The sequence below is a fragment of the Bubalus bubalis genome, chromosome 16 (genome assembly GCF_019923935.1).
Source record: "Bubalus bubalis isolate 160015118507 breed Murrah chromosome 16, NDDB_SH_1, whole genome shotgun sequence".
NCBI classification, from domain to species: domain Eukaryota; kingdom Metazoa; phylum Chordata; class Mammalia; order Artiodactyla; family Bovidae; genus Bubalus; species Bubalus bubalis.
Genome location: NC_059172.1, coordinates 4,309,396 through 4,374,833, shown reverse-complemented (window position 1 = coordinate 4,374,833; position 65,438 = coordinate 4,309,396). Strand labels below are relative to the sequence as shown.

The 65,438-nt window shown below is 37.5% G+C and overlaps 5 protein-coding genes across 5 annotated transcripts; all 5 read left to right on the top strand.

Annotated features, from left to right (window-relative positions):
* Positions 1–6,764: 6,764 nt before the first annotated feature.
* Positions 6,765–9,256, top strand: LOC102392533 (olfactory receptor 8J3-like). Its single transcript, XM_025266312.3, has 2 exons — positions 6,765–6,816; positions 8,301–9,256. The coding sequence occupies exons 1-2, from the start codon at positions 6,765–6,767 to the stop codon at positions 9,254–9,256; spliced, it is 1,008 nt and encodes a 335-aa protein (XP_025122097.3).
* Positions 9,257–19,967: 10,711 nt separating this feature from the next.
* On the top strand, positions 19,968–20,921 carry LOC102393183 (olfactory receptor 8J3-like). Its single transcript, XM_025266311.3, has one exon. The coding sequence runs from the start codon at positions 19,968–19,970 to the stop codon at positions 20,919–20,921; it is 954 nt and encodes a 317-aa protein (XP_025122096.3).
* A 14,807-nt stretch (positions 20,922–35,728) lies between these two features.
* Positions 35,729–36,688, top strand: LOC102393499 (olfactory receptor 8U1). The gene has a single exon (XM_006080777.3). It carries the CDS (start codon positions 35,729–35,731, stop codon positions 36,686–36,688), a length of 960 nt encoding a protein of 319 aa, XP_006080839.3.
* Positions 36,689–50,102: 13,414 nt separating this feature from the next.
* On the top strand, positions 50,103–51,061 carry LOC102397416 (olfactory receptor 8U9-like). Its single transcript, XM_025265844.3, is given in 2 exon segments — positions 50,103–50,433; positions 50,436–51,061. Coding segments are annotated over 2 exon segments (957 nt in total).
* Positions 51,062–54,245: 3,184 nt separating this feature from the next.
* LOC102393820 (olfactory receptor 5AL1-like) lies at positions 54,246–55,196 on the top strand. Its single transcript, XM_006080778.3, has one exon. The coding sequence runs from the start codon at positions 54,246–54,248 to the stop codon at positions 55,194–55,196; it is 951 nt and encodes a 316-aa protein (XP_006080840.3).
* The last annotated feature ends 10,242 nt before the right edge of the window (positions 55,197–65,438 follow it).

Genomic DNA, 65,438 nt, shown 5'->3' with positions numbered 1-65,438 from the left:
ATATCTCTTTGCTATTCTTTGGAACTCTGCATTCAAATAGGTATCGCTCTCCTTTTCTCCTTTGCTTTTCGCTTCCCTTGTTTTCACAGCTATTTGTAAGGCCTCCACAGACAGCCATTTTGCTTTTTTGCATTTATTTTTCTCGGGCATGGTCTTGATCCCTGTCTCCTGTACAATGTCACGAACCTCAGTCCATAGTTCATCAGGCACTGTCTATCAGATCTAGTCCCTTAAAGCTATTTTTCACTTCCACTGTATAGTCATAAGCGATTTGATGTAGGTCATATATGAATGGTCTAGTGGTTTTCTCCGCTTTCTTCAATTTCAGTCTGAATTTGGCATTAAGGAGTTTTCATGATCTGAGCTACAGTCAGCTCCTGGCCTTGTTTTTGCTGACTGTATAGAGCTTCTCCATCTTTGGCTGCAAAGAATATAATCAATCTGATTTCAGTGTTGTCCATCTGGTGATGTCCATGTGTAGAGTCTTCTTTTGTGTTTTTGGAAGAGAGTGTTTGCTATGACCAGTGTGTTCTCTTGGCAAAAATCAGCCTTTGCCCTGCTTAATTCCATATTCCAAGACCAAATTTCCCTGTTACATCAGGTGTTTCTTGACTTCCTACTTTTGCATCCCAGACCCCTTTAATGAAAAGTACATCTTTTTTGGGTGTTAGTTCTAGAAGGTCTTGTAGATCTTCATAGAACTGTTCAACTTCAGCTTCTTCCACATTACTGTTCAGGGCATAGACTTGGATCACCATGATATTGAATTGTTTGCCTTGGAAACAAAGAGATATCATTCTTTCATTTTTGAGATTGCACCAAGTACTGCATTTCAGACTCTTTTGTTGACTATGATGGCTACTCCATTTCTTTAAGGGATTCCTACCCACAGTAGTAGATATACTGGTCATCTGAGTTAAATTCACCCATTCCAGTCCATTTTAGTTTGCTGATTCCTAGAATGTCAATGTTCACTCTTGCCATCTCTTGTTTGACCACTTCTAGTTTGCCTTGATTCTTGGACCTACCATTCCAGGTTCCTATGCAATATTGCTCTTTACAGCATCAAACCTTGCTTCTATCACCAGTCTCATCCACAACTGGCTGGTGTTTTTGCTTTGGCTTAATCCCTTCATTCTTTCTGGAGTTATTTCTCCACTGATCTCCAGTAGCATATTGGGCACCTACCGACCTGGGTAGTTCATCTTTAAGTGTCCTATCTTTTTGCCTTTTCATACTGTTCATGGGGTTCTCAAGGCAAGAATAGTGAAGTGGTTTGCTATTCCCTTCTCCAGTGGACCACATTCTGTCAGACCTCTCCACCATGACCCGCCTGTCTTGGGTGGAAATTATTTTCTTTTTTTTAAAATTTTATTTTTTAACTTTACAATATTGTATTGGTTTTGCCATATATCAAAATGAATCTGCCACCAGTATGAAGTCATAAGTTGGACTATACAGGGAGTTTCTAATCAACAGGTATATAAGTTTCAGTTAAGGAAGGTGAATAAAATCTAGAGATCTACTCTATAGCATTTAACTGTAATTTACCATATTGTACTGTTCACTCATAAATTATTTAATGGGGCAGATCTCATATTATGTATTTTATCACATTAAATCAAAATTTAAAAAGTAGACAAAGTCCAAGGAATTTCCCAAGCAAAAATACTAGAGTGGGTTGCCATTTCCTACTCCAGGGGATCTCTCCAATCCAGAGATCAAACTCAAGTCTCCCACATTGGTAGGCAGATTCTTTACCACTGTGTCACCTGGGAAGCCCAAATCAACTATATGTCAATAATTCCCCCCCCTCCTCCGGGGGGGGGGAGGGGAACAGGCATGAGAGACACAGAATCAACATCCTGTATGTAGTGCAGTGTTACAGGACAAAAAAAAAACTAGAATCTCAAAAGAGAGGGTTGTCCTCAGTGGAAAAGGATGCAGGTAGATTGAGAAACCTATTTTGAAGTTATGCTACAATTAAAAAGAAAAAAAACTTGAAGCAGATGAAAAAATCTTGAAATAGATGAAAAAATACCGTATGATCATTAGGGCTCATGTCCTAAATATCCACAAGTCTAACTTACATAGTAGCTTGCCTAAATTAATATTTAAATGTCTCATAAACAGTTAAAGTTTAATAAGTTCATAATATAACGTTCATCACTCCATCTTAAATCATAACCCCAAATATTTGAAAAACCATATCTGATCCAGTCACACACACACAAAAAAAAATCACAAAAGTATTTTTTGTTCCTAATCTCAGTGTCATTCCCTCATCTCTTTCTCATAGAGCCCACACCATGAATTATGTTGCTGTTGCTTTCTTGTTTCTGCTCTCAACTGTTAATGTACCATCTTCTTCTATTTCCATTTCTCTACTTTGGCTCATTATCTTCCACCAGCAATCCTATAGCAACTGCTTACTCATTTTTAAATTTTCAGTCATATTTTTTCCTACCTCCTTTCGAAGAGTTGGGTTGCTTTTCTGGGTGCCTGATGTCCTCTGCCGGCATTCAGAAGTTGTTTTGTGGAATTTGCTCGACGTTTAAATGCTCTTTTAATGAATTTGTGGGGGAGAAAGTGTTCTCCCTGTCCTACTCCTCTGCCATGATTTCTACCTCCTTTCAATTATGTAATTATTATCTTCATGGCAGCAAGAGTTATCTTTTTAAAGTTTAAAACTGGCCATGTTCCCTGTCTGCCTTCAAACTTATCAATGCTTTAGAATTCACTTAAAATAAAATCCAAATATTTACTGTGACCTATATCATATGATTCTACTGTCCCCATTTCCTCATTAGTATTTAGTCACACTGGCTCCATTAAGTTTTGCTATAAAAACAGACAGGAAAAAGAATAGTTATTTTCTACCCCAAAACAGCACCTTTAAGAAATCGGAATCCTGGAATGTTCTTCTGGTGATTCATTCCAAAGTTGGTTCTGCCTCACTGTTCAGTTTTAGTTCAAATATCATGTCTCAAAAAAGTCTTCTCTTAACATCTTGTGTGAAATAATTCTCCCAGGTTATCCTAATGTGCATTTTGTTACTTGTTCTTATTAAAATTAATATACTCCATACAAATTGTGAAATTATTTGTTCTAGCTCTGTGAAGAATGCTGTTGGTAGCTTGATAGGGATTGCATTGAATCTATAGATTGCTTTGGGTAGTATACTCATTTTCACTATATCGATTCTTCCAATCCATGAACATGGTATATTTCTCCATCTGTTAGTGTCCTCTTTGATTTCTTTCACCAGTGTTTTATAGTTTTCTATATATAGGTCTTTAGATTCTTTAGGTAGATATATTCCTAAGTATTTTATTCTTACTGTTGCAATGGTGAATGGAATTGTTTCCTTAATTTCTCTTTCTGTTTTCTCATTATTAGTGTATAGGAATGCAAGGGATTTCTGTGTGTTGATTTTATATCCTGCAACTTTACTATAGTCATTGATTAGTTCTAGTAATTTTCTGGTGGAGTCTTTAGGGTTTTTTATGTAGAGGATCATGTCATCTGCAAACAGTGAGAGCTTTACTTCTTCTTTTCCGATTTGGATTCCTTTTATTTCTTTTTCTGTTCTGATTGCTCTGGCCAAAACTTCCAAAACTATGTTGAATAGTAATGGTGAAAGTGGGCACTCTTGTCTTGTTCCTGACTTTAGAGGAAATGCTTTCAATTTTTCACCATTGAGGATAATGTTTGCTGTGGGTTTGTCATATATAGCTTTTATTATGTTGAGGTATGTTCCTTCTATTCCTGCTTTCGGAGAGTTTTTATCATAAATGGATGTTGAATTTTGTCAAAGGCTTTCTCTGCATCTATTGAGATAATCATATGGTTTTTATTTTTCAATTTGTTAATGTGGTGTATTACATTGATTGATTTGCGGATATTGAAGAATCCTTGCATCCCTGGGATAAAGCCCACTTGGTCATGGTGTATGATCTTTTTAATGTGTTGTTGGATTCTGATTGCTAGAATTTTGTTAAGGATTTTTGCATCTATGTTCATCAGTGATATTGACCTGTAGTTTTCTTTCTTGTGGGATCTTTGTCAGGTTTTGGTATTAGGGTGATGGTGGCCTCATAGAATGAGTTTGGAAGTTTACCATCCTCTGCAACTTTCTGGAAGAGTTTGAGCAGGATAGGTGTTAGCTCTTCTCTAAATTTTTGGTAGAATTCAGCTGTGAAGCCGTCTGGACCTGGGCTTTTGTTTGCTGGAAGATTTTTGATTACAGTTTCAATTTCCGTGCTTGTGATGGGTCTGTTAAGATTTTCTATTTCTTCCTGGTCGAGTTTTGGAAAGTTGTACTTTTCTAAGAATTTGTCCATTTCTTCCTCGTTGTCCATTTTATTGGCATATAATTGTTGATAGTAGTCTCTTATGATCCTTTGTATTTCTGTGTTGTCTGTTGTGATCTCTCCATTTTCATTTCTAATTTTATTGATTTGATTTTTCTCCCTTTGTTTCTTGATGAGTCTGGCTAATGGTTTGTCAATTTTATTTATCCTTTCAAAGAACCAGCTTTTGGTTTTGTTGATTTTTGCTATGGTCTCTTTTGTTTCTTTTGCATTTATTTCTGCTCTAATTTTTAAGATTTCTTTCCTTCTACTAACCCTGGGGTTCTTCATTTCTTCCTTTTCTAGTTGCTTTAGGTGTAGAGTTAGGTTATTTATTTGACTTTTTTCTTGTTTCTTGAGGTGTGCCTGTATAAAACCTCGAATAGCCAAAGCGATCTTGAGAAAGAAAAATGGAACTGGAGGAATCAACCTACCTGACTTCAGGCTCTACTACAAAGCCACAGTTATCAAGACAGTATGGTACTGGCACAAAGACAGAAATATAGATCAATGGAACAAAATAGAAAGCCCAGAGATAAATCCACGCACATATGGACACCTTATCTTTGACAAAGGAGGCAAGAATATACAATGGATTAAAGACAATCTCTTTAACAAGTGGTGCTGGGAACTCTGGTCAACCACTTGTAAAAGAATGAAACTAGAACACTTTCTAACACCATACACAAAAATAAACTCAAAATGGATTAAAGATCTAAACATAAGACCAGAAACTATAAAATTCCTAGAGGAGAACATAGGCAAAACACTCTCTGACATACATCACAGCAGGATCCTCTATGACCCACCTCCCAGAATATTGGAAATAAAAGCAAAAATAAACAAATGGGACCTAATTAACCTTAAAAGCTTCTGCACATCAAAGGAAACTATTAGCAAGGTGAAAAGACAGCCTTCAGAATGGGAGAAGATAATAGCAAATGAAGCAACTGACAAACAACTAATCTCGAGAATATACAAGCAACTCCTACAGCTCAACTCCAGAAAAATAAATGACCCAATCAAAAAATGGGCCAAAGAACTAAATAGACATTTCTCCAAAGAAGACATACAGATGGCTAACAAACACATGAAAAGATGTTCAACATCACTCATTATCAGAGAAATGCAAATCAAAACCACTATGAGGTACCATTTCACACCAGTCAGAATGGCTGCGATCCAAAAGTCTACAAGTAATAAATGCTGGAGAGGGTGTGGAGAAAAGGGAACCCTCTTCCACTGTTGGTGGGAAGGCAAACTAGTACAGCCACTCTGGAGAACAGTGTGGAGATTCCTTAAAAAACTGGAAATAGACCTGCCTTATGATCCAGCAATCCCACTGCTGGGCATACACACTGAGGAAACCAGAAGGGAAAGAGACACGTGTACCCAAATGTTCATCGCAGCACTGTTTATAATAGCCAGGGCATGGAAGCAACCTAGATGTCCATCAGCAGATGAATGGATAAGAAAGCTGTGGTACATATACACAATGGAGTATTATTCAGCCATTAAAAAGAATACATTTGAATCAGTTCTAATGAGGTGGATGAAACTGGAGCCTATTATACAGAGTGAAGTAAGCCAGAAAGAAAAACACCAATACAGTATACTAACGCATATATATGGAATTTAGAAAGATGGTAACAATAACCCTGTGTACGAGACAGCAAAAGAGACACTGATGTATAGAACAGTCTTATGGACTCTGTGGGAGAGGGAGAGGGTGGGAAGATTTGGGAGAATGGCATTGAAACTTGTAAAATATCATGTATGAAACGAGTTGCCAGTCCAGGTTCGATGCACGATACTGGATGCTTGGGGCTGGTGCACTGGGACGACCCAGACGGATGGAATGGGGAGGGAGGAGGGAGGAGGGTTCAGGATGGGGAACACATGTATACCTGTGGCGGATTCATTTTGATATTTGGCAAAACTAATACAGTTATGTAAAGTTTAAAAATAAAATAAAATTAAAAAAAAATTAATATACTCTACAATTATCTTGTGCTTATATTTTGTTACCAGCCCTTTTTCTCTTCCCTATTATTGGAATAGAATGTCCATGAGGTAAGGGACAAGTCATTCAACTGAAGCTTGGCTATTTCCTGACAAAAGTAGAAAATCAACAAATACCTGGTAATTAAGTAAGAAAATGATTCAAGGGACCAAAGAGAATGTTTGGTGTCAGAAACAAACTAGTATAAAATATTCAACAATATTAGAAGTAATTTTGGTCTTATATCTCTGATTCTGTTTCATTGTCACACTCTTTTTTTTTTTTTTTCTTACTGTAGAATTTTTGTTTTAATTTTGTTTAGAAGAGAAATGTCAACAGTTCTGGTCTTTGAAAAGTCACATATTTATGATATATAGATTTAAAAAACACTTTATTGAATTCTGATTGACATGCAAAAACTCTACATGCTTAATGTATGCAACTTGATGAGATTGGAGATACGTGTGTATCAGTGAAATCATCACCACAATCTATGCCATAAGCAGATTCACCCTCTACAAAAGTTTCTTCCTGCTCACTTTACTAATTATTATTAATGTAGTGCATATATATATATATATATGTTAATTGTGCTAAAGGGTAAATCTTATGTTAATTGATCATGTAGCTTTGACCCTCTACAACTTCTCTCCAAGTCCTCGGATTAGAGACTATGAACAGACTTCTCTTGTCAGGTGCCCCCAACTAGATATCAATTGTTATTGAGAAAAAGCTCAACTTAGTGAGGTCAAATATCACCTTTCAAATATCTCTAGCAAAATATTCAGTTGCATTATAACCTCATGTAGATCCTTTAGCAAATATATGTAATGAAATTACCATAGAAGTTCTATAAAAAGATGTTTAATATTATTGCATTGATGAAAAACTATCAAAAATCTGATAAAATATCAGTAAAGTGATGAACTAAAATTGAGGTCAGAAGTATTTCATAATTCAAAAAATAACATTATAAAATTGTATAAATAAAAAATAATGGTTAAAAATAAAAGCACATTGAAATAATATGAGGAATTGTATCAACTTGTGGGCAAGAAGGAAAAGAGCTATGAAAGGGAGGAAAATACTTTCAAACAGAAAAAATTTGTTTAAAGCTGAAAAGAGAATAGTTGATGTAAAAAATGTATCTGAGAACATGTCTCCATATATTTTTTTCTGGTAATAAAGTGAAAAATGAGCAAAGAGTTTAACAGAAATAGATGGTCAAAGTTGCAAGTTCAACATACACCGAATAGAAGCTATAGAAATACAGTATAAACGAAAAGGGGTAGCGCATTGGCTAAATTATCTATTCTTAAGAAAAAGCAAGAAATCTCAGATTAAGAAATTAAGAATAGATGTCAAATTATTTGTGTGCTTAGTCGCTCAGTCATGTCCGACTCTGTGACTCCCATCAGGACTGTTGCCCACCAGGGTCTTCTGTCCATGGAGTTTTCCAGGAAAGACTGTTGGAACAGGTTGCCATTTCCTATTCCCAGGGATCTTCCCAACCCAAGGATAGAACCTCTGTCTCTCGCGTATCCTGCATTGGCAGGCAGATTTTTTATCATTAAGCCACTTGGGAAATCTTGAATTTTTAGGGAACTTGCAGTTCCTCATGTCTTCCTCACACTCTGTACAAGAGGCATCAGATTGGAATCTCCGTTCTGTTTTTTTAAGCTACTAAAACAGTCATAATTTAATAAGATTATGAGAAAATAAATTTTCAAAATATACATTACACTGGATCATCTGTTTAAAATTTGCCATACCTGTTACATCTCTTCAGTAAATGATTGCAAAGTTGGTTTACTAGACCTAGAGCTTTGAGTTTAATAACTGAGACCAATAGGAAATCTCATCAAAGAATTGCTTTTGACATCTAATAACAGTCCTGGAAAATAATTCCATAAGGTTTCTGACTATTTCTTTTTTTCTTCAAACAGATGACTTTCCAAACTGTTACGTGGCTCATGGAAATTTCACTCAGGTCACTGAGTTTATTCTCACAGGAGTCTCAGAACATCCGGACCTCCAGATCCCACTCTTCTTTCTCTTCCTGGTCATCTATGGACTGACCGTGACAGGAAACCTAAGCATCATCACCCTCACCAGCATGGACTCTCACCTTCAGACCCCCATGTATTTCTTCCTCAGGCACTTGGCTATCATCAATCTTGGCAATTCAACTGTCATTGCCCCTAAAATGCTGATCAATTTCTTAGTAAAGAAACAAACCACCTCCTACTATGAATGTGCCACCCAACTGGGAGGGTTCTTGGTTTTCATTGTAGCTGAGGTGCTCCTGTTAGCTGTGATGGCCTATGACTGCTATGTGGCCATTTGTAACCCCCTGCTCTACATGGTGGTGGTGTCTCAGAGGATCTGTCTTCTGCTAGTTTCCCTCACATACTTCTATAGCTTTTGTACCTCAATTGTGACTTCATCATCTGTATTCTCTATGACTTATTGCTCTTCCAATGTAATCAATCACTTTTACTCTGATACCGTCCCTCTGTTAGCATTGTCTTGCTCTGATACTTCAGTTCCAGAAGCAGTAATATATATATCTGCATCTACAAATTTGGTGTTTTCCATAATTACTGTCGTAGCATCTTATTTCAACATTGTTCTGTCCATTCTAAAGATACGTTCATCAGAAGGAAGGAAAAGAGCCTTCTCCACATGTGCCTCACATATTACAGCAGTGTCAGTCTTCTATGGAACTCTACTTTGTATGTATTTGCAGCCTCAAGCTAACCATTCTATGGGTGCTGATAAAATGGCTTCAATGTTCTATACACTGGTGATTCCCATGCTGAACCCCATGATCTACAGCCTGAGGAACAAGGACATGAAAGCTGCATTGAAGAGATTTATTAGAAATCCATGCTGTTTTTAAAGTCATTCTAGTTTTAAAACTCTGTAGAAAAATGAAGATAGGCTGCCATTGGTTGGAGAAAGCTGAGATTAGATGTCTGGATTATAGGTTCTCAAGTAATCCTGGAAATTAAATAGGATTCTGTTTCTAGAAAATGGTGATTTAAAAAATAAACTGACTCTCCTGGAATTCTCAGATAAATACAGAAATGAAGCATATTCACTAACTTTGCTAAGTGTTCAGTTATCTAGATCAAAGAAATGTTTCCAGGAGTCAGGAGAGATATGTTAAGAAATAAGTAAACTAGAACAAAGCAATATTATAAATAAAACAAGCAAGCTGATCTTTCTTATTATTTTGTTTCTTTTTCTTTTTATCCTGAATATGTATGGGTATAGTAGATAACTACATCTTGAAGAATTGTAATTAGAGATGGCTAAAATCCTTTTTACTCTTTCTAGCAAAATTATGCCAGTTATCTTTAAAGTAAAACTCCCTACTCTTTCTTAATATTGTTTGTTTGATAAAATATTTAGTAGGAGTGAATTTATATTCTGAATGTCAACCCAAATATGACTATTTTATTCTATTAATATACTTTATATATTTTGAATTTGTTATAAATGTATATAATGTATACATCAACATAGAAACATAGTCAATGTTCTAATATGCTCTCATTTTATTCATGAGCTTAATGGATACCATTAAGATATTCCTTTCTCCTTACTGAGTATAGTCCTCTTTATCATGTTTAATACATGGACTTTATTGTGAGACAATGGACATTCAGTGAACAATCTTTTTCAGAGTTCTTTATACCATTACAAAAACAACTTGTTTTCCAAAAATATTCTGTTGTGTTTTCTGATAGTTTTTGATCAGTGAGCTTACACTAAAATCTGTTCTCCAACTGTGAATGGATAACGGTGACCAGACCATATCACAGACTTATTAAATCAGATAACCAAATAAAGATTATTAAAACCATATTTTAAGATAAGTTGAAAGGAGTTGAGGTTACAAAAATATTCAGAGATAAGATTTTAAAGACTCACATTAACATATAAGCTTTCAAATACAATTCACACTTTATTTTTAATGCAAAATAAAATGGGTTTTATGTCCAAATATCAGAAGTTTATGTTTTGAAAGGACTGAAAAGCAATTGGGAGGAAATGAAATCAGGAAAATAAGGGAACTTTGGATACACTTTATTTGTCATGAAGTGTTGTTGATTTACAATATTATATTAGTTTTAGATGTAGTTGAACATTACATATGTGAAATAAATAAATAAAACACACTAATGACTATAACAAAATAGAAATAGATTCATAGGAACAAAGAGCAGACTAGTGGGGAAAGGGAAGAGGAGAGAGATAAGATATGGGCAGAGGAAGAGGCACAATCCACTGTGTGCAAAATTACTGAAAAATTGGTGAACAGAGAGGACATATACGTAATGAGTGTTTTCAGATATCTGACAATTGGCAGCACAGGACTGTGATGTCAGTAAAGGGTACAGTTAACTGTCCTTCACATGGGGTGATGGTGGGCATGAAGAGAACACAGTATTCAGGTAAAGTTGAAGACACAGTCAGACCAGAAGGGCCGAGGTGCCTGGGATATGTTATTGGGAACTGGAGTGGAGACACCTAAGCAGACACAGTGACTACCCAGCAGCCTGAATTCTGCTTGAGAGGTCCAGTGACTTCTGAACCATACCTATTAAGGTGAGATTCCATAAGGCCAGGTCAAGAACAGCTACCAGGGAGTGACAAATGGCTGGAGGTCTGGATGATGAAGACTACCACTTCACACAGGATTGAAATACATCACAATTCTGTCAAACTCTAGTGAGAAAACTCACTGAATGTCTAGGGCTCTGTCCAACTCAAACCTGAGCCATGCGGGTGGGGGGAAAGGTTGAAGACCCCAGACAAAGCTAAAAATGTGCATGAACATTTATATAACCACCCATGAGGAAGAGTTTGACACAAACTTTGTTAATTTACTGCAAAAATAAGTAACTACAAGAACAAATAAATCCAGCCCTCTTAAGAAGAATATAGCAATATTTAGATATCGTCACAGCATCCTATCACAATTTCCATTTCGACTCCAAAGTTCTCTAACACAGCACAATCCTTGAATTGATAACAGAGTGGTTTCTAGTTTTCCCTCTCCCTTCTCAGTCTTCAGAGTGTTAGTCTGTGTACCTCGAGATAGGACTTTATCAGCTTTATGGCCTCTTCTACCCACTCCATCTCCTGCATCCCAATCTGTTCTGTACATGAGAAGCTGTCTGAGGGGAGATTTTTTTGCCCTACCTGTTGCTGCTGCTGCTGCTGCTAAGTGGCTTCAGTCGTGTCCAACTCTGTGTGACCCCATACATGGCAGCCTACCAGGCTCCCCTGTCCCTTGGATTCTCCAGGCAAGAACACTGGAGTGGGCTGCCATTTCCTTCTCCAATGCATGAAAGTGAAAAGTGAAAGTGAAGCCGCTCAGTCATGTCCGACTCTTCGCAACCGCATGGACTGCAGCCTGCCAGGCTCCTCTGTCCATGGGATTTTCCAGGCAAGAGTACTGGAGTGGGTTGCCATTGCCTTCTCCGTCCCTACTGGTGCATTTTTTTGCTTTGTATCACTGCAGGATTTTGAGCCAAAGAACTAAACAGAGACATCAAAATAATAAAAACTCTGTGTGTTTATTGGCCATCTGGCTGTCTTCTTTGGACAAATCTCTGTTTAGGTCTTCTGCTCATTTTCATGATTAGGTTGTTGTTTTCCTAATATTGAGCTATACCAGCTGCTTATATATTTTGGAGATTAATACTTTGTCAGTTGTTTCATTTGGAACTATTTTGTCCCATTCTGAGGATTGTCTTTTTATCGTGTTTATTGTTTTCTTTGCTGTGCAAAACTTTTAAGTTTAAATAGGTTCCATTTGTATACTTTTGTTTTTATTTCCAATACTCTAGTAGGTGGGTCAAAGAGGACCTTGCTGTAACTTATATCAAAGAGTGTTCTGTCTATATTTCCTTTCAGAATGTTATAGCTTCTGGTCTTATATTTAGTTTAGTTTTTTTTTTTTTTAATTCACTTTGAGTTTATCTTTGTGTATGGTGGTAGGAACTGTTCTAATTTCATTCTTTTACACATACTTATCCAATTTTCCCAGCACACATATTGAAAAAACTATCTTTTCTCCATTGTATATCATTGCTTTCTTTGTCAAAAATGAGATGTCCATAGGTGTGCAGGTTTATCTCTGGACTTTCTATCTTATCCCATTGGTCTATATTTCTGTTTTTGTACCAACCCCCCAAAAAATGGGCAGAAGGCCTAAGTAGACAGTTCTTCAAAGAAGATATACAGATTACAATAAACACATGAAAAAAATGCTTAGAATTGCTTATTGCTAGAGAAATGTAAATCAAAACCACAGTGAGGTATAACCTCACACAGGTCACAATGGTCATCATCAAAAAATCGACAAACAATAAATGCTGGAGAGAATGTGGGAGAAAAGGGAATCCTATTGCACTGTTGGTGGGAATGTAAATTTATACAGCCACCATGGAGAACAGTATGGAGACTCCTTAAAAACACTAGGCATAAAACTACCATATGACCCAGTGATCCCACTACTAGGCATATACCTTGAGAAAACCATAACTGGAAAAGACACATGTGCCCCAATTTTCATAGTGGCATTATGTACAATAGCTACAATGTTGAAGCAACTTACATGTCCATTGACAGATGGATGAATACAAAAAATGTCATACAAATATACAATGGAATATTCAGTTCAGTTCAGTCACTCAGTCGTGTCCAATTCTTTGTGACCCCAGGAATCACAGTACACAAGGCCTCCCTGTCCATCACCAACTCCCGGAGTTCACCCAGACTCACGTCCATCAAGTCAGTGATGCCATCCAGCCATCTCATCCTCAGTCGTCCCCTTCTCCTCCTGCCCCCAATCCCTCCCAGCATCAGAGTCTTTTCCAATGAGTCAACTCTTCGCATGAGGTGGCCAAAGTACTGGAGTTTCAGCTTTACCATCATTCCTTCCAAAGAACACCCAGGACTGATCTCCTTCAGAATGGACTGGTTGGATCTCCTTGCAGTCCAAGGGACTCTCAAGAGTCTTCTCCAACCACAGTTCAAAAGCATCAATTCTTCGGCACTCAGCCTTCTTCACAGTCCAACTCTCACATCCATACATGACCACAGAAAAACCATAGCCTTGACTAGACAGACCTTTGTTGGCAAAGTAATGTCTCTGCTTTTGAATATGCTATCTAGGTTGGTCAAAACTTTCCTTCCAAGGAGTAAGGGTCTTTTAATTTCGTGGCTGCAATCACCATCTGCAGTGATTTTGGACCCCAGAATAATAAAGTCTGACACTGTTTCCACTGTTTCCCCATCTATTTCCCATGAAGTGATGGGACTGGATGCCATGATCTCAGTTTTCTGAATGTTGAGCTTTAAGCCAACTTTTTCACTCTCCACTTTCAATTTCATCAAGAGGCTGTTGAGTTCCTCTTCACTTTCTGCCATAAGGGTGGTGTCATCTGCATGTCTGAGGTTATTGATATTTCTCCCAGCAATCTTGATTCCAGCTTGTGTTTCTTCCAGCCCAGCGTTTCTCATGATGTACTCTGCATAGAAGTTAAATAAGCAGTGTGACAATATACAGCCTTGACGTACTCCTTTTCCTATTTGGAACCAGTCTGTTTTTCCATGCCCAGTTCTAACTGTTGCTTCCTGACCTGAACACAGATTTCTCAAGAGGCATATCAGGTGGTCTAACAGTCCCATCTCTTTCAGAATTTTCTACAGTTTATTGTGATCCACACACTCAAAGGCTTTGGTATAGTCAATGAAGCAGAAATAGATGTTTTTCTGGAACTCTCTTGCTTTTTCCATGATCCAGCGGATGTTGGCAATTTGATATCTGGTTCCTCTGCCTTTTCTAAAACCAGCTTGAACATCAGGAAGTTCACGGTTCACATATTGCTGAAGCCTGGCTTGGAGAATTTTGAGCATTACTTTACTAGCGTGTGAGATGAGTGCAATTGTGCAGTAGTTTGCGCATTCTTTGGCATTGCCTTTCTTTGGGATTAGAATGAAAACTGGCCTTTTCCAGTCCTGTGATCATTGCTGAGTTTTCCAAATTTGCTGGCATATTGAATGTAGCACTTTCACAGCATCATCTTTCAGGATTTGAAATAGCTCAACTGGAATTCCATCACCTCCACTAGCTTTGTTCATAGTGATGCTTCCTAAGGCCCACTTGACTTCACATTCTAGGATGTCTAGCTCTAGGTCAGTGATTACACTATCATGATTATCTGGGTCATGAAGAACCTTTTTGTACAGTTCTTCTGTGTATTCTTGCCATCTCTTCTTAATATCTTCTGCTTCTGTTAGGTCCATGCCATTTCTGTCCTTTATCGAGCCCATCTTTGCATGAAATGTTCCCTTGGTATCTCTAATTTTCTTGAAGAGATCTCTAGTCACCAGATGGTCAACACCGAAATCAGATTGATTATAGTCTTTGCAGCCAAAGATGGAGAAGCTCTATACAATCAACAAAAACAAGACCAGGAGCTGACTGTGGCTCAGATCATGAACTCCTTATTGCCAAATTCAGACTTAAATTGAAGAAAGTAGGGAAAACACTAGACCATTCAGGTATGACCTAAATCAAATCCCTTATGATTATACAGTGGAAGTGAGAAATAGATTTAAGGGCCTAGATCTGATAGATAGAGTGCCTGATGAACTATGGAATGAGGTTCGTGACATTCTACAGGAGACAGGGATCAAGACCATCCCCATGGAAAAGAAATGTAAAAAAGCAAAATGGCTATCTGGGGAGGCCTTACAAATAGCTGTGAAAAGAAGAGAAGCAAAAAGCAAAGGAGAAAAGGAAAGATATAAGCATCTGAATGCAGAGTTCCGAAGAATAGCAAGAAGAGATAAGAAAGCCTTCTTCAGCAATCAATGCAAAGAAATAGAGGAAAACAACAGAATGGGAAAAACTAGAGATCTCTTCAAGAAAATTAGAGATACCAAGGGAACATTTCATGCAAAGATGGGCTCGATAAAGGACAGAAATGGTATTACTCAGCCTCAAAAAGAATGGATTTAACTCCATTCTAGGGATGTGGATGAAATTACAACCTGTTATATAGAGTGAAGTAAGTAATAAAGAGAAAAACAAATGTTGCATATTAACATACACACTCACAAACACACACATTCTCACACACACACACACACACGCACACATATATATATATATAGAGAGAGAGAGAGTGAATCTAGAAAAAAATGGTATTGATGAATCTATTTGCAGAAAAGGAATGGAAACTCAGATATAGAGAATGGACTTGTGGATACAGTGGAGGAAAAGGAGAACAGGATGAATGGAGAAAGTAGCACTGACGTATATACACCGCCACATGTAAAACAGATAGCTGGTGAGAAGTTGCTGTATAACACAGGGACCCAGACTGGCACTCTGTCATGACCTAGAGGGGGGGAATAGGTGGAGGGGAGGGAAACCTCAGCGGGATGTGATACATGTATAATTATGGCTGATTTGCATTGCTATATGGCAGAAAATGGCAAAACACTGTAAAGCAAATTTCCCTCAATATGAAATAAATTAAGAAAACTTCTAGAAGAAAATCTCCAAAAGCAGTTTCATCTAACACACTTATAAAAAGCCCAAAAAATCAATAAAAGATTGATTAAAATGGACAAAATTTAGACACTTTAAAATGTATATATATATGGATGACCAGCAAATACATTGACAAATGTCCAATATCATTAGTCATTAAGTAAACAAAAATTAAACTCACAATGAGATAATTTCATCTCTATTTCCATTTATAAGCGGATTCATTTTGATATATGGCAAAACCAATACAATATTGTAAAGTTAAAATAAAATAAAGTAAAAAAAAATCCTAACCAATGATGATGATTTGCTTGCAATTTTATCATAACTTCTGAAACAGTTGTAGTTTTACTGTGAGAAAGCACATCCATCTTTTTCATTGTTACTGTAATAGCTGTCTTTAAGTAAGTGTCTCCCTGGAACTGTACAGATAAATTATACTGTCTTCTGCCTTTCCTTAAATTGTTCCTTACAATTTTTCACTAGGGAATATGCAGGTTATCCTAGGTAATTTGAAGACATCACATGCAATTAAAAAAAAAAAAACATATAATTTGGGGAGAATCATCTGAATAAATTTCATACTACTTCCTCAGGGAACATCACAAGGAGAGAGGGAACATATAAATTGCCCCTACCCAAAGACAAGTCAGAGTAATTTGAGAGCAGAAATTCGAATTCTTCATTAAAGGTGAGTAAATAGGAATTGTAGATATTGCTTAACACCACGGTTTTGGTAATTTCACTTAATTCTTAACTATGGATACTCTTTCAGTCACTGACAGCTTATTCTTTACATCACAAAAATTTCATTATCTCTTTTGTTAACTGGTTTCCCTGGAAAAGCATGGCAGTTTTAGGACATAAATCCTATGAATTGACTAGAGGTCATATATTCATTTGGTTTGTGAAAATGAAAATTGGTAGTTGGATATTGCAAGTGAAGAAGTAATTAGGAATATCTGAAAATCATCAGCAAATTAATCTGTTAAAATTAGTAAAGTTAAGATTTCCAGATAAAATACAGGATGTTCAGTTGAATTTAAATTTCAGGTAAATAGTAACTATGTTTTAATATCTGGCTCATTTGGAGAAGGAAATGGCAACCCACTCCAGTATTCTTGCCTGAAGAATCCCAGGGACAGGGGAGCCTTGTGAGATGCTATCTATGTGGTCACACAGAGTTGGACATGACTGAAGTGACTTAGCAGCAGCAGAATGTAATATTTGACTTTTTTTCTATAAATATACCCAACACAGGTCTTCCCTGGTGCATCAGTGGTAAAGAATTCCCCTCCAATGCAGGAGACTTAGATTCAATCCCCGGTCCAGGAAGATCCCGTGGAGAAGGAAATGGCAACCCTCTCCAGTATTATTTCCTGGAAAATCCCATGGATGGAGGAGCTTGATGGTCTACAACCCATGGGGTTGCCAGGGGTTGAATGTGACTTAGCAACTGAACAACAACAAAAACAAATACCCAGTTCAATCTTAGAAAAATAATATTTTAAGACACGTGTTACTCATGAATCATTTTATGAACTGAATAATTTTACTACATTATTCCTTATATATGTGAATAAACTCCCATGCTTAAATTGAGAGACGTTTTAGTTGTTTTCCCTACTGATTGCTTATGCTTATGTTTGTTCATTTGTTTGTTTCTTTTCAGACAAATATTTACAAACTGAGTGAATAGACTGGCAAATGAATAGAATTAAAAAAATGTTATGGAGTTTTTTTAAGAGTTATGGAGAAAGCTATGAACCTCAAATAATTCCTGCTATCACCAAGTCTGAAGATTGAAAAGTCAGTCATCCCATTGCATAATTTTGTACTCTGTGATTTAACGTCTAAGTCATGTCTGACTCTTGCGAACCCATGGACTGCAGCCCACCAGGCTCCTCTGTCCATGGGATTCTCCTCTAATAGCCCTAAATGAAAGTATATAAAATGTTTCATCAGGATATTAGAAAATGACCAGAGGTATCATTTCCCAAATTAGCAGAATGGGTAGGGTTTCACTTTCTCTTAAACATCCTGATAGCAATTCCTTTTGATAAATACCTGTAAGTTGTAAGCTGGACCATATAGAGAGCTGCTAATCAACAAGTATAAGTTTCAGTTACATGAGGTGAATAAGATCTAGAGATCTGCTGCACAGCATTGTGTCTGTAATTAACAATACTGTTCTGTTCAGCCATAAATCTCTTAACAGGGCAGATTTCAAGTTATGTATTCTTACCACATTGTTTAAAATAAAAATTTAAAAGAATGGGCAAGGTGCAAGGATCTGGAAATGTAGAAGAATGTAATAACTGACACTGAAAATGAAGACATGTCTAATAAACATAAGGATGATTCTTAGTAGAAATGAAGACTTCAAAGTGGTAAAACTGATACTATAAATCTGAATTTCATTGCTTAATCCAATGTGTTTCTCTTTCTATTAAAAAAAAAAAAATGATAGCAAGCCATGTTACCCCTGTAAATCAGAGTGGGACTCAGTAGAGAAACAGCTGCTGCTGCTGCTGCTAAGTCGGTTCAGTCGTGTCCGACTCTGTGCGACCCCATAGATGGTAGCCCACCAGGCTCCCCCATCCTGGGATTCTCCAGGCAAGAACACTGGAGTGGGTTGCCATTTCCTTCTCCAATGCGTGAAAGTGAGAAGTGAAAGTGAAGTCGCTCAGTCGTGTCCGACTCTTACCGACCCCATGGACTGCAGCCCACCAGGCTCCTCTGTCCATGGGATTTTCCAGGCAAGAGTACTGGAGTGGGGTGCCATTGCCTTCTCCAGGGAAACAGCAGACAACACCATCTAGAAAGAAGAAATAGAATTGGCTCAGCAATCTCCAGCACTGTCTTTCCTTCTCAACTCCACTCCTTGGATCAGACTAGATTTCTGGTTTGTTAAGTCAGAACCTCTGTAGTATCTTAAAGAGAAAAGAAAATCTAAGGGGAAAAAATGTTTATTTTCTAGATTGCTTGTCTTCGCTCAACTGGTATCTTTGAATATCAGTAGGGAAACAGAGGGACTAGGGTTGAGTGTATGTCTGGTGAAACGATATGACTAGAAAAGTGATACAGACCTGAGTGTGGAATGCATTGAATATGAGGCCAAGGCTTTTTTCAATTATTCTAAAAGATATCTCAGATTACATGTTTGATTAATCAGAAAGTTTTAATGACTCCTACTGACTTATCAACAAATCTTAGAGAATGGTAGCCTGAAGAAGAGAAGGATACAGCAGTCCATGACAGTGTTAATGAAAGCTTGACCTAAGGAAGTAGGAGAGGGGGTGCTTAAGATGGCAAAGAAATATGGAAATTGGCAGAAAATACAACATAGAGCTTTAAAAGAAACTTAGAGGAAAAATATAATGTCTGTGATTTAACTGATTGCTTTTCAACATTTACTTTTGCAATTTAAGAAGAGTATATAACCAGCCTGCGTGTGCTCAGTCACTCACTCATGTCCGACTTTGTGCAACGCCATGGACTGTAGACTGCCAGGCTCCTCTCTCCAGGCGAGAATACTGGAGCAGGTAGCCATTCCCTCCTCCAGGTGATTTTCCTGATCCAGGGGTTGAACCCATGTCTCCTGCATTGGCAGATAGACTGTACTATTTCACCCCCTGGGAAGTTATAAACCATCAGGACACTTGATTTTAGCAGAAGTAAGGGAACTGATGGGCTTCGCTGGTGGCTCAAATGGTAAAGAATCTGTCAGCAATGCGGGAGACCTGAGTTCAATCCGTGGGTTGGGAAGATCTCCTGGAGAAGGCAACAGCTACCCACTCAAGTATTCTGACCTGGTAAATTCCATGGACTGTAAGGTACATGGGGTCACAAAGAGTCAGACATGACTGAGTGACTTTCACTTACTCAAGGGAATGGATATATTTTCAAAGTATGATTCCAGGAAATCTTACCCCAGAAATTGCCCTTGCCATATAGCAACAGTTCTGGAAATTTTTAAAAACTGTAACCACTTCTCCTTTCTTTCCCAGATGACTTTCTACACTCTTACATGGCTAATGGAAATTTCACCCGAGTCACTGAGTTTATTCTCACAGGAGTCTCAGAACATCCAGACCTCCAGATCCCACTCTTCTTTGTCTTCCTGGTCATCTATGGACTGACCGTGACAGGGAACCTAAGCATCATCACCCTCACCAGTGTGGACTCGCGGCTTCAGACCCCCATGTATTTCTTCCTCAGGCACTTGGCTATCATCAATCTTGGCAATTCAACTGTCATTGCCCCTAAAATGCTGATCAACTTTTTAGTAAAGAAACACAGTACTTCCTACTATGAATGTGCCACCCAACTGGGAGGGTTCTTGGTTTTCATTGTAGCTGAGGTGCTCCTGTTAGCTGTGATGGCCTATGACCGCTATGTGGCCATTTGTGACCCCCTGCTCTACATGGTGGTTGTATCTCGGCGGATCTGTCTTCTGCTAGTTTCCCTCACATACCTCTATAGCTTTTCCACAGCTATTGTGGCCTCATCTTCTGTATTCTCTGTGACTTATTGCTCTTGCAATATCATCAATCATTTTTATTGTGATATCACCCCTCTGCTAGCATTGTCCTGCTCTGATACTTCCTTTCCAGAAACATTTGTGTTTATATCTGCAGCTACAAATCTGGTGTTTTCCATAATTATAGTTCTTGTATCTTATTTCAACATTGTTTTGTCCATTCTCAAAATACGTTCATCAGAAGGAAGGAAAAAAGCCTTTTCCACCTGTGCATCACATATGATGGCAGTATCTGTCTTCTATGGCACAATGATATTCATGTATGCGCAGCCTCAAACTAACCATTCTATGGATACTGATAAAGTGGCCTCCGTGTTTTATACTCTGGTGATCCCCATGCTGAACCCCATGATCTACAGCCTGAGGAACAAGGACGTGAAGGCCACCTTAAAGAGATTTCTGACAAATTCATGCTGTTCTTTTAAGCTGATGAAATTTTAGAAATCTGTAAATAAATAGAGTTAAGACAAACTGCCATTGTGTCAGAAAAAGCAATGGTTAGATGACTGATTAATAGGTATGCAGCCTACTCTGAGAATTAAAAGGTGCTAGAATTTGGGAGGCACTGATTTAAAAAATAATCTGAAGCTCTTGGATGTATGAATTTAATACAGAAACAAAGCAGTATTCACTGATTTTCTCAAGGATTATACAAACATCTACATTGAAATAAATATTTCCAAGAGTCAGGAGATATGAATTTGAAAATTTTAAATAAGTCAAAAGAGAAGAAGGAAAATAATAGCTGAGGGAAGTAAGTGGATTTTTCTCATTCTTTGGCTTTTTTTAACTTTCTGTGCATGTAGCAGATCACTGCATCTGGAATTGCAGATGGCCTAAATCCTTTTCATCACTAAATAGCAAAATTAAACTGACAAATTTATTTAAAACAATCCTTAACTCTTTCTTAGTATGGTTTGAAGGAAAAGCTACACACTCCTCATACATTTGTATTTTGAATGATAACCAAAATGCAGTTGAAATTATTTTTATGGCAATTAATACAATTTATACAACTTATTAATGAAGAACACAAGGCATCATCACCGATGGCTTTCACTCTGAGTACTACTGTATGATAATTGTAGTGGAGTTTATAAGAATTTTCCTTCTCCTTACCCTAAGTGTAAGTTTTCTGTAGTATGTTTAATAAATGTACTGTGTTTTGATGTAAGTAAGCATTCAATGAATCATGTTTTTGAAAGTCCCTCGCATCATTAAGAAAAAAAATTTAATTGTTTTTGTAATTTTTTGATTTCTGAGTTTTTTTTAAATTTTATTTTATTTTTAAACTTTACAATATTGTATTAGATTTGCCAAACATCGAAATGAATCCACCACAGGTATTCCCGTGCTCCCCATCCTGAACCCTCCTCCCTCCTCCCTCCCCATACCATCCCTCCGGGTCGTCCCAGTGCACCAGCCCCAAGCATCCGGTATCGTGCATCGAACCTGGACTGGCGACTCGTTTCACACATGATGTTATACATGTTTAAATGCCATTCTCCCAAATCTCCCCACCCTCTCCCTGTCCCACAGAGTCCATAAGACTGATCTATACATCAGTGTCTCTTTTGCTGTCTCGTACACAGCATTATTCTTACCATCTTTCTAAATTCCATATATATGTGTTAGTATACTGTATTGGTGTTTTTCTTTCTGGCTTACTTCACTCTGTATAATAGGCTCCAGTTTCAGCCACCTCATTAGAACTGATTCAAATGTATTCTTTTTAATGGCTGAGTAATACTCCATTGTGTATATGTACCACTGCTTTCTTATCCATTCATCTGCTGATGGGCATCTAGGTTGCTTCCATGTCCTGGCTATTATAAACAGTGCTGCGATGAACATTGGGGTACACGTGTCTCTTTCCCTTCTGGTTTCCTCAGTGTGTATGCCCAGCAGTGGGATTGCTGGGTCATAAGGCAGGTCTATTTCCAGTTTTTTAAGGAATCTCCACACTGTTCTCCAGAGTGGCTGTACTAGTTTGCATTCCCACCAACAGTGTAAGAGGGTTCCCTTTTTTCCACACCCTCTCCAGCATTTATTGCTTGTAGACTTTTGGATTGCAGACATTCTGACTGGCATGAAATGGTACCTCATAGTGGTTTTGATTTGCATTTCTCTGATAATGAGTGATGTTGAGCATCTTTTCATGTGTTTGTTAGCCATCTGTATGTCTTCTTTGGAGAAATGTCTATTTAGTTCTTTGGCCCATTTTTTGACTGGGTCATTTATTTTTCTGGAGTTGAGCTGTAGGAGTTGCTTGTATATTTTTGAGACTAGTTGTTTGTCAGTTGCTTCATTTGCTATTATTTTCTCCCATTCTGAAGGCGGCCTTTTCACCTTGCTAATAGTTTCCTTTGTTGTGCAGAAGCTTTTAAGTTTAATTAGGTCCCATTTGTTTGCTTTTATTTCCAATATTCTGGGAGGTGGGTCATAGAGGATCCTGCTATGATGTATGTCAGAGAGTGTTTTGTCTATGTTCTCCTCTAGGAGTTTTATAGTTTCTGGTCTTACGTTTAGATCTTTAATCCATTTTAAGTTTATTTTTGTGTATGGTGTTAGAAAGTGTTCTAGTTTCATTCTTTTACAAGTGCTTGACCAGTTTTCCCAGCACCACTTGTTAAAGAGATTGTCTTTAATCCATTGTATATTCTTGCCTCCTTTGTCAAAGATAAGGTGTCCATACGTGCATGGATTTATCTCTGGGCTTTCTATTTTGTTCCATTGATCTATATTTCTGTCTTTATGCCAGTACCATACTGGCTTGATGACTGTGGCTTTGCAGTAGAGCCTGAAGTCAGGGAGGTTGATTCCTCCAGTTCCATTCTTCTTTCTCAAGATAGCTTTGGCTATTCGAGGTTTTTTGTATTTCCATACAAATTGTGAAATTATTTGTTCCAGCTCTGTGAAGAATACCATTGGTAGCTTGATGGGGATTGCATTGAATCTATAAATTGCTTTGGATAGTATACTCATTTTCACTATATTGATTCTTCCATTCCATGAACATGGTATATTTCTCCATCTATTAGTGTCCTCTTTGATTTCTTTCACCAGTGTTTTATAGTTTTCTATATATAGGTCTTTAGTTTCTTTAGGTAGATATATTCCTAAATATTTTATTCTTTCTGTTGCAATGGTGAATGGAATTGTTTCCTTAATTTCTCTTTCTGTTTTCTCATTATTAGTGTATAGCAATGCAAGGGATTTCTGTGTGTTGATTTTATATCCTGCAACTTTACTATAATCATTGATTAGTTCTAGTAATTTTCTGGTGACGTCTTTAGGGTTTTCAATGTAGAGGATCATGTCATCTGCAAATTTGCAGTAAAACTCTCACGATTTCTGATAGTTTTTGAGTGCATATCAAAATTTATCATACAACTTGCATATATGCAGGTGACCAGAATGGAGTTAACCAATATGAGGATAAATTAATGGAGTATTATTTATATAGTACATGTAGCCAAGCTGGGCATTTCCAGTAAATAAGAACAGTAAGTCTTGTTTGGTACTAATTTACTAAAAATGTCTGGATTTCTAGACTAGCCATGTACCTGGTACACAAATAGTATCCCTGAAAAAGGTTAGTTTCATTTGGATCCTCAAATAGAGAATATTAAAACCCTCAGTGTTTCATGATAAAACGTATCAGGTTAATTTAAAAAAAATCAGGTTGTACAAACTAACAGTGCTATGGGTGTAACTGCATTTGGAAGGAAATCTCTGAATATCCTTTTTTAATTTCAGAAATTTCTTCTCAACATCACTGGGTAAATATTTCCCAACTGTGTCTCTGTTACACCTCTCTTCTGTGGACCAGAATAAATTTGTTTTGTCACTTACTTCTATTTATCATTTGCCTTTAAAAAGATATCATATTTAAAATACAAAGAAATTGCACAGTGAATTTGCTATATCTGTACATGTGTAATATCACTATTAATACCCTTATGGCAGAAAGTGAAGAACTAAAGAGCCTCTTGATGAAAGTGAGAGAGGAGAGTGAAAAAGTTGGGTTAAAGCTCAACAGTCAGAAAACTAAGATCATGGCATCTATTCCCATCACTTCTAGGCAAATAGATGGGGAAACAGTGGAAACAGTAGCTGACTTTATTTTGGGGAGCTCCAAAATCACTGCAGATAGTGATTTCAGCCATGAAATTAAAAGACACTTACTCCTTGAAAGGAAAGTTAAGACCAACCTAGACAGCATATTAAAAAGCAGAGACATTACACTGTCAACAAAGGTCCATCTAGTCAAGGCTATGGTTTTTCCAGTAGTCATGTGCGGATGTGAGAGTTGGACTATAAAGCAGGATGAGCGCAGAAGAATTGATGCTTTTGAACTGTGGTGTTGGAGAAGACTCTTGAGAGTCCTTTGGACTGCAAGGAGATCCAACCAGTCCATTCTAAAGGAAATCAGTCCTGCATGTTCATTGGAAGGACTGATGTTAAAGCTGAAACTCCAATACTTTGGCCATCAGATGTGAAAAGCTGACTCATTTGAAAAGACCCTGATATTGGGAAAGATTGAGGGCAGGAGGAGAAGGGGATGACAGAGGATGACATGGTTGGATGGCATCACTGACTCAATGGACATGAGTTTGGGTAAACTCTGGGACTTGGTGATGGACAGGGAGGCCTGATATGTTGTGGTTCATGGGGTTGCAGGGAGTCGGACACAACTGAGTGACCAAACTGAACTATTAATACTATCATTGCAAATAGAAATGTGTGATCTTATTAGAAAATGCTATTTATTAAAGAAAATGAAAGAGAGTAGCTTCTAACCAGGCACTCAAAATTGATACTGTGGTATTTCCTTGGCAGTTCAGTGGTTGAGACTCCACACTTACAATGCAGGGGGTGCAAGTTCAATCCCTGTTCTGAGAATTAAGATCCCTTATGTCACACAACACAGCCAAAAAAAAAGAAAAAGAAAAAGAACTGACATCGTTTCAGGTCAAACAGTGTGATATGACAGGCAAAAGTAGCAACACGGATAAATAAATCATGTACCAACATGAATACAGTAAGACAAGAGATCAAAAGAGAATGAGGAGAACACAGGATGCATGAAGACATTATAGTATAAGGTGCACTATGCTATATTGATGGAAGTGAAAGAGGAGGGTGAAAAAGTTGGCTTAAAACTCAATATTCAGAAAACAAGGATCATGGCATCTGGTCTCATCACTTCATGGCAAATAGATGGAGAAACTGTAGCAGGCTTTATTTTGAGGGGGAGCTCCAAAATCACTGCTGATGGTGACTACAGACATGAAATTAAAAGACACTTCTTGGAAGAAAATTATGACCAACCTAGGCAGGATATTAAAAAGCAAGAGACATTACTTTGCCAACACAGGTCCATCTAGTCAAGGCTATGGTTTTTCCAGTAGTCATGTATGGATGTGAGAGTTGGACTATAAAGAAAGCTGAGCACTGAAGAATTGAGGCTTTAGAACTGTGGTGTTGGAAAGACTCTTGAGTCCCTTGGACTGCAAGGAGATCCAACCAGTCCATCTTAAAGGAGATCAGTCCTGGGTGTTCATTGGAAGGACTGATGCTGAAGCTGAAACTCCAGTACTTTGGCCTCCTGATGTGAAGAGCTGACTCATTTGAAAAGACCCTGATGCTTTGAAATATTGAAGGCAGGAGGAGAAGGGGACGACAGAGGATGAGACTGTTGGATGGTGTCACTGACTCAATGGACATGGGTTTGAGTAAATTCTAGGAGTTGCTGATGGATGGGGAGGCCTGGCATGCTGCAGTCCATGGGGTTTCAAAGAGTCAGACACGACTGAGCTGAGCTTAACTGATGTTATATGCATTCACAACCTACAAGGGAAACACTCTATAGGTTCAAAGCCTAATCATTCTTAGGAGAAGGGAAAGTCAATCCACGCCAGTATTCTTGTCTGGAGAATCCCATGGACAGAGGAACCTGGTGGGCAACAGCCCATGGAGTTGCAAAAGTTGGACAAGACTGCGACTAACACACACAAATGGTTTTAAGGACCGTATATAATTAGAAAGATGTAAGGCAAGAGAAACGTACTACAAGGACATGTAGTGTGATACGAGAAGACTGTGTGGTGGTGACTTGAGCATATTAACCACTTGTCATTCAGTAGCACAGTCCTGTCCGCCTCTTTGCAACCCCATGAATCGCAGCATCCCAGGCCTCCCTGTCCATCACCAACTCCCAGAGTTCACTCAAACTCATGTACATCAAGTCAGTGATGCCATCCAGCCATCTCATCCTCTATCGTCCTCCTGCCTCCAATCCCTCCCAGCTTCAGGGTCTTTTCCAATGAGTCATCTCTTCACATTAGGCGACCAAAGTATTGGAGTTTCAGCTTTAGCATCACTCCTTCCAATGAACACCCAGGACTGATGTCCTTAAGAATGGACTGGTTGGATCTCCTTGCAGTCCAAGGGACTCTCAAGAGTCTTCCACAACACCACTGTTCAAAAGCATCAATTCTTCGGTGCTCAGCTTTCCTCACAGTCCAACTCTCACATCCATACATGACCACTGGAAAAACCATAGCCTTGACTAGATGGACCTTTGTTGGCAAAGTAATGTCTCTGCTTTTCAATATGCTATTTAGGTTGATCATAACTTTCCTTCCAAGGAGTAAGCATCTTTTAATTTCATGGCTGCAGTCACCATCTGCAGTGATTTTGGAACCCCAAAAAATAAAGTCTGACACTGTTTCCACTGTTTCCCCATCTATTTGCCATGAAGTGATGGGACCAGATGCCATGATCTTAGTTTTCTGAATTTTGAGCTTTAAGCCAACTTTTTCAGTCTCTTCTTTCACTTTCATCAAGAGGCTTTTTAGTTCCTCTTCACTTTCTGCCCTAAGGGTGGTGTCATCTGCATATTTGAGGTTATTGATATTTCTCCCGGCAATCTTGATTCCAGCTTCTGTTTCTTCCAGCCCAGCATTTCTCATGATGTACTCTGCATATAAGTTAAATAAGCAGGGTGACAATATACAGCTTTGACGTACTCCTTTTCCTATTTGGAATCAGTCTGTTTTTCCATGTCCAGTTCTAACTGTTGCTTCCTGACCAAATAGATGTAAACAAAAAGTTATAAACTGACATTTCCTGACTTAAAAAACTTTCATACAGCCTAGTAGCTTCTGATATTCAGTGGGGACTGATATTGCTCATCATGACTTATTTGTGACAATAGAGACAAACCACAAAGACCTTTAATGTACAACAAGAATAAGATTACAATCCATGAAAAAGCAAAGTTGAACCAACTCTTAGACAAAGAACAAAAGTCATCACAATCCTTAAAATAAGAAGACATAAGAAAAGATAATTTAAAATGTTATGTCATCTATTATGACCACACTTTGAAATAAAAAGTTCATTTCAGCTTGTGAATTAATTTATGTGGAAATAATTAAATAAATAACAAAAATGGGAAAAAATAATTTTTAATTGCTATACATTTTTGAAGTGTACTATTTCTGACAGTGTGTTAAGCAGTTTATAGACATATTGACTACTCAATAGTTACATTAAATCTGTTTGTTTTTTTTAACTCAAATCAAACAGCATTTGAATTTGAAACAGATTTTCAGATAAAATAACTATGACTTTGAGAAGAGTAATTGCCAAAATCTTCCAACTAATAAATGACAAAGTTGAGATTCAAAATGGAAATTTGACTCAAAAGCTCACACTCCCAAGAACTAAACACAATTACATAGCATCAAATCATGTTCAGTTCATATTTTCACTACACAAAATTCAACTAAATTTAAATATTTATAGTATATAAATAATTGATCATACAAATTTTATAATGACTGGATAAATTGGGCATTAGCCAAGACATGAAAAAAATATCCTCTACATTGAATTTGATAATGTTTTAACAGTGTTAATAAAGTATACATATGCAACATAAAATGCACCTATTGTGAGGAAATAAATTTTAAGTGAATTAGTATTCTTTTATTAGAGTAAATTTATAGTAATTATGCAACCATATCATTATCCAGATTCAGTTCCAAAGTTGCAAGTTTATAAAGTATATATTTATAAATAGAGTTGTACATATGCAACCATGTTCCAGTTGTAAATATTTATGTTGTCACCACATAAAGTTTCTTTCTGCTGATTTCCTGTTAATTTTCACTTCCATCCATATCTCCAGGCAGCTTGTGATCTACATTCTGTCTCATATATTTGCCATTTTAGGAATTTTCATTAAAATAGAGTTTTAAAATGTGCAAACTTCTATGTCTGAATTCTTACACTAATAAAAGATTTTGTGTTTCATTCATGTTGTAGCATGTGTTAAAAATATTATTTTTTATTACTGAATAGCATTTGCTTATATGCATATACCATTTTTGTTTGTTCATTTATTGATTGGTAGACATTTGGATTATTCTACTTTTTGCTTATTATGAATACTATTGGTATGTATATTTGTGTAACTGTCTCATGTTCATATTTTTATCTTTCTTGGATTGATATTTTGGAGCAGAATTGCTAGGGTGATTGGAAAGTCTTATGTTAAATCTTTTATGAAAATACCAATAAAAGTTTTCCAAAGTTTTTATTCTAACAGACAAATGAGTGTTTTAACATCTTTACACTTGGTATTGACAGTAATTTTCATTAAAGTCATTCTAGTGTATTCGTAGTGAAACAGTACTGTGATCTTAATTTGTTTTTCCTTAGTGGCTGATAATTTTGAGTTTAATATTGCTATTAAATAGGCAGCTGATCTGCTAATCTATTGTTTTTATCAACCAGTACTGTGACTTCACATTATCTACAACTTTAGTGTTTCCAAGAAAAGCCACTGAGATCACATTTGCTTTGAAATTCATCTCTAGAAATGGATTTCTTCAAGCTCTGCATCATATTAAATTAGCCCATATCTAGCAGCAAAGCTGTAGATCCTCATGACACCTCCAAAATGACATTTCTAGATAGTTAGCCAATAGATTTTATTTATTTAAACTGCAATTTTATTTACTGCAGCCATATTTATAATTGATAGTGAAAACAACCATTTATCCTTTAATAGGTGAATGGATAAACAAATTGTAATACATCCATACAATGGAATACTATTCAGAAATAAAAGGGATTGAGATATCAAGGTACAAGCAGAGATGGGACATTTGTTCAAATGTAGATTCATTTATAAATTTAATTAATGAAATAAAACAGGCATTACATATTCATAGAATATTTAATATTTCCAATATACTGTTTCTGCCTATATAATTCCTATCCTGATCATCACTTATAGAATATAATCAAGCTGCTATTTTTAAAATATTTAACACCTCATTGAAAGGACTGATGCTGAGGCTGAAGCTCCAATACTTTGGCCACCTGACGCGAAGAGCCAACTCACTGGAAAAGTCCTGGATTCTGGGAAAGATTGAAGGCGGGAACAGAAGCAGACAACAGAGAATGAGATGGTTGGATGGCATCAACGACTCAGTGGACATAAGTTTGAGCAAATACCTGGGGATGGTGAGGGACAGGGAAGCCTGGTGTGCTGCAGTCCATGGGGTCACAAAAAGTTGGATATGACTGAGTGAACAATAACACTTTAGATATTTCATGAAACTTTTAGCTGTAGATATGCAGTTCTTCAAAAATGAACTTGTGTTAATATATCTTCAGTCAGCCTTTGCCTCCCAACTGAGCACAGACTGTAATTTTTTTGATGATCTCACTTACATTACGCTCTGAGGTAAAGTCCTTTGGGACAGAGATACTGGCAAAAGCATGCAGTCATCTGTTACTCAATCTATTAGGAAGAGAAATTTGTGCGGCCTCTGCTCAGGTAGGTTAGAAGAATGCACTTCAAAATGGCAAGCTATGAGTCACAGATGTGGAATAACATTGCTATAGTAGCTCAAGATAAGAATTTTTAGAAATAAAGAGTATGATATTAATACAACAAAGTGAAAGTGAAGTGAAGTCACTCAGTCGTGCCCAACTCTTTGCTACAGCATGGAATGTAGCCTACCAGGCTTCTCCATCCATGGGATTTTCGAGGCAAGAGTACTGGAGTGGGTTGCCATTTCCTTCTCCAGAGTATCTTTCCAACCCAGGGATTGAATCCAGGTCTCCCACATTGTAAGCAAGACGGTTTACTGTCTGAGCCACCAGATAACTGGGCTAGAGTAAGACAATTTGAAATAAATTTTGTAACCTAAAGATAGTGCTTTATCTGTATTTATATTAGTTTTGGCAAAAGTATCAAAAGCATCTAGTTTTTCAAGTAAACAGTTAAAGAATTAGAAGGAAGTGGAGAGATAACCTATCCTGCTGCTGCTGCTGTTAAGTCTCTTCAGTCGTGTCTGACTCTGTGCGACCCCATAGATGGCGGACCCCAGACTCCCCAATCCCTGGGATTCTCCAAGCAAGAACACTGGAGTGGGTTGCCATTGCCTTCTCTGATAACCTAGTCTAGTGCCTTTTAAAATATATATTATTGTTAGTTGTTCACTCACTAAGTGGTAAGTGACTCTTCACGACCCAATGGACTGTGGCATGCAAGGTCCCCCCTATCCTTCACTATCTCCTGGAGTTTGCTCAAATTCATGTCCACTGAGTTGGTGATGCTATCTAAACATCTCATCGTCTGTCATCCTCTTCTACTCCTGCCTTCAATCTTTCCCAGCATCAGGGCTTTTTCCAACAAGTCAGCTCTTCGCATCAGGTGGCCAAAATATCAGAGCTTTAGCTTCAGCATCAGTCCTTCCAATGAATATTCAGGGTTGATTTCCTTTAAGATTGACTGGTTCAACATATATACATGAATAAATTGAACTCCAAAATGTTCAAGTGGGTTTCCCAAGCTCATGTAACTAATTAAAGACAGAACCAAGTCTAGAAGGTAAAGTTGAATAAGCATGATGTATGCATATGTCTAGAATTTACAGAAATTATGCATGTACTTAACTAGTTGCTCAGCGCCTAAGCTCCTAAGCTGAGTGCTGAAGGATTGATGCTTTTGAACTGTGGTGTTGGAGAAGACTCTTGTCCCTTAGACTGCACGGAGATCCAACCAGTTCATCCTAAAGGAAATCAGTCCTGAATATTCATTGGAAGGACTGATGTTGAAGCTGAAACTCCAATATTTTGGCCACCTGATGCAAAGAACTGACTCATTTGAAAAGATACACTATTGTAAAGTAAAAAAGAAAAGAAAAGACCCTGATGCTGGGAAAGATTGAAGGCAGGAGGAGAAGGGGATGACAGAGGATGAGTTGGTTGGATGGCATCACCGACTGGATGGACATGAGTCTGAGTAAACTCTGGGCATTGGTGATGGACAGGAAGGCCTGTCGTGCTGCAGTCCATGGGGTCGCAGAGAGCTGGACACAACTGAGTGACTGAACTGAACCAAACCATCTAGTTGCTTTTTCACATATTCTCTGCTTGAAACTTCCCTTGTCTTAAATCTTTCCATGTTAATTTTTACATGTATATCCAGGGAAATCTTCCCTTAACTGTCCCCTCCTCAAAGTCTTTTAGTTTTCGGGCCTCCTCTCATATGTGTTTCTGGTGTACAGCACTGAGCTCCATTAGGTTATTATACAGTAACTCACTATTCCGAATAGGCTTGATTGCTCTCTTCCTGTTTTTATTCCCTGATATCTGAAGTCTGACTTTTATTTGATGTCCCCTCAAAACACAGAAAGGTATTTAATAATATGGAGTCAGTAAAGATGTTTTAATGCATTCAAATTGCAAATGAATGACTTATGTTGCTCTTATATATGTGTATATGTTTGTTATTAAAAAATAAAAATTACTGTTTTGACTCTATGAGGAGATTTGAAAAAAGCAGGCATATGATTGATGATATTGCAATCTATGTTAAAACTATGCTTTCTACTTTGGGAGGATTATATTAGATAAATGTCATCATTATATGCTTAGAGATAGCCACCAAAATGAAGAATATAACTTAAGAATAAGGAAACGGAATGGTTAAATACAATTAGCATGATATGAATCTTTAATTAACCCAGATAAGATTTAATTTCCCATTACCCTGGTGGCTCAGTGGTAAAAGAATCTGCCTGCCAATGCAGGAGACCTGAGTTTGATTTATCCCTTGATCAGGAAGCTCCTCTGGAGGGGGAAATGGCAATCCACTCCAGTATCCTTGACTAGGAAATCAATGAACAGAGGAGTCTGGTACGCTACAGTCCTTGGGATGGCAAAGAGTTGGACACAACTGAGAGACTAACACATTACCTAACATTTAGAAGAGACTTCACTTAAAAATAATTTTAAAAAATAACAAAAACAAAATCACTGAGAACAAGGCTGTCAAACATAAAGTATTGAAACTCTATCAAGGACAGAGTTATGGAAACATTTGGTTTTATAAATGCGAGAGAAAATATAAATAGAGTATGTCTGAACTGATTTTACAACACAAATATGAAATATGTTAACTAAACTTGGGAAGCAACTTCAAAGAAGAGGTGATAATTAAATGGGCCTTAAAAGTAAATAGTTTTCCCTTTATGTATTTTTCTTGTAGAGAAGTGTACTAGGAATGGCAAAGACAGTGGAAGAGAAGCAAAGCAAGTCATGTTTTTATTGACAAAGAGACCAGTGGGCATCCCTTATTGGTTGGGAGAGTTGAATGGAATCAGAACAATAAGACTATTCAGGGACACAATTATGAAAGGTCACATATATTGTAAAATGTAATTCACACCTTATTTTTTTTTAATTTTATTTTATTTTTAAACTTACATAATTGTATTAGTTTTGCCAAATATCAAAATGAATCCGCCACAGGTATACATGTGTTCCCCATCCTGAACCCTCCTCCTTATTTTTGATATACAGCAAAATGATTTGAAATGTATAAATGTCAAAGTTTTGTGTTTTGGAAGTGGAGAAAGATGACTGAGAGGAAGAGCCCAGAAAAATAAAGAACGTGTGAATAAAGCTTTTTTTTTTTTTTTTTTTTCTTTTTTCTTTCTGATCTAGTCTACTGTCTTTTCTTTGAGACTCTAAGTAGTATTTGGAAATTAATAATTCTCAACATATATTCTTGAATGAGGGAATGAGTGAACTGAAAATGGCTCCTAAAGAAGCAGCATTTAGACATGAAAAACCCTGAAAGTGAAGTTGCTCAGTCGTGTCCTACTCTTTGCGACTCCATGGACTGTAGCGCACCAGGCCCCTTGGTCCAGGGGATTTTCCACGCAAGAATACTGGAGTGGGTTGCCATTCCCTTCTCCAGGAGACCTTCCTGACCCAGGGATTGAACCCAGGTCTCCCACATTGTAGGCAGATGCTTAACTGTCTGAGCCACCAAGGAAGCCCTTTAGACATAATCAAGACAAATGTTAAGGATAGGAGGTGCACAGTCTTGGCTATAGATCAGAGTGGGAGGTGTAGCCTAGACCTGTTTATCAATGAGTTGTTTATCTGTGTTTGTGAAAATGGTGATGGTGGGGGATGGGCTAGATTATAGTTTTTGATATTGTGCTTGTAATGGCCTCTGTATAATGAACTCAATTTTTAGAGTCTTGGCCTGTATAATTTGGACAAAATAAAATAGAACAGATTAGAGTACAACACAATGGACCATGCAAGGTAAGTGATGCCAGGTAATCAGAGTAATATTCTAGATGCATTTATTAGTCAACACCATCAAGTAAAAGATATTTATTTCTGTGATTTGTAGTCAAAAAGTTTGAGTCTGAAAGCTAGTTGTCTAGAGAAGTGGCTTGGTCTAGGCAGTTTTATGAACAAAAACAATGTCTCTTTTTTTCTTTCTTTTTATTTATTCAAAAATTACATTTGTTTTTTTTTTAATTTAATTTAATTTTTTAACTTTACAATATTGTATTGGTTTTGCCATGTATCAACATGAATCAGCCTACTCAGCCATTTGTTTTTTAAAATGCAAATTATTTTCATTTCTTTTGATCATGTAAATTCCTGCTTTAGAGACAAAAATGTGCAATATTATAGCAAAAAAAAAATCTGGAAATAATTTGCTTCATACCATAGAACTAATAAGATATAGTGATAGCATAATAATAAGGTGTGGACTCGTCAGAAACTCACAGATTTGTAACACAACTAATCATATGCAGACCAGCCTGCTGATTTCGTTTGAGATGCTTGTTTTGATCTCCTTTTCCTCATATGCAGAATGAGTGTAATGATATGATTTTAGGTTTAAAGTTTTGGTAAAACAAATGAAGTAAATAAACTCTTGTTTTCTTCCATACTTACCTATTTTCAGTATTTGCATTATTAACATAACTAAGAAGATAGTCTATAATTGATAGTGACCTTTTAGTGATAAATTATTAAAGGAAAACAGAAAATGCAGAACTGTGTTTCCACCTGCCTTGAAATAATATGGAGTTCTGTCTGCACAGGTACAATGACAGATACATCAAAGACAAGCACCACTGCAGAATATTTCCTTTATGCTATTAATGCTAACAGTTTCTCAATAAAGAAAAAATAGCTACGGACTTCCAGTGGTTAAGACTTTGCCTCTCAGTGCAGGGGTACGGGTTCCCAGATGGCACTAGTGGTAAGGAAGCTGCTGCCAATGCAGGAGACTCAAGAGAAGTGGGTTCTGTCCCTGGGTTGGGAAGATCCCCTGGAGGAGGAAATAGCAACCCCCTCCAGTATTCTCGAGGGGAGAATCACATGGATAGAGGAGACTGGCAGGCTACATACAGTCCACTGGATCACAAAGATTCGGACATGACTGAAAGTCTGAGCAATAACTGGATAAAATAAAATAAAACAGATTAATTAGGTAAGATACCACTTGACTCAAGGCCAAAAAAATAAAATAAAATAAAAATAAAACATAAAGCAGAAGCAATACTGTAATGAATTCACCAAAGACTTTCAAGAATGGCTGAACATTTTAATAAGTCAGATTAAAGTTGCAGACAGCTTAATGTTCAGGAACTTTCAACAGAAACCAGAATGTTCCACAGCTCCCTTCTTTGTATAAACAATGAATCCGGGAGAGGAGAGCTATGCCTTCCCCATGTTTATCTGTTTCTACTCTCCATCCCATTCCCAGAATCCCTGTATGCTAACTATATGTTAGCATTAAATCTCCTTACAAGATATCAAAGCATAAAAATACCATTTATATAACGGCAACTTGAACTTGTCTTTTTTTCTACTTCCTCATGCAGATGTCTGGAAGAGATATGGCACAGATCAACTGCACTCAGGTAAAGGAGTTTATTCTCGTGGGCCTCACCGATCAAGAGGAGTTGAAGACGCCCCTCTTTGTCCTGTTCTTATCCATCTACCTCTTCACAGTAGCAGGCAACCTGGGTCTGATCCTAGTCATCAGAACAGATCCAAGACTCCACACGCCAATGTACTTCTTCCTTAGCAACCTGGCCTTTGTTGATTTCTGTTATGCTTCTGTCATTACACCCAAAATGCTTGGAAATTTCTTGTACAAGCAAAATGTTATCTCTTTCAACTCATGTGCTGCCCAGTTAGGCTGTTTCCTCACTTTCATGGTATCCGAGTGCTTGCTACTGACTTCCATGGCCTACGATCGATACGTGGCCATTTGTAACCCTCTCCTCTATATGGCCTCAATGTCCCGAGGAATCTGTATTCAGCTCGTAGCTGTCCCCTACAGCTATGGCTTTTTGATGGCACTGTTTCACACCATCTTCACTTTTCATCTCTCCTATTGCCACTCGAATACCATCAACCATTTCTACTGCCATGACATGCCTCTTCTCAGGCTCACTTGCTCAGATACACGTTCCAAACAGCTATGGATTTTGGCCTGTGCTGGTGTTACTTTCATCTCCTCTGTTCTGATTGTCTTTATCTCCTACATGTTTATTATTTCTACCATCCTGAGAATGCGCTCAGCTGAGGGAAGACACAAAGCCTTCTCCACATGTAGCTCCCACATACTTGCAGTCACCATATTCTACGGGACCCTCATCTTTATGTACTTACAGCCAAGTTCTCAGCATTCTCTCGACACAGATAAGATGGCCTCTGTCTTCTATACAGTGATCATTCCCATGTTGAACCCTTTAATCTACAGCCTCAGAAATAAGGATGTTAAAAATGCCCTGAAAAAAATCATCACCAATAAAAACCTGGCTTCTGTGTTCACAACATTTAAAAAATGATTCGAATAAATAAATGTGGACATTCTCTCATGGTGATTCTTTTTTTTTTTTAGTTGACTATGAAAAACTAGCCAAATGACCTGACCTTATTTGGTGTTCAATAAAGATTTCTTCAAACTAAAATAAATTCATTCCCTGAATTCTCTGTAATCAAACTTGACTTAGAATAATAATTTATATGTAGCAAGTATCATAGTAACTTACATGCCATTTCTCAAATTTTATATATGCATATATATATTTACACATAAAAGTATATATAAGTATATTTATATATTTATAAAAATCCATTTCATCTGATATCAACATAACTAGATATAAGCCAAAGGTAGACAAAACTGAGTTCCCTTTAATGCCCGGTTTAAAATTATAAGAATGCTTTAATAATGTATGTTAGAGTGCTTTTGTAATATATTCCCAATTAAATGCTAAGAGACAACTGTAAATCAGTGATTTCAATCTGAATTGATTTTTCTCCCAGGGGCTATTTGGCAATGTTTGGAAATATTATTGATTTACACCATGACAAGGTGGTGTAAACGAGTAGTCTTGTTATGTAGACAATCAAGGGTGTGGGTGTGTTAGTTGCTCAGTCATGTCCGACCCTTTGTGACCCCATGGCCCATAACCTGCCAGGCTTCTCCGTCCATGGGATTCTCCAGGAAAGAATATTGGAGTGGATTGCCATCTCCTTCTCCAAGGCTGTAGATGCTGCTACATAAACTGTAGTGGACATGAAAAATTCATTACACACAAAACAATTATACAGTCCTAAACACTAAGTTTCAATGCTGGGAAAGTCTTCCCTCAACAGCTGTTTTCTAAGAATTGTAGACTTCATCCTGGTCATACTGGTGAATGGTGTTACTAAGGCTTCCTACGTTCTTGGCCACTCAGTCATGTCTGACTCCTTGTGGCCCCATGGACTGTAGCCCATCATGTTTCTCTGTCCATGGAATTTTCCAGGCAAGCATACTGGAGTGGGTTGCCATTTCCTCCTTTTGTGTCTCCTGCCTTAGCAGGCAGATTCTTTACTACTAGCCACCTGAAAAGTCTCCTATAGACTTGCCAATTTTCCCTTTATTTTTTTTTTCCATCAGTACAGTTCAGTCGCTCAGTTGTGTCTGACTCTTTGCGACCCCATGAATTGCCGCACGCCAGGCCTCCCTGTCCATCACCAACTCCCGGAGTTCACTCAAACTCACATCCATCGAGTCAGTGATGCCATCCAGCCATCTCATCCTCTGTCGTCCCCTTCTCCTTCTGCCCCCAATCCCTCTCAGCATCACAGTCTTTTCCAATGAGTCAACTCTTCGCATGAGGTGGCTAAAGTACTGGAGTTTCAGCTTTAGCATCATTCCTTCCAAAGGAATCCCAGGGCTGATCTTCAGAATGGACTGGCTGGATATTCTTGCAGTCCAGGGGACTCTCAAGAGTCTTCTCCAACACCACAGTTCAAAAGCATCAATTCTTCAGCGCTCAGCTTTCTTCACAGTTCAACTCTCACATCCATACATGACTACTGGAAAAACCACAGCCTTGACTGGACGGACCTTTGTTGGCAAAGTAATGTCTCTGCTTTTGAACATGCTATCTAGGTTGGTCATAACTTTCCTTCCAAGGAGTAAGCATCTTTTAATTTCATGGCTGCAATCACCATCTGCAGTGATTTTGAAGCCCCCCAAAATAAAGCCTTACACTGTTTCCACAGAAAATTAGTCAATCTTTTTTCCATCAAGTGCCAGTAAATCCCCAGTTGAATTATGCTTTTCTGTTCACATATGTCACTTTCTATTTCATAAATCTTGAGGTGACTGTGTCACTTGTTCATGAATTTATAATTGCAAATTTACTGTGTTTTCCTGTTATTATTATTAAAAACCTGTCTTTGTTTACTGTAGTCCTATTTTTCTATGACTTTAATATAAAATTTCAGCTCTTTTATAGTTACTATTTTCATGGAATCATTTTCTATCATTTTACTTTTAAAATATATATTTATTATTTTATTTTTGGCTGCACTGGGTCTTCTTTGCTGAGAACTGGTTTTCTCTAGCTTTGGTGAGTGTACTACTCTCTAGCTATAGTATCCAGGCTTCTCACTATGGTGAGTTCTCTTGGTACAGAGTTCTGGCTCCTGACCGTGGTCTCAGTAGCTGCAGTGCACAGACTTAGTTGCCTTGAGGCATATGGCATCTTCCCGGACCGGTGACTGCACCCATGTCCCCTGCATTGGCAGTGGCAAAAACTGAGTGAAAATTGTGTTTCTTTTAGGCAGCCAGTTGTTGGATTTTGCCTTTTTAAAGTAACTAAATATATATGCCTTTTGATTGGTGTAATTAATACCTTTCTACTTAATGACATCTGGAGGGCTTGTTAGAACACGTATTCGTGGATCAAACTTCCAGAGTTTAAGACCAGTAGGTCTGATTCTTTGAGGGATTCCCTGGTGGCTTAGACAGTAAAGCGTCTGCCCACAATGCGGGAGACCCGGGTTCAATCTCCGGGTCGGGAAGATCCCCTGGAGAAGGAAATGGCAACCCACTCCAGTATTCTTGCCTAGAAAATCCCACGGATGGGGGAGCCTGGTGGGCTACAATCCATGGTGTCGCAAAGAGTCGGACATGACTGAGCAACTTTATGGAGGTTTAATGGAGGTCTGATTCAGAGCAAGAAAAAAAAAATTGCATTTTCAACAGCTATTTATAGTTTCCAAGTGTTGAATGAGGTTACTGAGAGGATGTGACCTTTGGTTGACTCTTGAGCTGGACCTGGACAATCAGAGGGTCCTCACTATCAATCCCTGCCTCCATGCCTTTGGAGTGCACTTTTCTGCCTGTTGCTTCCATGGCAGGAGCCATTGTCAAGGATGCAGCCTGGAGAGCCTAAGGTGTTGAAACCATCTGGATGGTAGGCATGCTGCTGCTGCTAAGTCACTTCAGTCATGTCCGACTCTGTGTGACTCCATAGACAGCAGCCCACCAGGCTCCCCCGTCCCTGGGACTCTCAAGGCAAGAACACTGGAGTGGGTTGCCATTTCCTTCTCCAATGCATGAAAGTGAAAAGTGAAAGTGAAGTCACTCAGTCGTTGTCCAACTCTTAGCGACCCCATAGACTGCAGCCTACCAGGCTCCTCGGCCCATGGGATTTTCCAAGCAAGAGTACTGGAGTGGGTTGCCATTGTCTTCTCCATGGTAGGCGTGAGTGAACCCATAAGTCTTTTAGGAGTCCAGGGGGCCTTTGCAGAGATTTATTCATTTTAGAGCCACCCAAGCCAAGACTCATAGGTATATTCCCTTGTTGTTTAAAATTGCCACTGACCAATATGGGTTGATCTGCTTCTTTCTTTTTTTTCACCCTGCCCTTCATGTATGCTTGTCTAGTTTCAGATTTCACCTGGGAAACTCTCATGTTTGCAAACCAATATCAAGTTATCTTGATGTTGCTTGTCCAGGGCTCCACTTTTATAGCCATTGCCTCAAATGATCTCTTTATTATATCTATATTCAGCTTCTGGTGGCTTTTCTCACTTAAGAGTAAGTGCCTACATTTCTTTATTGGAGAACTGCATCAAGTTTCCTGAAGCTGTTATGCCTGTGGGCCAGGTAAGACAGAAGCAACTGGAAATTTACATCCCACAGGGACTAGCCCTTAGCAATGATTGATATGAGCACAGGAGTATACAGGTGTCCAAGGTGGCCCTTGGACACCTGCAAGTTTGAATTGCACAGGTCTGCCTATGCTATCCTATGCTAAGTCACTTTCAGTCGTGTCCGACTCTGCGGGACCCCATAGATGGCAGCCCACCAGGCTCCCCCGTCCCTGGGATTCTCCAGGCAAGAGTACTGGAGTGGGGTGCCATTGCCTTCTCCAACAGGTCTACCTACACATGCATAATTTTCCATTAGTAAATATTATAATACTACAAGGTCGCTGATTGTTTGAATCCAATGATGGAGGGAGGAATCATTGATACAGTAGGCCAATGCTAAGTTATACACAGATTAATACATACATTTGTGGGTTATGGGTTGTTCAGGGTCAGCTGTTTATATCCAAGCTCTTTTGCCCACTCATATCAACTTGAGCTACCTCTCTCCAGAACTCTTCCATGGAATCTAACCAAAATTCCTATCATGGGGACTTTGATACTATATCCTTGCTTGGCTTACTTTCTTAGCAGGTGCCACTTCCCACTCAATCCAATAGCTATTCGTGGGAAAAATTCTTAACAAATCACATTTACACCAATCATTGATTCAGTATCTCATTCTGGGGGAACCCAAATTAAGATGGTATTATAATTTTTTGCAATATATTATTTGTGTAATTTTCCAGAAAGAAAAGTCCTCTTGATAGTCATATATATTGAAACATTAAAATTGTTTAACATTCATCAACTTTTATCAGCCTACTTAATAGGAAGTGCTTCTAGCACCTCTTCTTATCACAAAAAGGGCTCAGAAGTTTAAAAACGAAACTTTAAAAAAGTAAAAGTCTGAAGAATTATTTAGGCTATGTTGTCAAATCTAGTTTGCTCTTAGCCATGAAATTCTGGGTCCTTTTTCTTCTGGGGCCTTCCCTGGTAGCTCAGATAGTAAAGAATTTGTCTGCAATACAGGAGACACAGGTTTGATCCCTGGGTCAGGAAGACCCCCTGGAGAAGGGAATGGCAACCCACTTTAGTATTCTTGTCTGGAGAATCCCATGGATAGAGGAGCTTGGCAGGCTATAGTCAATGGGGTCTCAAAGAGTCAGACATGACTGAGCACCTTCATTTTCTTTCTTTTCTTCTGGAAAAAGAAAGCTAACTGAATGGATGTGGATATCAGGAGGCATGAATTTGACTCCTAATAGAACCACTAACTTTATTTCCTGTTTAAGATGTGAGCTTTCTCATTGGTAAATAATTGGTTTGTGTTAGATATATGATTTTATTTTTTGTAGAATTATTTTGGTTAGAGTTTTTTTATGTTATTAATAATAGTATCAATGTGTGCATGGGTGCTAAGTCGTGTCTGACCCTTTGCGACCCTGTGGACTGTAGCCCACCAGGTTCCTCTGTCCTTGGGATTCTCAGGCAAGAATACTAGAGTGGGTTGTCATCCCCTCCTCCAGGGGATCTTCTCCATCCAGAGACCAAACTTGCATCTCTACATCTCCTGCATTGGCAGGTGGGTTCTTTACCAGTAGTACCACCTGGGAAGCTCCAAAAAACAATAATAACTAAAATTAGTCTGGTGGAGTGAGGTGGCATAACCAAAGCTCTGACCAATTTTTCCTCCTAACACATTTTCCAGCGATCTTCCTTCTGGTCACTCAGAAACAACTTGTGTCATTGCCACAAGACCAAGTTGCACTCTCTGAAAGGTATGAGACTAAACATGATCTGTGGTCCCATGCTGCCTGGTAGTTCTTTGAGTTCCAATCTTTTCATAAGCATCACAGGAATTCTATTTTGACAAGGGAAATCTCTTTCACCACTGCTGTTTCTGACCTGTTCCTAAATCTCCCCCAGTCCTCACAATATTAATGTCCAGTTGTTCTTCCAATTACAAACTTTCTTAAATGTAGTATCATTCATGAGGGTGTAAATTCTACCAGGACTTCTACCAGTCTGAAAATGGCAAAACCTAAATTTGAAAAATAAACTTTATTTATTTATATATGTTTGCTGTTTTTTTGGCCACATGGCTTGTGAGATTTTAGTTCCCTGAACAAGGATTGAACCCAGGTGCTCAGCAATGAGAAGCCGGAGACCTAACCACCGGATCACCAGGGAATATCCAAGAAAGCTTATCTCTTGAAAACTTTGAGATCTAGGTAACTAGCACTGCTTGGAAAATAGCTGTGATTTTCAAACTGTTAAGTATAACTTTTCTTTAATAATGCTGTTAAGGAAAACATGAAATGGTGAAAATTGCTGTGTGGGTCTGATTTAAAATGTGTTATTGAAATGAGGTTAATTTTATTGATGTGTTTGGGGATTCAAGGTTTCAATGATCATTATTTGTCATAATTTTTGTCATAATCTATTCTACAAAGTTTCTAAATAACTGTAGTAATACATTTGCTTTATTTACAGAGAGGTTCAATTCTCAAGTTCTCACAGATCAATCTCTTGTGACAACTCAGAAAGGAATGTGAGATAAATGAGTCCCAATGGTACTTTCTCATGAAGATGGCATGAAATCTTTTTTCAGGTTCTCCCAGGCTTTCAAATGAAGATCTTGGGAGAGGAAAAAATAAATAAATAAATAAAGCAAACTCACAAATCTCCCAAACTCTCTCTCTACAAGTGAAAATCCCATTGTTGAGGACTATTTTCCAGGGAACAGCTGCCAGGAACACTGTCTAAATTGCATGTTTATTTGTAAAGCTCCTGCCTCAGCAACATGCTTATCTCATTTGCAAGCTTATTTGTCAAGTTTCTCTCCAGCAGTGAAAAACCTGGCCCCACTACTTAAAAGTCATTTAATTACTTGTTCAACACCAATATACATGTACAGCCTTTCAGAATTAACTTGGACCACCATGAGAAACAGATTTATAAACCAGAATGCAAAGTTTATATGCAGTTCCTTTTGTCTATAATTTTACAATGACTAATCAAAGAGCCATTTTCCAAAGTTACTCATGACAATAAATCTTCCATCTTAAGTGTGATTATGTCACACATTCATAATACAGTTAAATACATTTGTATGCAATTTTTCCTGGCATTGTCTGACAATCTCACTAACTTATATATATATATATATATGTATATATACTATGCTATGTTAAGTCACTTCAGTCATGTCCAACTCTGTGTGACCCCTTAGACGGCAGCCCCCCAGGCTCCATCATATAATTTAGTCTTTGCAATATGCAGTTCTATGAATTTATGATAATTGCAGAGAGTTAAATAACAACCCCCTAGGTAACATGCAGAACAGTTCCTTCACCTCAAAAATTCCCTTAATGTATCTCCTAGTCAAATACTCTCCCCTCCCCAAAACTTTGATCAACTGAACTGAACTCTTTCTCCTAAAAGTTTAAGAAATGGAAAGATAAACCTTTCCCTGGGAAGAGCCCTTGATGACATATATGTATATATAACTAATGTTGAAATAGCTTTATAAAAACTCAATTCTAACAAGTTGTGGTTAATAACTCCTCTTTATTGTCACTTGAATTCAACTAATGTATTTGCATGCAGGGATTTATACAGAAGATTACTACTTAGTTAATTTTCCAACATCCCTATACCAAGTAGAAGTCAAGCCATTTTACAGGTCAACATAAATGAGATCAGAACATTTTTCCAAATGCATTAACCATATTTGTCATTTAAAATAAAATACAGAATAATTATGTAACTTACTAAGCATCAGTTCAGTTCAGTCGCTCAGTCGTGTCGGATTCTTTGCAACACCATGAATCGCAGCACGCCAGGCCTCCCTGTCCATCACCAACTCCCAGAGTTCACTCAGACTCATGTCCATCGAGTCAGTGATGCCATCCAGCCATCTCATCCTCTGTCATCCCCGTCTCCTCCTGCCCCCAATCCCTCCCAGCATCAGAGTCTTTTCCAATGAGTCAACTCTTCACATGAGGTGGCTAAAGTACTGGAGTTTCAGCTTTAGCATCATTCCTTCCAAAGAAATCCCAAGGCTGATCTCCTTAAGAATGGACTGGTTGGATCTCCTTACAGTCCAAGGGACTCTCAAGAGTCTTCTCCAACACCACAGTTCAAAAGCATCAATTCTTCAGCGCTCAGCTTTCTTCACAGTCCAACTCTCACATCCATACATGACCACTGGAAAAACCATAGCCTTGACTAGATGGACCTTTGTTGGTAAAATAATATCTCTGCTTTTCAATATGCTATCTAGGTTGGTCATAACTTTCCTTCCAAGGAGTAAGCGTCTTTTAATTTCATGGCTGCAGTCACCATCTGCAGTGATTTTGGAGCCCAGAAAAATAAAGTCTGACACTGTTTCCACTGTTTCTCCATCTATTTGCCATGAAGTGATGGGATTGGATGCCATGATCTTCGTTTTCTGAATGTTGAGCTTTAAGCCAACTTTTTCACTCACCTCTTTCACTTTCATCAAGAGGCTTCTTAGTTCCTCTTCATTTTCTGCCATAAGGGTGGTGTCATCTGCATATCTGAGGTTATTGATATTTCTCCTGGCAATCTTGATTCCAGCTTGTGGTTCTTCCAGCCCAGCATTTCTCATGATGTACTCTGCATACTAAGCATAATTCATGTTAATTCATATAATCCTGATTGATGCTGACAAATCATGATCATGTCAAGCTGTGAAATGCAAGGATTTGCTGCTTTTCCTGTTCACTGAACCACGTATGTTAATGCATCGTGTACAACAGTGTTAGATACTAACACTGCCACTGCCCTGCAGCCATTATATTAAAGCCCATAGTTATCACTGGAAATTTATTTCATAGAAAACTACATGGTAAAATTTATATTCAAAATCACTATACAAAGCAGACAAATCCCTCCCTGTATCCTCACAAACCATATGCAGGATAATCTGGTTCAGTTCAGTTCAGTCCCTCAGTCGTGTCCGACTCTTTGCGACCCCATGAATCGCAGCATGCCAGGCCTCCCTGTCCATCACCAACTCCCGGAGTTCACTCAGACTCAAGTCCATCGAGTCAGTGATGCCATCCAGCCATCTCATCCTCTGTCGTCCTCTTCTCCTCCTGCCCCCAATCCCTCCCAGCATCAGAATCTTTCCCATGAGTCAACTCTTCGCATGAGGTGGCCAAAGTATTGGAGTTATCCATCATTAATCCAGAATCCTTAGGGATGCAAACTTCTCCTTGCTTTGGGCCTCACAGTTTACATCAAATGTTTTACTAATCCTCTCATTTATGTCTTTTAGGTTCACTATGTGTAACTGAAGTTTTATTTTCACCTCCTATCTGAATCCTCTGGAAGATATAATTAAAGTATCTGGTGAATTCTCAGTTAATTTCTGGATGCCCTAAATTATGGAGAAGGCCAGAAACAAAAATACCAATACAGTATACTAACACATATATATGGAATTTAGAAAGATGGTAACAATAACACTGTATGTGAGACAGCAAAAGAGACACAGATATATAGAAGAGTCCTTTGGACTCTGTGGGTAAGGGCGAGGGTGGGATGATTTGGGAGAATGGCATTGAGACATGTATATTACCATATGTGAAACAAACTGCCTGTCCAGGTTCAATGCATGATACGGGATGCTCAGGGCTGGTGCACTGGGCTGACCCAGAGGGATGGTATGGGGAGGGAGGTGGGAGAGGGGTTCAGGATGTGGAACACATGTACATCCGTGGCGGATTCATGTCAATGTATGGCAAAACCAATACAGTATTGTAAAGTAATTAGCCTCCAATTAAAATAAATAAATTTATACTAAAAAAAATTATGGAGAAGGCAACAGAAATTGCTCTATATTGGAAAAATAAAGATGATTCCATAGTTCCTTTCTCCCTCATTACCCCCTCTCATAAACCCAACAAAAACTGTTTCAATGTAGAGAATTATTGTTTCCATAAACATGCTGTCTTTGTCCATTCAAGTTATAACAAAATACTATAAAAATAAGTGGTTTTTAACAATAGAAAGTTATTTTCTCATAATCTGGGGGGCCAGTAAGTCCAAGATCAAGCTCCTGATCAGTTTGGTTCTTTGTAGAAACTCTCTTGCGGTATTGTATGTGGCTGCTCTCTAACTGTGCTCTCCTCACATGAGCTCTTCTGTGTGTGTATGTGTGTGTATCAGAGAGTGTGTGTTTACATGTTAAAGAGAGAGAGAACAAACTAGTGTCTCTCCTTATAAGGCCACTGATTTATCATGAGGATCCCATTCTCATTATCGCTTCTAACCCTACCTCCCTCCCTAAGGACTATCTGCAAATACCATCACATTGGGTTTGGGCCCTTGATCTATGAATTTGGGAAGGATACAATTCAGTTTACAGCAGACACATTGTTTCCAAGTAAATTTTAAAACCATCTTCTATCTGTACACCCTTGTTGTAGACACAGAAGAGCTAAGAAAGCTCTCTGGGAGAGTGTTCTTTAGACTAGGTCACCAAGGAAATCAAGTAATGATGGAAAGAGACAACCTAAAGAGAAAATGAACATTTCACGAACATTTCAAAGAATAGGACAATGATGTTCAGAAATAGATTCTTGGAGGAGTTATATATTTATTTCTTTGAAAGAAATGTAGTTAGAAAATTCACAAGACAATTTTTATTTTTCTTCCAAGCATACATTTAAATCCTTCTGTTGAACAACAACAACCACATAACAATTAAAGCAACAAATAAATAAGAATAATTCAAAAACTAGAAAATCTTAGGGCAATGATATCAAATGCAGAACTGTACACCTGAAGTTCTTCAAAACAGAATAATAATGCTAATTGATCTCCAGCCTGCCTTGGGATCCCTTTGGGGTGTGGGCTCTAAGCTTTCTGATTCTTTTACTTGCCTCCTACTCTAAGTAAGAAAGAACCCCTGGGATACGTCAGTGACAAAACCTTGCAGTTTGCTGCTGCCCAGACCTGTTTGGAGAAGAAATAGGAACACAGTCTTCCCAGGTAGAGTTTAGCAGAGTATATTTAAAAATTGGGATACAAATGACAGTTTTCAAATGAATTAGAATAGAATAAATTTTAGAATAAAATATTTTGGATGGCATTTTGGAAACAAGGGAAAGAATATCTCCTCTAATCTTATTTCAGTTATGCAGACATGTGGTATTATATAAAATGCATTTTTAGTAGTTTGGGATGAAAAAAATATTTGAAATCTCTGAGATAGAATCTATTCAAATATTTAGACAAGTTAGGCACTTACCTGATTAGACTGTAAACTATGTCAAGACTCTCCTTTCCATTTTAGCAAATCTAGTCATTTTACCCAGAATGAGAGATAAGCACATTAAATTAAATCATCATTGTGACCCTTAAGGTATTTGATACAAATAAAAGTATGAATTATGAACAGGGGCATAAATTGAAATAGTGTGACAAAATTAATATTTAATTCATTATCACCAAGCATGTAGAAGGGGCTATATTAAGAAATGAATAAAGAATTCATGACTCCCACCCATGGAGTAGATAATCTATCAAAAAAAGAAATATAGAAATAGATGGAAATAATAAATTATATGTAAATAAATTAGGTATAAAGTGTTTCCAGAACATAAAAATGAAAACTGGTAAGTAACAGAGGAACTGGAATTTAAAGAAGTCTCTTCACAGGAAAGGTTGAGTTTTGATAGGCTTTGAAGAATAAATAAGATTTTTTCTTCCAACTCTTTAATTACCATTCACCGGATAGAGATAAGTATATAAAACACATAGGAAGTAGGGAAAAATGGAAAGTCATACTGTAATTGAGGATTGCAAAATAATTATGTGTGTTGACTGCAGCATGAGATGTGAGTATATAAATTTTGAATATAAAATATCATGAGTGAGATCATAAAAGATCATATATAATATACTTTCAAATATATTGTCAAATATATGCATGTGCTACCTTTAAGATAAGATAAAATGGCATACTGAAGCATGTCTAGTTGCTAAACAATGAACTCTTAGCTGCTGGCTTGGAACTAGTAAACCAAACTTCCAATAAAATACTTGCTTAATTATTTCAAAGTAGAATTCATTTATTCGTGGGACAACTAACTAGGCTTTTAAACACTCTGATGGCTTGCTTTATGTATTGATCAATACCATCAAAAATTATCTTCTTCCCATAGAAAGTTGTAGAAACATTCACACATGCCCACTTAAAAATTATTTTTGATTTTGATAAAATAGGCACCACTTTAAATTAGGAAAATGAGGAACAAACTGAATTTTTGACATACTAAAATTAATGTATTTTGAGGGTGACAGAGCATTCAAATAAAGATCTCCCAATTTCATTCAAGGTTGTTTCTGCTGTGCCTTGCTTGGCATAAACCTCAATGAAATGGCATTTATCAACATTTATCTATTAAAAAATCAATGGTTCATTACTGAGACTCCATTGTATTTTTTTATCATAGATATAATAGAATAAGTGAAATAAAATAGAAATTTTACATTGACTTTAAAATTTTTATTGGAGCATATTTTTTTTATTGATTTACAATATTGCAATTCCTGCTGAACAGCAAAGTGACTCACTTATACATATGCATCTATCCAATCTTTTGTAGCTACTTTTACATTTCAGAGTATTGGGTAGACTACCCTGCATTAAAAGGCAGATGCTTGTTAGTTATCTAATAGTGAGTGGTCTCCTGCATCAGAACACTAGTTTGAAAGCCCTGTGCTACAGACAGGCTGTCTAAGCTTACGTCAGTTGCTTTACCTCTCAATGTTTCTTCCCTGTCTATAAGATGGGAATATAAGAAGCAAAGTAGGACTTCCCTCATGGTCCAGTGGTTAAGAATCCACCTACCAATGCAGGCGACATGGGTTTGATACCTGGTCCAGGAAGATCCCACATGCCATGGGACCAGTAAGCCCATGTAACACAACTACTGAGCCTGTGTTCTGCAACCAGGAAAGGCAGCAAAATGAGAAGCCTGGGCACCACACAGAGGAGTAGCCCTGGTCACTGCAAGCTGAGAATGCCTGAGTGCACTGAGGAAGACCAGGGCAGTCAAATAAAAAAATATATATTTTTTATAATATAAGTTTTTATATTATAATTTATTATATATATATATATATATATATATATATATATATATATATTATTTGACTGCCCTGGTCTTCCTCAGTGCACTCATAAAATAACAAACAACCCATGAGGCAGCTATAGTCCTTAATGAAGTTGCCCATTTCCAGCATTTGCATTATTAACACATTTGTGAAGATTATGTAGCAATCAATGGTGGCCTCCCTGCAATAAGTACTGAGTATAGAATAGATGGATAGAGCATGCTGTTCATTGCTCTGTCAGGACTGCAACAATGTGGGGTTTGTATCACATATGCAAGTCTGTCAGAGTGATGTCACTGCAGGGGGCTCATTTTCCTTTATATTATTAATGTTAGGATATTTTTGATAAAAGCAATAGCTTTAATGTTTTGAAAAAATAATGTTAAATTTTAAACAGCATAAGAGCTTTGAGCAAAGAGTCAGTGTGGACTGAATCCTATCTACAGCTGTTAATTTCATAAAATGTACTTATTTGGGGGAGATAAATATGTCTCTCCTATAAAACATCTCCATCTACTCTTTGTCCCATTGCCAGGCTCAAGGATGCTAGCACTTTCACTGTTAGCATTTTCATCTTGATAATACCAATTGCTTTAAAGGATATTAAGACTTGAATTTGATTAAGTTGGATTTCATTATCCCCTCTTCATCCAGACATAGTGAAGACACATGATCCAGATGAACTGCACCCAGGTGACAGAATTTACTCTCTTGGGCCTCACAGATTGTCAGGAGTTGAAGATGCCCCTCTTTGTCCTGTTCTTATCCATCTACCTCTTCACAGTAGCAGGCAACCTGGGTCTGATCCTAGTCATCAGAACAGACTAAAGACTCCACACACCAATGTACTTCTTCCTTAGTAACTTGGCTTTTGTTGATTTCTGTTATTCTTCTGTCATTACACCCAAAATACTGGGGAATTTCTTGTACAAACAAAATGTTATCCCTTTCAATGGATGTGCTGCCCAGCTGGGCTGTTTCCTGGCCTTCATGACTGCTAGTGTTTGCTGCTGGCTTCCATGGCCTATGACCGGTATGTGGCCATCTGTAACCCTCTGCTCTATATGGTCATAATGTCCCCAGGAATCTGCGTTCAGCTTGTGGTTGCCCCCTATGGCTACAGCTTCCTGGTTGCCCTATTTCATACCATCCTCACCTTTCGCCTCTCCTACTGCCATTCCAACCTCATCAATCATTTATATTGCAATGACATGCCTCTTATCAGGCTTGCTAGCTCAGATACTCACTCCAAGCAGCTATGGACTTTTGCCTGTGCTGGTCTCAGGTTCATTTCTTCCTTTCTTGTTGTCTTTGTCTCCTACATGTACATTATTTCTGCCATCCTGAAGATGCACTCCGCTGAAGGCAGACGCAAGGCTTTTTCCACCTGTGGCTCCCACATGCTGGCAGTCACCATATTCTATGGGACCCTCATCTTTATGTACTTACAGCCAAGTTCTCATCATTCCCTTGACACAGATAAGATGGCCTCTGTCTTCTATACAGTGATCATTCCCATGTTGAACCCTTTAATCTACAGTCTTAGGAATAAGGAAGTGAAAGATGCCCTGATAAAAGTCATCATGAATAGAAACCAGGCTTTTATGTTCATGAAATTAAGAAAGTGACTTAAATGAATAAAAACAGAATTTTCTTCACAGTCTGATTTTTTTCTCTTAAGCTACCAAAATGCCTACTCTTAATACTGGATTTCTACATGTATGTTCATTGTGCAATAAAATTTTCTAAAGATTTTCACTTAGAATGAGATTTCAGATATAAAAGTGCCCATTAGAATTTTTTGCCAATTCTCTCATTTTCAAATGAAATTATATTAAAAAATAATTATTTGCTCCATAAGAATTTATACCAATGTTTTTTATTTCTCAAATGAATAATTGCATTGAATAATTGCATGAATAATTCAATCGACTTGAACTGTGTGTGGGCTTCCTGTAGCTTATTTGTCAATTAAATAAGGACAGCATTAAAAAATTTTAAGTGTTCTAAAATATTGAATACACAAAAGAGTAATAATAAATCATAAGCATTTGCACAAACCATTATCTGGGTATATAACTAGTTATAGGACAAAGGTTTCACCTTTCCACCACTTTAAAATCCCTGGTTCAGGATTCTCCAGTTCCATTAATCATATCCCATATGAAGAGCAAAGATGCACATGTACTTCTTTCCCTGATTTGCTAGTTTCTTTGAAAAATATAACATTATAAAACTGTTCCATAATTTTAAATTAATGAATGAATTAATAAAACTGCTCCATATTTATACATTTAACAAATTGCCTTTATTTATTTATTTTTTTTAAATTGTCTTTGTTCAGAAGAATAATACATCTGAAGTTTACCTTAGTCACTGATTTAACATGGCCTGGCATCTGGTCTGGTTTCTGAAGACTAATTTTTTAATTTAATTTTATTTTATTTTTTAACTTTACAATATTGTATTGGTTTTGCCACACATCAAAATGAATCCGCCACAGGTATACATGTGTTCCCCATCCTGAACCCTCCTCCCTCCTCTCTGAAGACTAATTTTTAAGTGAACTTCTTTTTTTAAGGCCTATGAGATCTTGTTATATTTTTTCAAGTTATCTAAAAAAGGTGTAACTCAAGAATGGAATCCCAGGGGTATCATATATTCTAAATTAATATACACAAAATAATTGAAACGTCATAGATCATTTTCCAGTAGCAAGGATCCTATGCAATTATACTGGGCAGATCTCAGGTAAGTTGGCCATCACTGGATAAGGTGTAGTTTATAATGTGATGAGCACACTAGGCCATGCAGTCTAGCTTGGAAAAGAACACGTCTTGTAGTCAAAGGATCGACTTGAACTGTGTGTGGGCTTCCTGTAGCTTATTTGTCAATTAAATAAGGACAGCATTAAAAAATTTGGAGTGTTCTAAAATATTGAATACACAAAAGAGTAATAATAAATCATAAGCATTTGCACATCATCTCTCTTGCTAAAGAACCTGAATTCTAGTCCCAACTATACTATACTTGAGAGTCCAATTTATAAATGAGGATTAACGTTCACAACAGATAACTGTGATATAAATAGATAGATATAGATATACAGGTATGCATATATAATTTCAGATAAGTGTAATGATAATTGAACAGTTTGCAATTACACAGAAAATGGTTTTGAGTTTGTAATTTGCATATCATTTTAATATATATTAATGAATGTATATAGTATATGTGTGTGTGTGTGTTCAGTTGCTGTTATGTCTGACTCTTTGCAACCCAATGGACAGTAGCCCACCAGGCTGCTCTGTCCATGGAACTGTCCCGGCAAGAGTACAGGAGTGTGTTGTCATTTCCTACTCCAGTGGATCTTCCTGACCAAAAAATCGAATCTGTATCTGCTGCATCTCCTGAGTTGGCAGGCAGATTCTTTATCACTAGCACCACCTGTGAAGACCATATGTGTGAGTGTGTGTGTGTGTGTGTGTGTGTGTGTGTGTGTGCATGTGTGTATGCCATTTGAATGTTTGATGAAACATAACCAGAGAAAGGAAATAGGGTATATATTTTGGTGAATCATAGAGATACAGGGTTGACTTAATCTACAGTTCTCAAAAGTTTCTTTTTTTTGTCTTTCTTTAAACACATTTATCCACTATTTGAACATTTCAGTGGTTCCTGCAGCAAATTTTGAGTCTCTATTCTGTATACTCAAAGCCTGTCATTAATGTCTTTGAATTCACACTGTCCTGTCTTGGCAAGATGGAGCTTTTACCATGACACAGCTCTTCAATTAAAGAGCATAGATTCCTTGGTGTCTGAAAGCCCGAATCTGAATACTAGGTCTGACCTTTGAGGAGTCAAAATATCTCAGACACTTATGTACACCTCCATCTCTTCAACACTGTGAAGGTGAAACGAATAGCAAACTCTAAATCTATTGTCCTGAGACCAAGACTATAGATGAATTTCTTTTCTAAATGTCATTCTACCAAAAATAATGTTAAACTATGAATTTATTTGACTTAAACATAAATAACATGAATATATAAGATGAATATAGTAATTTAATATTGCTAAGCTCAATATTAAATTAAGCTTTATGTTTAAATATTTTGTTTATCATATGAAGTGGAATTCTGAAAACTATGTTTTCACTTTTCTTTGAAGTTTCACATTTTTGTGAAAATTATGTTATAATTCTCATTACATAGCATTCTTCTACCTATTGTAATAGAAGACATTGTCACAATCATAAAAAAAAATCCAATATCATCTTTTCACTAAACATATTGGTTTAGATACACTTTCATACTTTATACATAACTATATTACATAACTATATTTTACCTTTTCTTTCATTGCATTGGCTAGCACATTAAGAATAATATTTAGTAAGAGTCATGATTGTCTTAATTCTAGTTGAAATGCCTTGTGTTTCATCTTAATATATTACTCTTAATATATTCATGGCCATCTCTTTAACTCTTGAAATATTTATCCTGCTATACTACCTATGATGCTGGAATTTTGTATACATGGTATCCTATATTTTAATTCAAGATATTCTGTCTTCCTTAACAAATATCCTGTCTACTGATTGTGTTGGAATTCCTGCCTGCAGCAAGTCCCTTCAAATCCAAAGCAGGCAGCACTGAAATCTGAGAATGGCCTGTTGACCAGTGAGGATTTTTCTCTCCAATATGGTCACCATAAAATATACATGAGCCAATTCCTTAATCCACAACGTGAAAGAGTACCTGCGATGGATGTTCTGCAGATAACAGTATGATATGCGTCTATATACAATTCATGGCCAAACACAATAATTCAGAAGTAACTGAATTCATCCTCTTGGGACTCACAGACAATCCTGAGCTTCAAGCCCTTCTTTTTGGGATCTTTTTAGTGATCTACTTAATTAGTGTCATGGGTAATCTTGGATTAATCATGCTAATTTGTGTCAGTCCTCAGCTTCATACAGCTATGTATTATTTCCTTAGCCACCTAGCTTTTGTTGATTTTTGCTATACCTACTCGGTCACTCCTAACACTCTGGTGAACTTCCTCCAAGAAACTAAAAGAATATCCTTACCTGCTTGTGCCATTCAGTTGTTTTGCTTTATCATGTTTGTGGTGTGTGAGTTGTATATGCTCTCAGTCATGGCTTATGACAGGTATGTGGCCATTTGTAATCCTTTACTCTATACCATTGTCGTGAACAAAAAGGTCTGTATTCAGATGGTGCTTAGCACATATCTGTATAGCTTTTCTGTGGGACTCCTACAAGCAACTCTTACATTCCACTTATCTTTCTGTCATTCAAACATAATAAATCACTTCTACTGTGACGATGTCCCCTTGGTTGCCCTGGCCTGTCATGAAACCCATCACAAATATATCAAAAAGTTTTTATTGTTCACACTTGCTGGGTTCAATATCTTTTTCTCTCTTTTTATTGTCCTTGTCTCCTATGTATTCATTCTATTTGCCATTCTAAGGATTAAATCAGCTGAAGGCAGAAAAAAGGCATTTTCTACTTGCGCTTCCCACTTGACTTCCATCACTATATTTTATGGAACGATCATCTTCATGTATATGCAACCAGAAAGAAGCCATTCCTTGCATACTGATAAAATATCTTCTGTATTCTATATAGTGGTAATTCCCATGCTAAATCCTCTCATATACAGCCTGAGGAACAAGGAAGTAAAAAATGCTTTGAAGAGAACTATGGAAAAAGTGTATTCTAATATAATATAAGTGATCCATGCTTTAACTGAAAGCCTTCACATTTAGGAGCCCCCGCCCCCCAAAAAAAGCAAATAAGCAAAAAACAAATAGTTTTTCTGCATGATCATGCCTTTAGTAACATGCTTTCTAACACTGCAATATTTAAAAAGTGAAAGTGGTAGTGTTGTCTCATCCTGTCCGACTCTTTGCGACCCATGGACTGTAACCCACCAGGCTCCTCTGCCCAAGGAATCCTCCAGGCAAGAAGACTGGAGTGAGTTCCATTCCCTTCTCCTGTGGATCTTCCTGACACAGGGATGGAGCCAATCTCCTGCATTGCTGGCAGATTCTTTACCATCTGAGCCACCAAGTGAAAGTTAATACAGAAGATACATTTAGTTTCTAATTTTATTTTTATTATTTTGTAAATTATAACTTCTGATAATGTTGAATATGCATTGGAAAGACTGATGCTGAAGCTGAACCTCCAATATTTTGGTCAACTGATGTGAAGAGCTAATTCACTGGAAAAGACCCTGATGCTTGTAAAGATTGAAGGCAGTAAGAGAAGAGAACAACAGAGGATGAGATGGTTGGATGGCATTCTCAATTCAATGGATGTGAGTCTGAGCAAACTCCAGGAGATAAGGAAGGACAGGGAAGCATAGAGTGCTATAGTCTACTATAATATAAGTCTATATATAGTCTACTATAATATAAGTCTACTATAGTGCTATAGTCTACTATAATATAAGTCTATATAAGACTATAATATAATATAGTCTACTATAATATAATATAATATGGGGTTGCAAAGGTTGTACATGGTTAGTGATTGAACTACAACAGCAATATTGAAAGATATGAGTCTGAAATAAGTTCAGTTGCAAATAGTGGGTTGAATTTTCTTTTGTAGATCACTTAAAATCTCTCTCTTTTTTTCATAGTGGAATTTTGACTTGAATGCTTCAATTCATAAATTTTACATGATAAAAATCATATTGTCTTTAGATTACTAAAGCAGCTTTCAATTAATAGTATGATATAAAATACACTCATGCACACACACACACATATACACACACACAGAGTAAGAAGAATCTGAAAAGAACTGTTGATTCTAAAACTCTAACATGGACACTGATATCAACACTGACAGAAAATCTAACTTAAAAAGACTGAAACAGTAACTTGAATTTTAACAAGGGAAGCATGTCCTTCTGCAAAGAGTAAGGTCTACAGATCCAATAATATAGTTAATTTGCTGATTTTTACTGAAGTTATTTGGTCTTTGAAGAATGTCCTTGCTTTGAGTAACATACACCTATGACCATATGAAGACAATTACACTGAACATATAAACTGCCTTGGAGAATATAATTATTTTAACAAGACTAATGAGCAGAATATATATTTTCATTTACTTTGTCTTTAATTTTATTCATAAATGTCATTGATTTCTGAGAAAATTCTTTGGCTAGATTTATTCCCAGATATTTTATTCTTTTTATTCAATTGTTAATGAGATTGTTTTCTTAATTCCTATGATGATTCATTATCACTATATAGAAATATAACAGATTTTTATTTATTAAATTTGTGTCCATCAATTTTATTCATTGGTGAGTTCTATCAGTTTTTTGGTGACCTGTTGGAATGTTTTATACAGAAAATCATATCCTCTGCCACTGTTCCTTTCAAAAGAAGATATTTCATTGAAGGTTTTTGCATCTATGTCCATCATGGATATTAACCTGTAATTATCTCTTTTGGTAGTGTCTTATCTGGTTTTGGTATCAAGGCCATAACTGCCTTGTAAAATGAGGTTTCAGGGAAATGCAAATTAAAGCCACAATGAGATATTACCTCACATCTGTCAGAATGACTATTACCAAAAATGTAACAAAGAACAAATGCTGCCAATAAAATAGAGAGGACACCCTTGTGCACTGTTGATACAGCAACTACGGAAAAGAGTAGGAGACTCCTCAAGAAACTAATAGTAGATATCATGTGATCAGAACTTCATTTCTGGGTATTGTTCTAAAGGAAACAAAACAGTAATTTGAAAAGATATATACACCTTTATGTTCACTGCAGAATTATTTACAATAACCGATTTATGAAAGTATCATAAATATCCATCAAAGAAAATGGAATTTTACTCAGCCATTAAAAGAAAAAGAATGACATCCTGTCATTTGTGATAACGTGGGTTAACCTAGGGGGTATTATGCTACGTGAAATGTCAGATGGAAAGAGACAAATACCGTACAATTCAACCGGCATGTGAAATCTAAAGAAACACATAGTAAAACAGAGAATAAGAAGTTTCTTGACGAAAGTGGAGTGGGGAGATGTGTGAACAAGGTGAGAGACCTTAAGAAGAACAATCCTCCAGTCACAAAATGAATGAGTCTCTGTGTGAAATGCAGCCATCGTGGGGCATATAATCCATTGCACTGCAACTCAAGCGTATGGTAACAGACAGTGACTAGACAAGCCACGGTGACTGTTTTGTAACATGTAAGAGTACTCAGTCACTATGTTGTGCAGATGGAACCAACGCAGTGTTGTAAGTCAGTTAGTTTGTTATTGTTGTTCAGTCACCCAGTTGTGTCTGACTCTTTGCGATCCCCTTGACTGCAACACCCCAGGCTTCCCTGTCCCTCACCGTCTCCTGGAGTTGGACCAAGTTCAAGTCCATTGCATCAGTGATGCCATCCAGCCATCTCATCCTCTTATGCCCTCTTCTCCTTCTTCCCTCAGTCTTTACTCAAATCAGTGACTTTTCCGATGAGTCAACTATTTGCATCAGTTCAGTTCACTTCAGTCGCTCAGTCATGTCTAACTCTTTAGGACCCCATGGACTGCAGCACGCCAGGCTTCCCTGTCCATCACCAACTCCCAGAGCTTGCTCAAACCCATGTCCATCAAGTCGATGATGTCACACAACCATCTCATCCTCTGTCATCCACTTCTCATCCTGCCTTCAATCTTTCCCAGCATCAGGGTCTTTTTAAATGAGTCAGTTCTTTGCATCAGGTGGCCAAATTATTGGAGCTTCAGCTTCAGTATCAGTCCCTCCAATGGCTATCCAGGACTGATTTCCTTTAGGGTGGATTGGCTTGATCTCCTTGCAGTCCAACAGACTCACAAGAGTCTTCTCCAACACCACAGTTTCAAAGCATCAATCTTTCAGCTCTCAGCCTTTTTTATGGTCCAACTCTCACATCAGATGACCAAAACACTGGAGCTTCAGCATCACTCCTTTCAATGAGTATTCTATAATTCAACTTAAAAAAAATAAAGAAAGAAAAAGTAGGCACTGGGATAAAAGCAAATGAAGGTTATCTCTGAGAATGGAGATTATAGCTGATGGTTAATTTTTACTTTAGGTTTTTCTGTGTTTCTATTTGTGGGCAATGAAAAGTATTGTTTATATAATTAGAGAGAAAATAAATGTTATAAAAAGTAGTATATAAAAATAAAGAGGTATCATGTCTTTGACAATCAAAGAAAAAAAATGTGTTAAAATGGTTAATATTTAAGGAATATGGGCGAAGGTTGTACTGGAATTCTTTGTAATATATTAGCACCTTTTCTTGAAACTCTGAATTTATGTCAAAATAAAATGTTAAATAAGTCATCTAGCATTTGCTATTTAATTTTAGTTTAATGCTTTAATTGAATAATATTTTAACACATTTCTTATTTTGATGTTCCAATTCATAATATTTTGTAAATTTAAAAGGCTATAACTTCTTGCCAGTAATACTTAAAAGTAATATATCTTTCCTTAAGAAAATAAATAAAACAATTCATGCATCTTCCCTAAAGTTTATTTTAACACAATTGCCTTTTGCTTTATAAGGGCTTATTACTAAGATTGTAGTTTTCATTTGTCACAAAGCAATATACCATACTTTTTAAGAAAACTTTAAATTGCGATTTTGTATAATATTTTTAAATGGCTGTATGTTTGTTAGTAACTTTATGATCAGCCTTAAAATTACAGCCAAAGTAATGAACATATCAAGGTATCTTCTCAAGTATTCAACTCTTTTAAATTAGGAGGAGAAATGCAGCTCTTTTAGACTCAGTTTCAGTACTTCATGTTGGGAGGTCAAGTACTTTGCAGGCATGACAGAGGAAAATCAACATCTGTATCATTTTTATTGTGCCTCCTGGCCCAAGCAGAGGAGGCTTAAATCACAGCCACCACCTGCCAGATTCCAGGTCACTTCCACAGATTCCACTGTGCCTGCATCACTATGTACTGTGTGCTATGTACTCCTAAGACAGGTCTTCTCAAGTAGGTTTCAAGATATTATAGACTCATAGTGATGATCTATAAAAGGTAATTCAAAGCTGAAATAAGTTTTAAAAATGGTTTATGATACAGTCTCTTGCTTGAAGGCACAATTTCCATTAGCATAAAAAGAACTGACATGTTTACATTCTTTATTTATTGAGGTAACATTGGTTTACAATATTATATGTTTCAAGTGTACAACATTATATTTCAACATCTGCATACACACAGCACAAGGAAAAGGAGGTTACATATATATGCCTGCATGTGTTTTTAGTTGTTTTAGTCCTGTCTCTTTCTGACCCTATGGACTGTAGCCCACCAGGCTCCTCTGTCCTTGGGATTCTCCAGGTAAGAATACTGGAGTGGGTTGCCATTTCCTCCTCCAGGGGATCTTCCCAACACAGGGATCCAATCCATGACTCCTGCATCTCCTTGCAGGTATATTCTTTACCACTGGAATAGGCACCCCTCTCCAGTATTCTTACCTGGAAAATTCCATGGACAGAGGAGCCTGGTGGATTACATTCCATGGGGTTGCAAAGAACCAGATACAACAGAACAAGCATATACAAAATCACAAGATCCAAAAAACAGGGTGAGGTCAATCTTCATATAAACCTCAAACATGCTCTTCAGGATCCAACTCAAGCCCCCGAAAATTTTCCCCAATTTGTAGTATATTTGAGAAAGGCAGATGCCTTTTCACCTGAAATTTTTTCAGTGACCTTCCCTGTTGCCTCACAACATTAATCCAGTACATCAGGATATGTTAGATTGCAGGGACTTCACCTTAGCCCACTTGGAGAAAGTCTAAGACAAATTTATCAGCAACCACTACTTGCTTCCACTGTGTGTGGCCACAAATCTTTCTGTGTGCAACGTTCCATGTGGCAGGCTGAACAGTGAGGCCATTGGCAACAGCCCAGGAACCAAAAATACAATAATTTATACATAGTAAGTTTTTCTTTTAAGGACTTCAGAATGTCTCATTTAAAACAAGCTCCTGACTAAGGCTCCCTGGACACAAGCATCTCCTTGAGGATAGGTTGGCCCTCCTGAGCCCTCCCTAACCCTGCAGACAGGGCAGCTTCAGGAGGCTGGTCATGCTCAGGGCTGGTTGTTGGTTGTGGTCTCTGAGTATTGCCATTCCTCAATCTGTGTGTCGTCATCCCTTCCTCCCATGGCAGATCACTAGTGGACCAGCATGTGCTGGGCATGGCCTGGGAGGTTCCAGCTGACAAGCTGACAGACTCTGTGCTGGGACATGGTCAGACTGTTGTCCAGGCTCACCTCACAGACTCCCAGTACAGGCTCCTGAGGGACTCGTCTTCCAGACGCTGTGTCCACTAGCCATGTGTGCTCACCAGAGAGGCCTGGGGCAGCCCCAAGGGCATATCCTCTTGGGTGCCTTTGTCCAAACCTCAGTCAACTCACAGCTCATCAAATTTTGTTTCTCACTCTTCCTTGACTCTTTCCCTTGTTTCATTACACAAATAATCTCACCCTATATCACAGAAAGAGTCTTCCTTATTTGGGACAGAAAAGGATGTATTTAAATGCATGATTGTAAAATTCATCCCTGATATCACAGGATGGGGAACCTGATGAAGCAAAGAGGTGTGGAGAGCAGTGTCTAACTCTGTCTTTTGCTGTTTGACCACTTACAGCTTTCCAGCTTCACCAATTGTATCCTTTTAGTCCATCACTGGAGTAACGGATGCACTGCTCCTTCCTTTGCAGAATTCAAGCCCTGCAAGTCTTTCCTGCACATGGGAATCCTCACTCAGTCCCACTCACTCATCAAAATAAAAAACCTCAAGCCCGGTAACCATTACTGGCTCCTGCTAGCTATGTTTTCAGGTCAGATTGGGAATTCACCTTCCTCTCCCTAGAAAGCCCCATTATGTGAACAAAACTCTTATTATCTTTTCTTCTTAGATGTGTGGTATCATCTGGCTGGCCATCTAAAGCAAGTTGTGAATGGAGTGGTCCATATATTTCTGTGAAATGTCAGTTGAACTATGATTTGTATGTTTTATCTTCTAGATACGGAAGAGAAAGAAATGAATACTATTTTAATCTTTGCAGCCGAACTGAAATGTCAATCATAATATTGATTTGAACATTAATCTCAGAAGGAAGGAATAAAAGTTACTTATGGGGAAAGTAATTTTTATCCAATGGTTTCCAAAAAATAAATACAGGGCCTATAGATGTAACATTTATTTTAAATAAATTTATAATTTTAATATGAAGCCAATGAGACAGACTTCAAAACAATCAAAGCAGACATAGCAACTAATCAAATTTTTTTCCCAAAAGAGATCATTAAAACTTTCCTTTACTCTGGATTCTTTAACTAAACATGGCTGAAAAAGTGATCTACCATTTCAAGGGAAACAGTTTTTCCCCAAGTTACTAAACATTAAATAATTATGTTCTTGTGTGTATAATTATATTATCTTTCAATGTTTGTTAAAAAGGATGTAGTACAGAAAGAAATCTCCCTGAGGGACTACATACACAAAATACAAAGTTGTATCATAAATACCCAGGTAATTTAAAATGTTACTGGCCTCACAAAGATTCCTTTCAGGTACACTGAACTATTTAGGGGTTTGTTGTTGAATTGAATGATGGCATATTGAATATTGAAAGGCATCAGGTTGTAGAAAAATATGTTCAATCCCTTTTTTGGGGGAAACAATTTGGACATACAAAAATATAACTTTTATCCACTTAATCATTTAAGGATAATTATTGACCATCTTCTGTATACTAGGTACAGTTGGCGGTAATGATTAAATTGAATATGAGACAGAAATATTATTGCTTTCCAAAAGGAGTTGAAGCTTAGGATGTGTTATAGATATATTGATAGCTGTCTTCAATATAGTGTGGTTTAAGTATTATTAAGGAATTAGTGGCTGCAAAAATGTATATAAGAGGAGGACTTAAACTGCTTTGAAATCCTCTACGAGGAAGTGATTCAATAGAAGAGAGAAAATTAAGTAGAAGAATAATCAGGCAAATAGAATGATGGCAGAGGAAAAGTGTTCTAGGAAGAGCATAAAGGATGTATAAAATTTTGTCTCATATTTAAATATATACAGCAATTTGGAATACCTGTGACATAGAAACTAGATAAAAAATGTTTCAGGAGGCACCTGATCTGAGATGCAGAAATGAAGTTTTCAAGAGCTATTCTAGAAAGAACTTGAAGTTTATCCAAATGACAATGGGAAGACACTGAAGGATTTCATCAGGACAAAATAAGAATAAAGTTTCTGTAAAATTTCATATAAGCTGATAACTGAGGAACAGAGAACAATGACTGACTGGAGACAAGACTAAAAGTTCGATTTCATTTGCAAAAAAATAAACAAACAAAGCATCATTGTGCTTGGACCAATAAAGCAATAAATATGAGCAGATTTGAAAATTGTGTAAGGGATAAATTGTTAGTGTTGTCATTGTTTAGTCACTCAGTCGTGTCCGACTCGTTGGAGTAGCCCACCTGTAGCCCACCGGGCTCCTCTGTCCATGGGATTTCCCAGGCAAGAATACTAGAGTGGGTTGCTATTTCCTCCTCCAGGGGATCCTCCCAACACAGGCATTGAACCCGCATCTACTGGGTCTCCTGCTTTGACAGGCAGATTCTTTATCAGTAGTAAGGGGGCAAATTGAACATGGGCATGAGGATCAGGAAAGCATAGTAAAAGAAACCGCTCTCTGATTTGGAGAGCAAATGGATAATGGCACTGTTCATTTTGACTCTTTGTGACCCTATGGACTACAGCCTGCCAGGCTCCTCTGTCCATGGAATTCTCCAGGCAAGAATACTGTAGTGGGTTGCCATTTCCTCCTCCACGGGATCTTCCCTACCCAGGGATCGAACCCACTTCTCTTATGTCTCCTGCATTGGCAGGCAGATTCTTTACCACTAACGCCATCTGGGAAGCCCGTTCATTGTGCTAGGAAATATATATTCCAAGTCTTATGTTTTGGGTCCCATGTGCAGAAATATCAAGTTATTTTCTGTGTGCAATACTTTTGATGAAAGTATTTTTACTTTTGATAAATGGTAATTTCTGAGAGATATTTAGATGTATAAACCTATAGCAGAAAAAAGATAATTGGAAAATTAATTTATTAATATATTTGCTCATAATCTGCATATAGATGCCTATCCAGCACATAGGATTGGATAACTGATCCAAGAAGGTGCCAAAAAGAGAAGAAGGAGCTTTGGCGAGAACATGAAGAACATGCCTTCTAAAGCATAGTAATAGGAACAGACTCCAAGGTTGAGAATCAAAATGAACAAATAAATTAAAAAGACTGCTTTAGAATGCAAACTTGTATTCAATAGAGTTCAGTGCTACAGTGCTGCGGAAAAATACAGGTTTTATTGGATTTGAAAATAGGGAAATTGATAATAAACATGCGCAGGGAATGTTTTTGTTGTTTTAATGGGAAAGAGAGGTGGATCACACCTTGTTAAGTTATAAATGGAGCTTCCAAGGTGGCACTAGTGGTAAAACAGTCTGCCTGTCAATGCAGGAGGCATAAGAGATGCAGGTTACATATCTGAGTTGTGAAGATCCCTTGGAGTATGAAATGGTAACCCACTCCAATATCTTTGCCTGGAAAATTCCATGGACAGAGGAGCCTTGTGGGCTACAATTCGTTGGATCACAAAGAGCCACTCTAATGGCAGAAAGTGCTTCTTGATGAAGGTGAAAGAGGAGAGTGAAGAAGTTGGCTTAAAACTCAACATTAAAAAAACTAAGATCATGGCATCCAGTCCCAACTGTTCATGGCAAATAGAAGAGGAAAAAGTGGAAACTGGCAAATTTTACTTTCTTGGGCTCCAAAATCACTGTGGACAGTGCCTGAAGCGTTGAAATTAAAAGATGCTTGCTTCTTGGAAGAAAAGCTATGACAGGTCTAGGCGGCATATTAAAAAGCCAAGACATCACTTTGTTGACAAAGGTCCGTATAGTCAAAGCTATCATTTTTCCCAGTAGTGGTGTATAAATGTGAGAGTTGGACCATAAAGAAGGTTGAGTGCAAAAGAATTTATGCTTCAAAGTGTTGTGCTGGAGAAGACTCTTGAGAGCCCCTTAGACTGCAAGGAGATCAAACCAGTCAATCCTAAAGGAAATCAACCCTGAATATTCACTGAAAGGACTGATGCTGAAGTTGAAGCTGCAATACTTTGGCCACCTGATGTGAAGAGCAGCCTCATTGATAAAGATCCTGGTGCTGGGAAAGATTGAGGACAGGAGAAGAAGAGGATGAGATAGGGTAAGATGTTTGGATGACATCAATGACTCAAAGCACATGAATTTGAGCAAATTCTTGGAGAGAGTGAAGGACAGGGATGCCTGGCATTTTGCAGTCCATGGAGTCACAAAGATTCAGATACAACTTAGCAACTGAAAATAGCTATAAATATATTTGAGAAATTGGGGACAGATACCTGTTCCAATAAGTTTGGTTGAAAATTGGTGATGGGAACAGAAAGAGAAAGGAATAACCAAGATAAGTTTTCAAGGGAATGTCAACCCAAATTTAACATGGGAGGAGCTCTTATGTTTATTTTGTCATGTTTTAAGGTGCATGTGAAGTAACCTGAGACAATACAATGATAAAGAAAAATCATATTAACTTATCCTCTGCCCTGTTAAGAAAGGATGGGAACAAATTCAGTTGTACCAGTTTTTGAGCATTGAGAATCCACCTTGGATCTGTATCAATCTTCTGTGAAATGAGGTTCTTCTAAATGCTGTCCAAATGGTATTCACTTGGGACCATTTAATACTCAAGATAGAGCTTAAAAACATATACCTTAATTATTTGCAAACATTTTAAAATCTGGAAAATTGTTCATTGATGTGTATTTTCCCAAAAGATACCTAGAAAGTTTCACAATGCAGTTTTCCTAAATA

Excerpts from the sequence above, each read along its gene's own strand:
- LOC102392533 (XM_025266312.3), top strand. The coding sequence starts at position 6,765 with ATGCAAAAACTCTACATGCTTAATGTATGCAACTTGATGAGATTGGAG. Across the intron at positions 6,817-8,300 it reads CTTGATGAGATTGGAGATAC|ATGACTTTCCAAACTGTTAC; the intron begins GTGTGTATCAGT and ends TTCTTCAAACAG.
- LOC102393183 (XM_025266311.3), top strand. The coding sequence starts at position 19,968 with ATGGCTAATGGAAATTTCACCCGAGTCACTGAGTTTATTCTCACAGGA.
- LOC102393499 (XM_006080777.3), top strand. The coding sequence starts at position 35,729 with ATGGCACAGATCAACTGCACTCAGGTAAAGGAGTTTATTCTCGTGGGC.
- LOC102393820 (XM_006080778.3), top strand. The coding sequence starts at position 54,246 with ATGGCCAAACACAATAATTCAGAAGTAACTGAATTCATCCTCTTGGGA.